Here is a 72,089-nt window from a genome sequence, read left to right on the forward strand (position 1 = left end):
CACCCAGGTTTTTTACCTAGTGTTTTATCTTTATTACCCGTGAATTAAAATGTGCGGCCATATTATCTCTCTCTACTTTGGCTCCAATAATAAATACCTCGGTCTTGTCTTGATTTAGCTAGAGGAAGTTGTGAGCCATCCAAGTATTTCAATTACTAATACAGACTAATCATTTATCTGTGGAGCTAAAATCATTTGGTGACACAGACATTTAAAGTTGTGTTTTGTCTGCGTAGCAGTGAAAATCAATGTTGGGCTTTCTGATAACGCTGCCAAGGGGTAACATGTATGGAACAAAAATATAAACGCAACATGTAAAGTATAGGTCCCATGTTTCATGAGCTGTAATTAAAGATCCCAGAAATGTTCAATATGCACAATAAGCACATTTCTTTCAAATTTTGTGCACAAATTTGTTTACATCCCTGTTAGTGAGCATTTCTCCTTTACCAAGATAATCAATTCACCTGACAGGTGTGGCATATCAAGAAGCTGATTAAACGGCATGATCATTACACAGGTGCACCTTGTGCTGGGGACACTAAAAGGCCACTCTAAAAGGCCACTCTACTTTTCCCACATTTTGTTGTGTTACAGCCGGAATGGTATGGGCAGGCATAAGACGACAAACACAATTGCATTTTATCAATGGAAATTTGAATGCACAGAGATACCGTGACGAGATCCTTAGGCTCATTGTCGTGCCAGTCATCTGCCACCTTCACCTCATGTTTCAGCATGAAACATCCCCATGTCGCAAGGATCTGTACACAATTCCTGGAAGCTGAAAATATTCCACTTCTTCCATGGCCTGCATAATCACCATTCATGTCACCCATTGAGCAGGTTTGGGATGCTCTAGATCAACATGTACGACAGTGTGTTCCAGTTCCCACCAATACCCAGCAACTTCGCACAGCCATTGAAGAGGAGTGGGACAACTTTCCACAGGCCACAATCAACAGCCTGATCAACTCTATGCGAAGGACGTGTTGCGCTGCATGAGGCAAATTTTTGTCACACCAGATACTGACTGGTTTTCTGATCCATGCCCCTACCTTTTCTTTTAAATGCATCTGTGACTAACAGATACAAATCTGTATTCCCAGTCATGTGAAATCTATAGATTATGGCCTAATGAATTTATTTCAATTGACTGATTTCCTTATATGAACTGTAACTCAGTAAAATCTTTGAAATTGTTGCATGTTGAATTCATATTTTTGTTCAGTATAGCTAGGCTAGCCTGCCTAAGCATAGTGCAGAGCTGTCTGACAAAATAATTGCACTAGTTTTTCAAATGAGATAAGGCATACTTTCACAAACTGTCTCTATCCCTGTCTCTCATCCTTATGCTGGGTACTTTCCTCTATCATGCGGTCTGTGTGTATCTAACCTAACAAGTTAATTGCCTTGCCACATTTTTTTGCAGTATTACTTAATTGCCTTGCTGCAAACAGGATGCATGTTTTGGAATATTATTTTTTCAGTACAGGCTTCCTTCTTTTCACTCAGTCAATTAGATTAGTATTGTGGAGGAGTAACTACAATGTTGTTGATCCATCCTCAGTTTTCTCCTATCACAACCATTAAACTCTGCAACTGTTTTAAAGTCACAATTGGCCTCATGGTGAAATCCGTGAGCGGTGTCCTTCCTGCAGGAGTTAGGAAGGATGCCTATCTTTGTAGTGACTGGGTGTATTGATACACCATTCAAAGAGTAAATAATAACTTCACCATGCTCAAAGGGATATTCAATGTCTGTTTTTCTACCGATCTACCAATAGGTGCCATTCTTTGTGAAGCATTGGAAAACCTCCCTGGTCTTTGTGGTTGAAATGAACTGCTCGAAATGAACTGTTAAACACTATTATTGCACACAGTGAGTCCATGCAACTTATGTGACTTGTTAAGCAAATGTTTACTCCTGAACTTATTTAGGCTTGTTATATATAAACAAAGGGGTTGAATACTTACTGACTCTCAAAACATTTCAGCTTTTATTAATTTGTAAACATTTCTAAAAACATAATTCCACTTCGACATTGTGGGGTGGTATTGTGTGTAAGCCAGTGACACAACTGAATGTAATCAATGTTAAATTCAGACTAACAACAAAATGTGGAAGTAAATGGGTGTGAATACTTTCTGAAGGCACTGTATGTCATGTGAATTACACGTGAGTGAAATCATTGTCAAACCCGCAAGAGATAGGCCTACTGTTGCATGTAGGTCTAGATCATTTATGGGTTGATCACATAGAAATAAAACATTCTTTCAACAACTCCAAAGAAACTTCCTGTCTGTGGCACAGGAACCACTGACTTGCTGCCTTTTTATCAAGACACCTGCTGGTAACTCATAACTGGTTAAGACAGCTCACGAGGTCTCCTAAATATCTGTCGACTAGGTGGGACTCGACTTAAGGCTTCATGCATAGCTTTCATTTTTACCCCTTAAGAGTAAAACATCTCTACTCTCAGCACTTACGAGCAATTTTCTACTCTGTGACACTGGATACAAGCCCAGATCAGCACTCCTATTCATTGAAACACAGAACAAAAAAAGTAGACAATGTAAAAATGCCTTCTAACTTTATTTGAAACTGAAATGAACAGGTACGTACAATAAGGTTGCTAAAGCCAAAAACCTACGGACAAAAATGGCAAAGTCGCTGTAGCACTCACTTTTTAAAGTCATACTACAGAGAAATTAACTATCCAGGAATATCATCCAACGTTCACAATATAAATTAAGTCTCTAAAATGGTCATGCACTCTTGAGTGAGGATAACTGATCAATATCATTTCATTTTCAAACCGTTGACAAAAACATGTACATCAAAACAATTAACCCTGCTTTAAAGCGGAGAGCCGCAAAAGGTGAAACAGCGCTACTGGTCACCCCCCAGTCCTTTTAATGTTTTTCAAAAGGAGATGAGCATCCAGCAACATAATGAAAAATTTAATTGCAGTACATACTCTGCTGTGCTATCACACATGCAGTGATGTGCAATATCCGGAGAAAAAAAAAATACATTGTTCGAAGTAATGTCTTTGTTGTAATATCGCAAAAGGACGTGGCAGTTCCACCTAAACGGATTCCAACAAACCATGTACTGAAGAGAGGCATGGTGGCGACACTACGAAATGTATGGATACAGTCCCTCCAGATCATTTCTTTTGCCCTTTAAAGCCTTATGGTAACAAAATCCATTAAAAAAAAAGACATACATGTAGAATTGCAAAGCTTTTAAAAGGACAGTAGTTGAATAAGGCTTTCGGGACAATTTAACATAATTTCCAACAAAAATGATCCGGTCATTCACTGCACGCATTACGTAAGGCTTTGTCCTAAAGCATAAAATGTGGGGAAGAAAAGTCAAAGAAGACCAATCTCTTAATTTTTAACAGCCATTCAAGGAAGATGCATTTTTTTTTTTGCACCACTCAAGTTTTGTTAAGTTGTCCTAAGGGTCCTCAAAGCAATGTCTAGATGAAACTTGTATCAAGGTAAACATATGGGGGGGGGGGATATAATGACAACCCTCAAATTTATTGGACAATTATAACAATAGACAACAAATGCTGGCGTGCAGACTTTTATAACAACCAATAACTAATCCAAATGCACCCAGGATTGTACAATACCAGTGTGCTCTACTGCAGTTCATGCCAGTGTGGTGCAGCATTGTAAAGGTCTGATCATTATTATTTTGTCTTCTTTTCAGTGGCCAAGGTATTATGGAGTTTCGACACACACTTTTCAAACTGGTCCATGACCAGCGTTCCGTTCCCGTCAAAGAAAACCCCCACAGACTTTGTGATCTCTTGCTCCCGTGTGTGTTTGGACTTTCCATCTGTGAAGGACACTCTTAGTGTGTACTGGTCATCAAACCTGCAGAGAGTAGAAGTCACAACACCACACACTGTTAACACTTGAAAATTAAAACAAGCAAACAAATTTGCTAGGCAGGACTTTTCAATATCAAGATAAATTAAAAACATTACCAGGCATCATCTCAGAAAATGTGATAGAACCAACAACAAAAAAAATGCACAAAAGGTAAACCATCCCCCCCAAAAAAGTACCTTTTCAGACTAGATGAAAGCTGCCAGGTGTGGTCAAGGTCCATGCCTGCGGGATCTTTCTGGACAGAAACGAGGAAGATGTTCTTTTCTTGGTAGGAGGTGTATAAGGTTAGAAAGCCCATCATTATGAAATACGTAAGGATCCAGTTAGGGAAAACATGGATATATAAATTCCAGAATCCAATAACGGACATTTTTGAGAAGAACAATTAAGTTACTAACATGCTGACCAGACCGCGCACATGTCCACGTGTGATATTGCACACATGTTCATTTTGTCCACCCACATTTGGGACAGGTTGAAAAGCATTAAACATTATGGCAATTTAGCTAGCTAGCTTGCTGTTGCTAGCTAATTTGTCCTGGGATATAAACATTGGGTTGTTATTTTACCTGAAATGCACAATTAATCCACAGATTAAAGGGTACAAGTTTGTTTCTGGTTCTCTCTCCTCCTTCAGGCGTCTAATTCGGAATTTATATGGTGGTTGGCAACCAACCGCATAGTGGCAGTGGTGCATTACCACTACCAACTGGACTGGAGTGTGGACCACACGTGAGCGGTGTGGTCAGCATGTAAGCCGTGATAATGTAAATTTGGGTAATAATAACCCATCAAAAACATGTTATCATCAGTCTGTAAATGTCAAAATGCACAAGTGGACACAAAATAAATAAACTGTAGAGGCCTTTAAAGCAATATCCACAGTTGGATGAATTGTTTTCTAAAAGCAATAAGGCGTGTTAGGATTGCATTACACCAATGGAATGTAGAAATTAAATGACATAGAATAAAGTTTACGTGCACAACGATGGCACAGTTTGACATCATTTAGCACAATCAACACTGCCATCATTCCTCCACACACTTCCCACAATTAATATTTGCTAACTTTAGTTGGATCATGTAGATGGGGCGTATTGTACAGTGGTAAGTGTGACGAGGAATCATGGCGGTGGTCGTAGTAGTAAATTACCTCAAACTGTAGGCACTCATGCCATCTTTACGCATGTCTCCTATTGTGACAAAGCAGCAGTTTCATTATTTTTTTCCCCTTAAAAGGATATGATATGACACAGATTGCCAGGACTGGCTTGGAGTCAGGGAATGGATGAAGGAAGTCCCAAATTAAAGCTACGATGGCGAAGAGGCAGGAGATTGTGCAAATGAGGAGACGTCCATCGACGAGATTGAAGTTCTCGGCATAACCATACTTCTCCAAGAGCACCTGATGAATGTTGGAAGAATATGATCATAACAGATGTAAAATGTCAAAACCATACAAGAGACTGGAAATTAGCTAATTTGTCTGTGTGTACATTTCCCCCTCATTGTACTATATGCAAACCTTCTTCGCTGCATCATCAAGAGAATTCTTGACAGCCGCACCATCCCATTTGTCAATCTTCACAGGTTTCTCATCAATCCTCCACTGAAAACAAATGACAACGGTCAATAGTATGAGCAACACAGTTCTTGACAGTTAGTTTCCTCCTCCTGCAACAAACTCCTATTGCAGGGGCATGTTAGATGACAATAATGCCTTGTTCACACTGCAGGCCTTAATGCTCAAAATCAGTTTTGTTTTTCTAATCTATTTTGGACTGACTGTACAAACATCAAGTTTACAAGTGACCAAATCAGATGTGTGTGTGTGTTTGTTTAGACAGCAGTCATTTGCTGACAAGGCTATGCTAGTTGTCATAGTAATGAGGGGTGTGTGTGCTCGTGCGCATTGGTGTAGGCTGATTGGTGGTGGTGTTTGTGCTTCCTATCACTCAGGAAGTTATGTAGCATGCTAAGGTGACAATGCCTGCCATGGACTTTTCCCATTTGCTTTGAATGTTCAAAATCATAGGATAACAACACAAAGCCAAAGGATGGATATAAGATGATCCAACTTTCAAAATGAGTCCTAGCTTAGGTAGCTGTTTTGCTTTCTAGCACATTCACTATATTTGTTTGTAAACAATTAACTAGCTTGTTAGCTACCACATGTTCTTGACAAAAAGTCAGAGTAGCTAGCAAGCAACAAGGTATGCTGAATAACAGTCTAAAAACCACTTGAGGGCAAATATAGACAAGTCACATGGCCAGGAATCAGGTCAGATTCCATGTGCCTTGTGGCTGTTCAGACTGCATGAAAACTAAAAGATTTGAATCGGACATGCAAATCAATAGATTTTGAGTCACTTCAAACTAATGATGCACTGATTTTTAGCCGATACCGATATCTAATATTTTCCATGCCAAAAAAAAACAATACTTAAAATTTTAGCACCCTTTTATGCATTCTAGTACAGTTAAATAGTTAACACACACGTCTAAGGCACTGCATCTCAGTGCAAGAGGCATCACTACAGTCCCTGGTTCGATACCAGGCTGTATCACATCCGGCCGTGATTGGGAGTCCTATAGGACGGCGCACAATTGGCCCAGCGTCGTCCGGGTTTGGCCAGGGTAGGCCGTCATTATAAATAAGAATTTGTTAACTGACTTGCCTAGCTAAATAAAAGGTTACACTCAACAACAAAAAGTTATTTAGTTGGCATTTACGCATGTCCCCATTACCAGTAAAACATAATCAAAACCAATTTATTTTACTTATTTGCTGTGCTGTTTTGTTGTTCATTTGTTCAGTCGTTTCATTCTCAACCAGGATTTCTATGGAACGCCGTTTGGGTCTTTGCTAGGGAACGCCGTTTGGGTCTTTGCGTGTAAAAAAATATATACTCTTTAACGTGTCAAACAACACTATTTGACGTGTCAATCAAGACCTGAATATGACAGCACGACACATACTAATTTAAAAAGCTAGCTAGCTCATGGATGCAAACAATGTTCTTCCCCCAAAACGACAATCTGTTTCAGTAGCTATAGTTAGCTAACTATATAGCTAGATGTCATCCTCTAAAATAACCCTAATTTATAAGACAGTTTTTTGATTAACGGTGTTCGGACCCTCTGTGAAGCTATCCACAATAAGGATTAGCCACAACAGTGGACTTTGTAGTTAGCCTTCAAAATAAAAATATGGCATAATTCTACTATTTGTATTATTTTGCATCACTGTCAATGGCATACTTTTATTTTGAAGGTAAAACACAAATTCCACTATTGTGCCTAATCCTTATTGTGGCTAGCTTCACAACACATAACCCGGTCCGGTCGAGCATCACTAGCCAGATGAATCCAGCTGGCTGCTTATAACATTAGCTTTAAGTAGCTGGCTAGCTATTTATTTTCATGAACTGAAGTTCAATTTCAATAGGCGAACAACAAGTGGAAACCTAGCTAATACTTACAAGGATTCCTAAATCATTGCTAAGAATAATGAAAATGACTGCAGTTTCTACTGGTTATTGTTTTCAGGCTGGTTGTATTGGTGTTAGCTAGGTACCAAGTTAAAGCTAGCTACGCCAGAAGTTGCGGTCGAACAAATGATGCTTTATTACCAACACATCGTTCATGGCCGGTGTTTGCAGACTTTTTTGTACAGCTTTGACAGTTCTACTGTATATTTTTTGACACGCAAAGACCCAAACGGCGTTCCATAGTATGTATGCCATGAAGCTAATAGCAGTGACGCTATAAGTCCGGTAGGGAAACATCTGAAAAATAGCGCACTTGGTAGTGTAGCTCGACCAGTCGGCGAAAGCCAACATCACCCACGACAGAATGGTTGATTGTCAAGGGCAATGAACTCCATTACCTTGGCTTTAATAGATTTTGCAAAGTTTCAGCGAGACAACTCAATCAAATGACTGCTCGACTTTACTGCTTGATCCACGCAGCAGACATTGTGGGCTAAGTTAAGAATGCTGTGTTGCACGTGTAGTGCAAAATTTTACGTGGCGTCATTAGGTCATGTACAGTGGCTTGCGAAAGTAAATCTTTTGGTATTCACCCCCCTTGGCATTTTTACTATTTTGTTGTCTTACAACCTGGAATTGAAATAGATTTTTTTTTGGGGGGGGGGGGGGGGGGGGGTTGTAATCATTTGAGCGTGCATAACTATTCACCCCCCCAAAGTCAATACTTTGTAGAGCCACCTTTTGAAGCAATTACAGCTGCAAGTCTCTTGGGGTATGTATCTATAAGCTTGGCACATATAGCCTCTGGGATCGTTGACCATTCTTCAAGGCAAAACTGCTCCAGCTCCTTCAAGTTGGATGGGTTCCGCTGGTGTACAGCAATCTTTAAGTCATACCACAGATTCTGAATTGGATTGTGATCTGGGCTTTGACTTGGCCATTGCAGGACATTTAAATGTTTCCCTTTAAACCACTCGAGTGTTGCTTAAGCAGTATGCTTAGGCTCATTGTCCTGCTGGAAGGTGAACCTCCATCCCAGTCTCAAATCTCTGGAAGACAAACAGGTTTCCCCTCGAGAATTAGCCTGTATTTAGCGGCATCCATCATGCCTTCAATTCTGACCAGTTTCCCAGTCCCTGCCGAAGAAAAACATCCCCACAGCATGATGTTGCCAAAACGCTTCACTGTGGGGAGGTTGTTCTCAGGGTGACGAGAGGTGTTGGGTTTGCGCCAGACAGTTTTCCTTGATTGCCAAAAAGCTCCATTTTAGTCTTATCTGACCAGAGTACCTTCTTCCATATGTTTGGGGAGTCTCCCACATGCCTTTTGCTTTTTTTTTTGGTCACGCTTCCATAAAACCCAGCTCTGTGGAGTGTACAGCTTAAAGTGGTCCTATGGACAGATACTCCAATCTCCGCTGTGGAGCTTTGCAGCTCCTTCAGGGTCATCTTTGGTCTCTTTTTTGCCTCTGATTAATGCCCTTCTTGCCTGGTCCATGAGTTTTGGTGGACATCAGTCCCTTGGCAGGTTTGTTGTGGTGCCATATTCTTTCCATGTTTTAATAATGGATTTAATGGTGCTCTGTGGGATGTTCAAAGTTTCAGATTTTTTTTTAATAACCCAACCCTGATCTGTACTTCTCCACAACTTTGTCCCTGCCCTGTTTGGAGAGCTCCTTGGTCTTCATGGGGCCGCTTGCTTGGTGGTGTTGCAGACTCTGGGACCTTTCGGCACAGGTATATACACAAATACATACACACACAGATCATGTGAAACTTAAATAAAGTCTATTTGTGTGCAATCTAACTAATTGTGTGACTGACGGTAATTGGTTATATTAGGTATGCACGTCAGCTTTGCCATCGGTTTTACACATTCCGATATGTTCACCAAAAAAACGTGCATCTCTACTTCAAACTGCCAATGTGAACACGGCTTTAGACCTTTACATATAGCCTAGCTACATTTTCACTGACACTCATTCATCCAGTCCTAAAATGCAAGTTTGATAATCACAACATATTTAGATAATCTCTCGGGTCATACATTATAAAATGCCTGGAAACCTGACGTTGAATTGCATTCTATGTCAGGCAGATATGAGCATTTAAAAACAGGAAAATTCTCACAACCTCTACAAGCTAGAATGTTGAGTAAAATAATATTTAGGAATGTGAGAATATATCCAAAGGAAAGTATAATTACATCTACTTCTCATAGAACTGGTAGTGTGTTCAGATTTCCATCACCTGAAGCATGCGCAGAACCATATTCACGTGCACGAATTTGCCAAGTATGCATGCATTTTTTATCTTGAGCGCATGCTTCAGGTGATAAATCTTTCGGCAATACCAGTGCTTTCAATAGTTTATGTAATTATACTTTCCTGTAGTGCTGAGCGATTAACCAATATATTTTTTGCCCCCCAGATATTAAACATCTGTTCAAAAACTTGAATTCCATTAGTGTATGTTTTGTGTGTGAGCCCAATGGGCATTTTCTAGAGAGAAATTGAATCATTGATGAGAGAAATCATGTTAAGAACTAGGTTTGTAACCCCAAAAAAGTGTTTCATATTCATCAAAGTAGCCACCCGTTGCCTTGATGGCAGCTTTGCACACTTGCCATTCTCAACCAGATTCACCTGGAATGCTTTTTGTGTATTTTATATATATATGATTTCTGGCTTCGGAATTCCCCTTAATATTCTCAAATGTTTGTTTGTTTTACCTTAATATAGGGGGGAGGGGGGGTAACCGAACCGACCTAAAAAAAAAAGGACTTATTGCTCAGCACTACTTTCCAGTGGATATATGGTCTCACATTCCTACCGCCAAAAGGACCAACTGGTAAAGTAGAATTCAATGCAATTGAACGTCGGGTTTCCAGGCAAAAAAAAAAGAAGTTAATACCAGGCTCCAATTGTTAAACAATTGCACTGTTACAATGAATGCAATCCAAGATAGTACGGTTAAATTGTTGCTTGCTGCAGTATAGAATTACTGGTTATCTAGTTCCTGTAGCTAGTCACTATAACTTTACATCTAGTGAAGTTTGTCAGCATATGCTACCTATAGTTTCCTAGCTAGCTATCCAGCGCGTAGTGTTAACATCTGGGAAGCCAACAACGAGGAATAATATTGGCCATTACCATGCTAGGCTAGCCATAGCTTATCCAAGTTAGCTAGCTGGTCAACAAGCTTCCCTCACTTCAAAGCAGATCTGCGTTCCTCTTGAAATTAGAACATACAAACAACGTTACCGCTACAGCCCACGTTATTTGGATAGCCAATTCCTTTACTTCCTTCAAGAAAGTAAAACTAGCTTGCTAACTACCGTTAATGTTAGCTTAAACTCAAAACGAACGGTCTGTCTGTTACTAGTAGACATGCCTGTCGTGGCGTAATACAATATTGGCTAGGCGGTCAACTATTGAAAAATACCCAAGCATGACAGGTTTAATTTCCGATCTCTGTGTCTTATAAAATGAACAAAGTCGGTGTAGCATGAATTAGTGTAATATAATTCTTACTTTCTCAAGTAGACCATTCTTCCCATTTCTGGCTGCCATCTTTCCTTCCTGTACATTTGCTGTGGGTGACCTGGAACAATGTGATTGGCTAAAATCATATTTTTTGCAGCCAACCAAACTAACTAGGAACGACGTACGTTTACGGAAGCGATGTTGAGTGTTTTTATTGACCCCCACGGTTCAAACAAAGAATGAGGAGTCAATGGTCGGATGCGATTATGCAGAACCGCGGGGCACCGGCATTGGCCCGTGACATGAACGGGCAAAAGCGCTGAGGGAGGAGCACCCTTCGTAAACCGAACAGTAATCTGCGCAGCTCGGTCATGTTGTTAACAAGGCAGCATGGTGCATCAACCAGAAACAGACAAGATCTCAGTTCCATAAAATATATCTTCACATTTAAAAAAAAAATCAAAAGCAATCACATTTGCATGTGAATATACATAATCCTACACATTACTCCACGTGCTTAATTAAGTCACTTTTGTTATGAGGTGATTTCACCGTGGGCTTTGAAATGGGCATGCGTGCCAGATAAATCGAAGCCCCTCATTTTAGCTCGCCCAGCTCACATGTTCGTTAACAATCTGGGCAAGCCGCAAAGTCATAAACCCTGCCCACATCGACAATTTATCTTCTTAAAACCTGATTTGAACCCCAATCTTAAATTAAGACCAAAAATATCATTTTAGTTTTCACGATGAAATTGAGGGGGGAATATAGATATTTCTCTGTCTAGTATGTATACAGAACAAAAATATTAATGCAACATGCAATAATTTCAAAGATTTTACTGAGTTACAGTTCATTGAAGGATTTGAAATTAATTAATTAGGCCCTAATCTATGGATTTCCCCAGTGGGTGGGCCTGGCTGCCAAGTGGGCGGGCCTATGCCCTCCAAGGCCCACCCATGGCTGCACCCCTGCCCAGTTATGTGAAATCCATAGATCAGGGCCTAATTAATTAATTTCAATTGACAGATTTCCTTATAGGTTCTGTAACTCAGTAAAATATTTGAAATTGTTGCATTTATATTTTTGTTACAGATATGATAGCCAGCTACAGTTATCACCAGGCAATGCTAACTAGGTGCTGTCAGCATGACTAACACTAAGTCAGCGCAGGCTTTAGCCTACACATAGAACTGAATTAGTTAACCATCTTGAGATGGCAAGTCAGTCATGAGCAGAGAAGTCCTCAACTTCAAAACTTTGTTAACCTAAGCTAGTTTTGCTAACTCGATGTACTCAATACTGCCCTTGTTTGTTGTGATTGAATGGAAAAGACACACCCAAATCAAACCACAACTCTTGTTTGCCTTCAGTCATGCCCGGTGCATTCCTTAATGTGTATTGATGAAAAGCAATGCCAAATCAGGAAGTGCAGTCACCCTTTAAGTGTTTTCTATGGCATATAATTGTTAGTGTAATAATGGCCCGGGGTCCTAGGGTCCCAATGTTTTTTTAACCTTTATTTAACTAGGCAAGTCAGTTAAGACCAAATTCTTATTTACAATGACGGTCTACCCCGGCCAAACCCTAACGACACTGGGCCAATTGTGCGCCGCCCTATGGGACTCCCAATCACGTCCTGTTGTGATACAGCCTGGAATTGAACCATGGTCTGTAGTGATGCCTCTAGCACTGAGATGCAGTGCCTTACATGTACTTGGAGGGAGTTGCTCTTAGGTGTTGTGCAATTAAGATTTGCAGAGCAATGCCTCCCCTGGTTTAGGTCATCATCCCCACCAAATACACAACTGTAGTGATTGATTGGAAACAACTTGTGTCAATTAAAACATGTCCTAGGGTTTTATACCTGCATCAAGGCTAGTAGACATTGCTGGAAATACTATTAAATGTAAAGTGGCAACAAAACAAAAAATGTACTAAAAAGCATGGCCCTACTTATAGCTACAAGAAAATTAGCTTGAGGAAGAAAAATAGAAGCTTAAAGAGAGTAAGATTTATTGAATTTAGCTAGAAACTGAAGTTCAAATGTTCAAATGAATGATTTGAAGATATAATAACTCATATTTATTTAAATTTTGGGGAATTTATGTATGACCTCCAATGCAAATCAATGACTAATATTATATTATCAATCCTGTCAATGTGTTGAGTGGTCAAATCAATGTCTTGGTAAGACATTCAGCATTCAAACATTTCAATACCAGATACTGGAGAAAATAAACATACAGAATAACATACAGTTGAAGCCTAAAGTCATTCAAACTCATTTTTCAACCACTCTACACATTTCTAAGTTGATAACAAACTGTAGTTTTGGCAAGTCAGTTAGGACATCTACTTTGTGCATGACAAAATTAATTTTTCCAACATTTGTTTACAGATTATTTCACTGAATCACAATTCCAGTGGGTCAGAAGTTTACATGCACAGTCAACTTAGTGTCTTTAAACAGCTTGGGAAAATCCAGAAAATTATGTCATGGCTTTAGAAGCGTCTGATAGGCTAATTAACATCATTTGAGTCAATTGGAGGTGTACCTGTGGATGTATTTCAAGGCCTACCTTCAAACTGAGTGCCTCTTTGCTTGACATCATGGGAAAATCAAAAGAAATCAGCCAAGACCTCAGAAAAAATATTTTAGACCTCCACAAGTCTGGTTTATCCTTGGGAGCAATTTCCAAACGCCTGAAGGTACCACGTTCATCTGTACAAAAAATAGTACGCAAGTATAAACACCCTGGGACCACGCAGCCGTCATACCACTCAGGAAGGAGATGCATTGTGTCTCCTAGAGATGAACGTACTTTGGTGCGCAAAGTAATCCCAGAACAATAGCAAAGGACCTTGTGAAGATGCTGGAGGAAACAGGTACAAGAGTAAAACGAGTCCTATATCGACATAACCTGAAAGGCCGCTCAGCAAGGAAGAAGCAGCTGCTTAATGCTCAAAACCGCCATAAAAAAGCCATGCTACGGTTTGCAACTGCACATGGGGACAAAGATCGAACTTTTTGGAGAAATGTCCTCTGGTCTGATGAAACAAAAATAGAACTGTTTGGCCATAATGACCATCATTATGTTTGGAGGAAAAAGGGGGAGACCTGCAAGCCGAAGAACACCATTCCAACCGTGGAGCGCGGGGGTGGCAGCATCATGTTGTGGGGGTGTTTTGCTGCAGGAGGGACCGGTGCACTTCCCAAAATAAATGGCATCATGAGAAAGGAACATTTTGTGGATATATTGAAGCAACATCTCAAGACATCAGTCAGGAAGTTAAAGCTTGGTCGCAAATGGGTCTTCCAAATGGACAATGACCCAAGCATACTTCCAAAGTTGTGGCAAAATGTTTTAAGGACAACAAAGTCAAGGTATTGGAGTGGCCATCACAAAGCCCTGCCCTCAATCCTATAGAACGTTTGTGGGCAGAACTAAAAAAGCGTGTGCGAGCAAGGAGGCCTACAAACCTGATTCAGTTACACCAGCTCTGTCAGGAGGAATGGGCCAAAATGTACCCAATTTATTGTGGGAAGCTTGTGGAAGGCTACCCAAAACAAGGCAAAGGCAATGCTATTAAATACACTCAATTAGTATGTCAACTTCTGACCCACTGGGAATGTGATGAAAGAAATAAAAGCTGAAATATATCCTTCTCTCTACTATTATTCAGACATTTCACATTCTTAAAATAAAGTGGTGCTCTAACTGACCTAAGACAGGGAATTTTTACTTGGATTAAATGTCAAGAATTGTGACAAACTGAGTTTAAATGTATTTGGCTAAGGTGTATGTATGTAAAAACTTCTGACTTCAATTGTATGTGCCAACCTCTTTACATACTTCAAATGAAAGTTAAAACGAGACGAGCTTGAATGAAAATGTCTTTCAGGTCTCAGTTGCGTTTGAATGGGTTGTGTTTCACAGTTCCTTCAGAATGTGAATGGACATGATCCGAACAAGTTGTTTCCTTCAAAGTACAGCGCTGTCAATTAATCATGTAGGCTATACAAGTGGTACATTCTGATTACTATAAAGAATCAATAACCTAATCTTTAAATCAGGAAAGTAAACAAAACTGCAGATGTATGACACAGTCGACAGAAATCAGCCATTTTGCACTAACCTATTTCCATTTGGCACCAACTTCCCCTCCAATACTAAAATATGAATCTGATTATTTAAAAACTCTATGTAAAAAAAACTATACAAGTATGTGTACCTAATGTGCATATTAATATTGCAATATCTTATACTTAAACATTTAAGTAGTAATGACATTAAAGCTAATATTTTGGCATATGCCATTGGAAAAATATACATCTTCAAGAAAACAAGAATCAAATAGAATATGGAAAGACATTTCTCAGATAAAATAATAGCCCTTTGAATAAGCGTCTCAAACAATATAGTAACTACAACTCAAAGATTAGAAAAATAACAATGCTGATGAAATATATTAACGTGGATTCTCCAATAGAAATATTGCATAAAAAAGTTGTCCTAATTACCACCATACTATAACCTATAATTAATATAGATCAAAACTATAAGCTTTGGCAGTGCTACATCTTTGTAAAGTTGTACCATACACATGCAGATCCATTTTAGTTTGTAGTAGTCAATAAGAGGGCATAAATCATTTGAGAAAAATGCAAAATCGCAACAGTGAGGGTTGAGGTAGAAGTGTGGGCATACGATTGACAGAAAATACACATACGGTATTGAATTTGATCAGAAAATCATCCTCCAAAAAACATTATTGTACCCCTTTCCAATATTACTGTAATAGTTTTCAGCAGTTTACACATATTGCATATATTTAACCTGTCCACACTGATCCTTTAACTCAACAATCTGACATGGCCAGAAGCTGCAGTGCAACCGAAAAGTGTGAGCGGCTGTACACCTCAACACCCACACGTTTCAGGCTGCCTGCAATGCAATTTTTCTGCCCAGATTGTCAGATCATTAAATCTTATTGATGGGGTCTCTGCAATGTTAACCACTACTCTGGCAAATACTGTCTAACATTGACAGACACAAATCAATATGACTTAAATTTGATAATCTGTGCAACTCTGTCACAAGACGCCCAGCTGTTCATGGTAAAACCACATCGCTGAATATACCTTCAACTAAAACCAAATTATGTCAAATAAATTCCGCTATAAAAGGCAATGAGATACAGAGCGATTGAGGTGCCAATGGACACTGTCTGTGTGCAAAATATTTTAGCTGAGCCAAGGATATAAACTGGGCAAGGTGTCACTGTAATGGAACTTACATTTTACGTGTGTTTTAACAATGCATCATTCCTAATGCACGAAGATGTTACAAGTGTTTCCCAAAACATCACAAAGGTGCTAAGTGCATCGTTGGTGCAGAAAGGAACATGTGGAACATGAAATAATCAATAGGATGTTACTCTTCTGGGTTAATGGGAATCTGAATGAAGGGTCTGAGAAAGTAATAGCGCTAGATCATGTCCACATCCTTGGCTGAGCTGGAATCAGAATCATACATGACCCTGAACACAAAGATTTAATTGTCTGCACAGTATGAATCAACACAACCTCATGCCGTGAATCATTTCGTTTTTTCTCAGTGCATGAACTGCAGAAATATAGGATGTAGTGTTTTTACATTTTGTCACGAGTAACTGCAAACGAGAAGAAAATAATAATGTTCAGCAAAATCATGTTCGTAGAAACTAAATTTAAGTTAATCTTTAAAAGCACTGAATTTGGAACATGGTCAGTAAAAACAGTATAGTTCTTGTATGCAAGAAGTTGGCAGATTTTTATTATTTAAAAAAAGCACAAGAATAACCATTTAATAATTGCAATAAAAGTGCTCATTCCTTTTGGAAATTCTTCCTGATCTACGTGGATTGCATTCGATTCTGTTTTCACTGCAGGACCGGAGAAAGTACTTGTCAAAACTGGTCTTTTGCTTGTCTACTTGTTGCTGTTCCCTGTCAAACTGTCTTTGAAGATTCAACGCTAGCTCTCTATCCTCACTCTCTTGCTGTACCTGTTGAATGTACAGGTCAGCCTGTGCACAATCTATATTGAAACCATATTGGCTCTGGGATCTTGGCCTCTTGAGTCCAGACTCTGTCTCTTCCAGGTGTTTGGTCTTCTGCCTCCTCTTCTTACCCCTCGAGGTAGGTTTGTTCTGGGCACAGTTTCTATTGTCCAAATATTTTCTCTGATCCTGTGAGTCCTTTGATTTAAGATTGCAACCCCTAACACTGTCATTTATATTGTGTGGGACTAAGGTTGGATTTTGATTAATTGAAGTTGGTCCACAATGTGATACAGGTATCACCACAGACTCCGAAGAAACCCCACACTCTGTTACAGTCTCCTCACTGTTTAAAGGTACAAACGGAGTATGAAACTTTGTGAATTGTTTTTGATGGAGGGCTGTCTCTCCAACGGTCTGGTAAAATATCAGTCTTTGTGTATTATGTATACAAGTTATTTCATTCTCTTGCCCAGAGGAATCAGTCTTGGCACACCTACCCAAGTGTTCTTCTCCCTTATTTGCTGCTAGAGCGCAGCTGCAGGGCTTGCCGTCCTTCTCTACAGGGCTTGGTTTGAAAACAAGGTCCACGTTTATGGGGCTGGTCAAGGTGCCCTTTGAGGTCACTTTGACAGACTGACGGTCCACCTCTATCTGCTTCCATTTCTGGAGGATAGTAGGGCTGGCTTCATAGCTGGTGGGCCTCTCCAGCCTGCGGAATAAGTTCCGTGGGGTGGACTTCACAATTGTGGGTTCCATCACTCGCCCGTCGGGTAGTCGCTTTGGTGGGGTGCACGGCGAGCACACTATTGGCTTGAAGTGATTCAGCTCCTCAGAGATACTGTCATTGCTCTCAGGGCTAACGGACCTCTCCTGTTTCGACTGGGGGACCATAAAAGGTGTTGATGAAGCCATGATGACGCCACGCCAGCTATGCCTCTTGTCTTGGACAATTATGGGTGCCGAAAGAGATCGGCTGTTCTCAGAGGACAGAAGGATTCCTGCATTGTAGCTGAGAGCAATACTTGCCTGTACAGAGACAACAAACCAACAAAAAAAGGAAGAGCAATGTTTTAAAGGTCATGAAGTCAAAATCATACTTTTCATGAAATTGGATGATTTTGGTGAAACCAGATCAATGTATGATGACCAAAGCACAAAAAAATTACTGTTGCTTCTACATTGATCAAGTTAGATCATAAAGTTACTGGTCCCATCCCCTGTCAAACACTTAGATTCAAGAAGGCAGGATTATTAAATGATAGGGTGACATCACCAATGTTCCCCCAAAGTTTTTGGGGCACGGAGCAAATTACAGGCCTACATTTCATAACACTTTCAAAAACATTTTAACATTATGAAGGGCTTGACATAAATGTATGATTTTTTACTTAGTCTAACACCATGAGCCAAATAGGTGAGTGTAAATTGCATTGTATTGTATGATGCAAGAAACCACTTTACAAAATAAAATGTATTATTATTACCATACAGAGAATTAGACACTGTAGGCTACCCCTCTGCCTATTGGCTTATTTGCATATTCAAGCCAGTCTCAAAATAGACATAAGCTTAATACCTGACTGGTTTTTCAAAGACAGCTTGAAATGTAGCCTACACGTTTTGTGCTCTTGTCGGAAGCAGTAACTCCCCATTCCTGACCTACACCTGGGCTAGTAACTCGCTAACTAGCAAACAATATCAATACATGTCAACATGCGCAGCTCTGATCTGAAAAGCGCATTCATTCACTTGCAGGTTATTGAAAGACCCCTCATGGGCTACCCGGGCGAATTGTACTGCATTGCACTCTGGCTATGCCTGCAACAAAATCACAGACTCAATCTTAGGAAAGTTAGATTTGGTTTGTTGCATTGAAAAGGGACTGATAATGTTGATTTGATCACAGAAAAAAACATTGATCTATATATTGCAAACTAATGGGGTGAACTCAGTGAAGTTCAATCTCTTTCCCCTCTGCGTGGCCTGGCATTTCTTCTGCCCTGCAGTCCTGTGCACACACACAGCTTAGAGGAAACATTGGACATCACCCTCACTATGAGATTCTCTTACCTAATTTAAAATAAGTACCGCCTTGTAACCAACAGCGGAGAAGGCAAGTTTGCGGAGGGGCGTGGTTTGCATACAGTGCCTTCAGAAAGTATTCTTACCCCTGGACTGAATTCAAAATGTCTTAGACTTACCTCACAGCTGTAATTTGCTAAGAGCTTTGCACACCTGGATTGTACAATATTTGCACATTCTTTTAAAATAATTCAAAATGGTTGTTGATCATTGCTAGACAGCCATTTTCAAGTCTTGCCATAGGTTTTCAAGCCTATTTAAGTAAAAATGTAACAAAGCCACTCAGGAACGTCTTGGTAAGCAACTCCAGTGTATTTGACCTTGTGTTTTAGGTTATTGTAGTAAATTATCGGAAAGCAGACAACCAGGTTTTCCTCTAAGATTTTGCCCGTGCTTAGCTCTATTCCATTTCTTTAAAAAAAAAACACGCCCTAGTCCTTGACGATGACAAGCATACCCGTAACATGATGCAGCCACCCCCATACTTGAAAATATGAAGTGATGTGTTTTTTATTTTATTTGCCCCAAACATAATCCTTTGTATTCAGGACATAATGTTAATTTCTCTGCCACATTTTTAGCACTTTTACTTTAATGCCTTATTGCAAACAGGATGCATGTTTTGGAATATTTTTTATTCAGTACAGGCTTACTTCTTTTCACTCTCATTTAGGTTAGTATTATGGAGTAACTATACAGCATGATGCTGCCACTACCATGCTTCACCATAGGGATGGTGCCAGGTCCCCCCCCAGACATGACGCTTGGCATTCAAGCCAGAGCTCAATCTTGGTTTCATCAGACCAGAGAATCTTGTTTCTCATGGTCTGAGAGTCCTTTAGGTGCCTTTTGGCAAACTCCAAGTGGGCTGTCATGTGCCTTTTACTGAGGAGTGGCTTCCGTCTGGCCACTCTACCATAAAGGCCTGATTGGTGGAGTGCTGCAGAGATGGTTGTCCTTCTGGAAGGTTCTCACATTTCCACAGAGGAACTCTGGAGCTCTGTCAGAGTGACCATTGGGTTCTTGGTCACCTCTCTGACCAAGGCCCTTCTCCCCTGATTACTCATTTTGGCCGGGCGGCAGGCTTGGAGGCCACACTGTTCTTTGGGACCTTCAATAATTCATATGTTTTGGTACACTTCCCCAGATCTGTGGCTCGACACAATCCTGTCTGGGAGCTCTACGGACAATTCTTTTGACTTCATAGCTTGGTTTTTGCTCTGACATGCACAGTCAACTGTGGGACCTTATAGAGACAGGTGTGTGCCTATCCAAATCACGTCCAATCAATAGAATTTACCACAGGTGGACTCCAAGTTGTAGATACATCTCAATTATGATCAATGGAAACAGGATGAACCTGAGCTAAATTGCGAGTCTCATAGCAAAGGGTCTGAATACTTATGTAAATAAGGTAGTTTTTTTCTTTTTCATAAATTTGCTACAATTTCTAAAAACCTATTTTTCGCTTTCTCATTATGGGGTGTTCTGTGCAGATTGATAAGGAAAAACATTAATTTAATCAATTTTAGAATAAGGCTGTAACGTAACAAAATGTGGAAAAAGTTGAGATGTCTGAATACTTCCGTTATGCACTTTAGGCCAGTGACACAAAATCTCAATTGAATCAATTTTAAATTCAGGCTGTAACACAAAATGTTGAAAAAGTTGAGTGTGAATACTTTCTGAAGGCACTGTAGCTAGATAGCTACTCTACTGGTGCCAACATTTGACTTTAGGGTGTCAGCAAATATTACAAGTTTAAACTATTCATATATAGCAAAGATACTTAGGTCTCCCCTTTCATCTGGTGTCTGGTGTTCGCTAGTTACTGGCAAGCTAGCTCTTCAGCCAGCATGGAACAAAGGGGTGGGGGGGGGGGGTCGTTCAAAACTGACGCAGTCGTCATGTCAGCACATTGGTTTGTGCTGCTACGAACCGCATCAGAAAAGACATGCCAATTTCAATGTTGTTTGCATCAAAGTTTCTTGACGTAGGAGTATCAAAGAGCTGTCAGTCAAGACAAGCTCATGAATATAAACTCCCAGCCCACTCAGCTTCTTCTCAAACTTCCTGGTAGTAAGCCATGAGAGAAATTAGCCATGATAGAAAAGAATGTCTACAATTTTGAGCTTTTCTATTACCCAAAAATATGAGTGATACAGTATTTTAGTCACTCAAAAGGCTATTTTACATGGGAACCATAATGACTGTTCGGGACCTTTTTAAGCATTTCAGAAATAAACAACTCCGACCATTTTAGGGAATAAAATCTTCCTTTAAAAGCCCAACTTTATACCTTGTCCAGTCCAGGAAGATGAGTAGACACCCTAATTTTTCGCCTTCCCTCCTCTGTATCGGTACAGCTCTGGCTTCGCTGCACCACATTCGTCTGTAGACCACTGAGGGAAAAGTGGACTAAGTAAATAACTGAATATAAGTAGAAAAAACATTCAATGTAACATCAATCGTTCAATGGCTTTGAAAATGTATGTGTGCAAAGAATCAATACTGCAGCATTAAGTAAATGTGAGCAACATGATTATTCAAGTTTACAAGGAGCCTTCAACGTAAAAAAACAAAACAAACATTGATAATAGAAGCAAGGGGATTTCAGTACTCTCTTGTGAAGTCTGCCGAGGTCTTTGTTCTTCTAACAAATGCAGACACATTTCTGGTTCTCTTCCCAACGGGTTCTTCATTCTCCGAGTCTGACAGCAACCCAAAGAACTGGAAGAAAAGGCTGTATATCTCAGCATCATGTTTACACTTATTCATCAATGTGTTGGCATACCAATAGGAGCAATCTATTCAACAAGCTATTCATATGATTGTTACAAGATAAAACTAACAGGATCTTGAAAGTGCTTGAGAGTTCCACATTCCTCTTTTCTGTTGTGGAGGACTTTCCTCCTCCCCTCTTTCTCTTCATTCATTGGTAACTGAAAAATAAAAATTCCTTCTTACTGATAGTAACTGAACCCAAGGGATCATTCACATGACCTGTGGTTGTTTAAAATCAATGTGTTGTGTGCCCATCTACAACTATGGAATTCGAGAATAGGAATAAGATGATATCAATGTATTAAAATGTTCTCTAATTTAAGTCTCAAACACATAGTTCTCTCTTTTCCCCCCCACCTTTATTTAACCAGGTAGGCTAGTTGAGAACAAGTTCTCCTTTACAATTGCGACCTGGCCAAGATAAAGCAAAGCAGTTCGACACATACAACAACAGAGTTACACATGGAGTAAAACAAACATACAGTCAATAATACAGTAGAAAAATAAGTCTATATACAATGTGTGCAAATGAGGTAAAGGCAAAAAAAGGCCACGGTGCCGAGGTAAATACAATATAGCAAGTAAAACACTGGAATGGTAGATTTGCAGTGGAAGAATGTGCAAAGTAGAAATAGAAATAACGGGGTGCAAAGGAGCAAAATAAATACAGTAGGGGAAGAGGTAGTTGTTTGGGCTAAATTATAGATGGGCTCTGTTCAGGTGCAGTAATCTGTGAGCTGCTCTGACAGATGGTGCTTAAAGCTAGGGAGGGAGATAAGTGTTTCCAGTTTCAGAGATTTTTGTAGCTCGTTCCAGTCATTGGCAGCAGAGAACTGGAAGGAGAGGCGGCCAAAGGAGAAATTGGTTTTGGGGGTGACCAGAGAGATATACCTGCTGGAGAGCGTGCTACAGGTGGGTGCTGCTATGGTGACCAGCGAGCTGAGATAAGGGGGGACTTTACCTAGCAGGGTCTTGTAGATGACCTGGAGCCAGTGGGTTTGGCGACGAGTATGAAGCGAGGGCCAGCCAACGAGAGCGTACAGGTCGCAGTGGTGGGTAGTATATGGGGCTTTGGTGACAAAACGGATGGCACTGTGATAGACTGCATCCAATTTATTGAGTAGGGTATTGGAGGCTATTTTGTAAATGACATCGCCGAAGTCAAGGATCGGTAGGATGGTCAGTTTTACGAAGGTATGTTTGGCAGCATGAGTGAAGGATGCTTTGTTGCGAAATAGGAAGCCAATTCTAGATTTAACTTTGGATTGGAGATGTTTAATGTGAGTCTGGAAGGAGAGTTAACAGTCTAACCAGACACCTAGGTATTTGTAGTTGTCCACATATTCTAAGTCAGAACCGTCCAGAGTAGTGATGCTGGACGGGCGGGCAGGTGCAGGCAGCGATCGGTTGAAGAGCATGCATTTAGTTTTACTTGTATTTAAGAGCAGTTGGAGGCCATGGAAGGAGAGTTGTATGGCCTCCTCGTCTGGAGGGTTGTTAACACAGTGTCCAAAGAAGGGCCAGAAGTATACAGAATGGTGTCGTCTGCGTAGAGATCAGAGAATCACCAGCAGCAAGAGCGACATCATTGATGTATACAGAGAAGAGAGTCGGCCCAAGAATTGAACCCTGTGGCACCCCCATAGAGACTGCCAGAGGCCCGGACAACAGGCCCTCCGATTTGACACACTGAACTCTATTAGAGAAGTAGTTGGTGAACCAGGCAAGGCAATCATTTGAGAAACCAAGGCTGTCGAGTCTGCCGATAAGGATGTGGTGATTGACAGAGTCGAAAGCCTTGGCCAGGTCAATTAATACGGCTGGACAGTATTGTTTCTTATCGATGGCGGTTAAGATATCGTTTAGGACCTTGAGCGTGGCTGAGGTGCACCCATGACCAGTTCTGAAACCAGATTGCATAGCGGAGAAGGTGCGGTGGGATTCGAAATGGTCGCTAATCTGTTGACTTGGCTTTCGAAGACTTTAGAAAGGCAGGGTAGAATAGATATAGGTCAGTAGCAGTTTGGGTCAAGAGTGCCCCCCCCCCCCCCTTTGAAGAGGGGGATGACCGCAGCGGCTTTCCAATCTTTGGGAATCTCAGACGACACGAAAGAGGTTGAACAGGCTAGTAATAGCAGTTGCAACAATTGCGGCAGATAATTGTAGAAAGAAAGGGTCCAGATTGTCTAGCCCGGCTGATTTGTAGGGGTCCAGATTTTGCAGCTCTTTCAGAACATCAGCTGACTGGATTTGGGAGAGGGAGAAATGGGAAAGGCTTGGGCGAGTTGCTGGGGGGGTGCAGTGCTGTTGACCTGGGTAGAGGTAGCCAGGTGGAAAGCATAGCCAGCCGTAGAAAAATGCTTATTGAAATTCTCAATTATAGTGGATTTATCGGTGGTGACAGAGTTTCCTATCCTCAGTGCAGTGGGCAGCTGGGAGGAGGTGTTCTTATTCTCCATGGACTTTACAGTGTCCCAAAACTTTGAGTTTGTGTTGCAGGAAGCAAATTTCTGCTTGAAAAAGCTAGCCTTTGCTTTTCTAACTGCCTGTGTATATTGGTTTCTAACTTCCCTGAAAAGTTGCATATCACGGGGGCTGTTCGATGCTAATGCAGAACGCCATAGGATGTTTTTGTGCTGGTTAAGGGCAGTCAGGTCTGGAGAGAACCAAGGGCTATGTCTGTTCCTGGTTCTAAATGTCTTGAATGGGGCATGTTTATTTAAGATGGTGAGGAATGCATAAAAATAAAAAAAAACAGGCATCCTCTACTGACGGGATGAGGTCAATATCCTTCCAGGATACCCGGGCCAGCTCGTTTAGAAAGGCCTGCTCGCTGAAGTGTTTCAGGGAGCGTTTGACAGTGATGAGTGGAGGTCGTTTGACCGCTAACCCATTACGGATGCAGGCAATGAGGCAGTGATCGCTGAGATCTTGGTAGAAAACAGCAGAGGTGTATTTAGAGGGCAAGTTGGTTAGGATGATATCTATGAGGGTGCCCGTGTTTACGGCTTTGGGGTGGTACCTGGTAGGTTCATTGATAATTTGTGTGAGATTGAGAGCATCAAGCTTAGATTGTAGGATGGCTGGGGTGTTAAGCATGTCCCAGTTTAGGTCACCTAGCAGCACGAGCTCTAAAGATAGATGGGGGGCAATCAGTTCACATATGGTGTCCAGAGCATAGTCTATAGCAGGCGGCAACAGTGAGAGACTTGTTTTTAGAGAGGTGGATTTTTAAAAGTAGAAGTTCAAATTGTTTGGGTACAGACCTGGATAGTAGGACAGAACTCTGCAGGCTATCTCTGCAGTAGATTGCAACACCGCCCCCTTTGGCCGTTCTATCTGGTCTGAAAATGTTGTAGTTAAGGATGGAGATTTCAGAGTTTTTAGTGGTCTTCCTAAGCCAGGATTCAGACACGGCTAGGACATCTGGGTTGGCAGAGTGTGCTAAATCAGTGAATAAAACAAACGTAGGGAGGAGGCTTCTAATGTTAATATGCATGAAACCAAGGCTATTACGGATACAGAAGTCATCAAAAGAGAGCGCCTGGGGAATAGGAGTGGAGCTAGGCACTGCAGGGCCTGGATTCACCTCTACATCACCAGAGGAGGAGTAGGATAAGGGTACGGCTAAAAGCTATGAGAATTGGTCGTCTAGGACGTCCGGAACAGAGAGTAAAAGGAGCAGGTTTCTGGGGGCGATAAAATAGCTTCAAGGTATAATGTACAGACAAAGGTATGGTAGGATGTGAATACAGTGGAGGTAAACCTAGGCATTGAGTGATGATGAGAGAGATATTGTCTCTAGAAACATCATTGAAACCAGGTGATGTCATCGCATGTGTGGGTGGGTTGGATAAGGTATAATGAGCAGGGCTAGAGGCTCTACAGTGAAATAAGCCAATAAACACTAACCAGAACAGCAATGGACAAGGCATATTGACATTGAGAGGCATGCTTAGCCGAGTGATCATAAGTGTCCAGTGAGTAGTGAGGTTGGTTGGGGTCACGGCGATTCAGACATCTAGCCGGGCCATGGGTAGCAAGCTGGCAGAAGATGGAGGTCTGTTTTTAGCCACCTCCTGCGTTTCCATCGGTAGATTAGTGGGGTTCCGTGTGGTAGAGGGGACCAATCCAATTGGCAAAATAGTTCTAGTGGCCCAAGAAAATTGTCGACCTATTCAGATAGCTGTCTTATCGGCTGCTAACGATTAGCGGGCCGCAGATGGGCGTTCAGGTTACGTCGCGACAGAGGGGCCAGTTGGATAACTCCCTCGGGCAGATAACGTCGGTAGTCCAGTCGTGAAGGCCCGGTGGGGCTCTGCATCGGCAGTAAAACGGGTCCGGATAGGAGATTGTAGCCGAGGAGTGGCTGATGGAACTCTTCAGCTGCCTAGCTCCGGAATAATTGATGTTTTCTCTGGAACCAATGTTAGCCAATAGTCACTCGGATAGCAGCTAGCTAGCTGCAAGATCCAGGTGTAAATGTCCAGAGCTTGCGGTAGAGATCCGGGGATATGGAGAGAAAATAGGTCTGGTATGCTCTGGTCTGAGTCGCGTTGTACAAAACTGGCGATAGCTTTTCGAGCTAAAGGATAGCTGATGACCGCCAACCGTGGTTAGCTGAATACTAACAGTGAACTGGCTAACTTTTGGCTAGTTTCTGTTGTGGATTTCAGATTTGAGGTGAAAAGTATTTTTTATTTCTTTTTTGTAATTGGTGAGGCGGGTTGCAGGAGAGTGCTTTGAAGTTGAGTTTTTAGAAAAAAAATATATAAAAAGATATGCGAAGAAAATATGTAAATATGTATATATATATATATATATATATATATATATATATATATACACACACACACACACACACACACACACACACACACACACACGGGACACGACGAGGACAAAGGACGTCTGACTACTATGCCATCTTGGATACTATATACTTTTGATGGGTTTAGGGGCATTGTACAACAACACTTCTGTAAATAGCATGTTAAAAAGAAAATGTTAACAAGAAATAAGGCCTGGGGTGTGGTATATGGCCAATATACAATGGCTAAGGGCTGTTCATAGGCATGACTCAACGTGGAGAGCTAGGACACAGTCCTCAGCCATGGTATATTGGTTACTTATCACAACCCCCCCCCCCAGATGACTTATTGCTATTATAAATGGGTTACCAACGTAATTGGAGCAGTAAAATAAATGTTGTGTCATACCCATGGTATATGGTATGATATACCACATCTTTCTGCATCCAAGGCTCAAACCACCCAGTTTATAATAATCCATATTACCTTTACTTGCTTTCCATACTCCAGTCGGATCTCTCCAGATTTGGATACCTGAGCAGGCGAGCTGAAAATCTCTGAGAAAAATAAAACATTTAAGTTATCAAAAATCACTCAAATTTTCTCAAAACAAGAGCTGGGTCAAAAAGGTTTAGGAACCATTGGATAGAACAGGTACTCACAAAATTCCGTAACATATTACATTGAAAAACACCCCAGCCCCAAGTCTGGGCAAGTCACAGCCAAAGTTTCTATGCTTAGAATAGTATATCAGAACTGACTGGTCTTGTTCTCTCTCCAGCATTGTACAATAGCCTATTGGTTCTATGGAATGACCATCCAAGGCGCGTACGGAAGAACGCATAGCCCCGAGTTGAATAGAATGTGTTACAATGTACGAGAAACCGTTCTAATTCCTAATTATATCATTGTAAAACAAAGTAACATAATCGTTAACCACTGTCAGTTGAAATGTTTGCCGCGATAAAATGTTTTTTATGCCGCGAATAAAAGCCAATATGCTTTCCTACATTGTGTTCGTGATCATAATGGCAGGTAGCCTTACAAGGACACAAATTAATAACACTGGACAAAATCCTCACGACATACACAAATGTACAGAACAGCCTAAAACGGAATTGTTGTCCAAAAAGCATACCTTCTCCACTAGTCTCACAGTCTCTCTGCTCCATTCTCCTCTTGCATCGTTGTGGATAACTCTTTCGAACAATTTCCCAAAGTTCGATGTTCACTAGGCTTTTCTCCCGGGACTGTTTACGGGCCCAGCTGGATACTCGCAGCCGGCAGAGGGGACAGCACAAACTGGTAAATTCCACAGTCCGCTTGAAACAGTGCAGACACACCGAGTGGCTACATGGCATAGTTACGGGCTCCAATAAAATCTCCGAACAAACCGGACACCTTGCCTCGTCCAGGGTTAGCAGCTGCGAATGTGTCCGAGTGTTCAGCATATCGGCGGGCCTGGCTTTGTATTTTTGCCTTAATCCACTAGTGGATCTGGCAGACCCTGTCGCCGCCATTTTCATTGGTCTCTCCCTACCAAAGATGGTGGATAAATGAAGATAAGTTACTCAGGCCGTTTACCATTGAAAACCATTGTCAGTTCCGATCTTCGTAAGGGGTGGTTCCATAGATACCAGTGTAATATCAGCTGGGTCTGGTCTACTTAGTTCATTGATCCATGCACATACCTTTAGTGCTCAAAACAAAAGAAATGTCCCACTAACGCGATCAGGAACTTGTTAAGAAATTATTACAATAAAAAGAGGTAAGCAGCACAATATGATGAGTAAAGTATTTTGCGTAACTATTTTGAACTGGAATAAATTATGCACTTACTAACAATGACCAACACAATTCCAGTCAAAATTGAAGATTGCAATAAATACTGTAGCCTACCATTACTATATCCAACCCAAATATTACCACTATCACGTATTCAAACTTTTACCAGCGCCCCTCAAAAGGGAGTAGCAAAAAAACGTGTGACCTCCGCGCATGCACGCGCGTCTGCAGATGCGAACATGCGCGCACAATTGCTTCCCAAATGTATAGCCTGTCATTACCGCCATAAACCGTGATGCATTTTCAAAACGCAAGCTAGGCTACAGAAATAAACTGCGTTTTACACCTGCATTTGGAGCTGACACTCATTCATGCTAGCAGCCAATATCAAGTAGGGATATATTATGTGACTTCTCTGGAGTCCAGAGCAAGCAAAATCATGCAGACTACTTATAGCAGAGGTTGCAGGATTGGATGTTCTTAATGCCCGCACCGTGCCTGCCTGCAGAGTGCTAGTTCAAGCTGCCAGCCTGTAAGCCCTGTTCTTTCTCACAAATAACGTAATAAATTTGCCAGAATATGTTACATCTTCATCGCATAATATTGAAGGTAGTGCGATTTTACAGCTGCTCATCTTTAGGCATATAGCCAGTAGCCACCCAAACTAGGCCTATCTGAAATATGAAAATTGTCAATCAAATCGTCAGGTAGCCTATTTTTCTGGCTATAAATGAGTAGTAGATTTCTAAATGGTATTTTATTTGGATGATAACGTAGGCCTACTTGTTTTTGCCAGGCAAAACTGGAGGAAATTAAACAAGGTGCGCGCCAATGGTGATGACTGGTCATTGGTCAACAATCAAAATGAGCTTTTTGGTTCTGAAACATAGATGAAAATGTTTTGTATACCACCACCGAAAAGGGCACTTTGGAGGCAAAGGGGAGTTTGCTCTGCACAGGTAGAGCCCTATCTGTGCCTGATTGACTGTAATTTAACCCCAAAAAATGAGGGAGTGGGGTGTCTCTCTTCCGTCTCTGTCCCTATCGCTATGTTTGAAAACAATCCCCCCCAGTCACTCAATGCATCAACGACAGCAGAGGAACACAAATTGGGTGTGCTTGATTTATTTTACCGGATTAGCGGAGTTCGTGCCTTGGAATAGCCTGCACACGCCAAGCCCCTAGGGCAGGGTTTCCCAAACTCGGCCCACAACTGCGTGGCCAAACACATCTCCAACATTATCATTAAGTTTGTTGACGACACAACAGTGGTAGGCCTGATCACCGACCACGATAAGACAGCCTACAGGGAGGTCAGAGACCTGGCAGTGTGGCGCCAGGACAACAACCTCTCCCTCAATGTGAGCAAGTCAAAGGAGCTGATCGTGGACTATAGGAAAAGGTGGCCGAACAGGCCCCCGTTAACATTGACCCGGCTGTGGTGGAGTGGGTCGAAAATGTCAAGTTCCTTGGTGTCCACATCACCAACGAGCTATCATGGTCCAAACACACCAAGACAGTCGTGAAGAGGGCACCTTAATTTGCCTGTATTGACTCTCAGATACACCAGGGTAAGCCTACACAAAACCCAACCCTTATTTTAAGTGTCTCTACTAAAATTCCCTATAGGAAAAATGTATGGTAGAAAAACGATTGGAACCATTTCCCTGTTTGACCACTAGGTTTTATAGGTATTATGACACCTCCAATGTGGGGCTCTATGGGCAGGCAATCTGACTGTAGGCTAGTGGCAATGCATTTACTGTGGGCGCCAATAGTACAAATGCCTACTGTCCTGGACTTAGAGTTGACGCACGCCTAAAGTTATATTCACTGCTATAATATAAGCTATTTGTAAAACCCAACTTGGCCATAGTCTTTTTTCACTTATTTATTTTTCAAGAGTTTCCCATATTTTCCCCAAGACACCCCGCCACGGAAATGAATTAATGTTATGATCACTGTTGATTGGAAACTGCCAGTTTGCAAGTGACTTGAAAAACAATCAGTTACATAACTCAAAACATATGGCAGACTAATCTTTGCACCTCCTTATAATACTAAAAACTGTAGTGGATGTTGTGCTCTCAACCTCAAATCAAACACAAGTCACAATGAGAGTACTTATGCCTGCAGTTCACACTGCAGGCCTTATTGCTCAAATCAGTTTTGTTTTTCAAATCCGTTTTGGTCTACTGACTGTCCAAACAGCATGTTACAAGTGACCAAATCGGATGTGTGTGGCTACGCTAGTTGTCATAGTAACGACATGGTGCAGGGTTGTAGGCTGATTGGTGGTGGTGCTTGTGCTTACTATCACTCAGAAGTTATGTAACAAGCTAAGGTGACAACAATGCCTGCAATGGACATTCCCCAATTGCTTTGAATGTTCAAAATCATAGGGTAAGAAAACTTTTAAAGCCACAAAGGATAACATGATCCAACTTTCAACACAAGTCCTTTTTGTCAAGCCATAGCAGTCAACTAACTAGTTAGCTACCACATGTTATTGTCAAACTGTCAACAGAGTAGCTAGCAAGCAACAAGGTATGCTGAATAACAGTCTAAAAACCACTTGAGGGCAAATACACTGCTCAAAAAAATAAAGGGAACACTTAAACAACACAATGTAACTCCAAGTCAATCACACTTCTGTGAAATCAAACTGTCCACTTAGGAAGCAACACTGATTGACAATAAATTTCACATGCTGTTGTGCAAATGGAATAGACAAAAGGTGGAAATTATAGGCAATTAGCAAGACACCCCCAATAAAGGAGTGGTTCTGCAGGTGGTGACCACAGACCACTTCTCAGTTCCTATGCTTCCTGGCTGATGTTTTGGTCACTTTTGAATGCTGGCGGTGCTTTCACTCTAGTGGTAGCATGAGACTGAGTCTACAACCCACACAAGTGGCTCAGGTAGTGCAGCTCATCCAGGATGGCACATCAATGCGAGCTGTGGCAAGAAGGTTTGCTGTGTCTGTCAGCGTAGTGTCCAGAGCATGGAGGCGCTACCAGAAGACAGGCCAGTACATCAGGAGACGTGGAGGAGGCCGTAGGAGGGCAACAACCCAGCAGCAGGACCGCTACCTCTGCCTTTGTGCAAGGAGGAGCACTGCCAGAGCCCTGCAAAATGACCTCCAGCAGGCCACAAATGTGCATGTGTCAGCATATGGTCTCACAAGGGGTCTGAGGATCTCATCTCGGTACCTAATGGCAGTCAGGCTACCTCTGGCGAGCACATGGAGGGCTGTGCGGCCCCACAAAGAAATGCCACCCCACACCATGACTGACCCACCGCCAAACCGGTCATGCTGGAGGATGTTGCAGGCAGCAGAACGTTCTCCACGGCGTCTCCAGACTCTGTCACGTCTGTCACATGTGCTCATGTGCTCAGTGTGAACCTGCTTTCATCTGTGAAGAGCACAGGGCGCCAGTGGCGAATTTGCCAATCTTGGTGTTCTCTGGCAAATGCCAAACGTCTTGCACGGTGTTGGGCTGTAAGCACAACCCCCACCTGTGGACGTCGGGCCCTCATACCACCCTCATGGAGTCTGTTTCTGACCGTTTGAGCAGACACATGCACATTTGTGGCCTGCTGGAGGTCATTTTGCAGGGCTCTGGCAGTGCTCCTCCTTGCACAAAGGCGGAGGTAGCGATCCTGCTGCTGGGTTGTTGCCCTCCTACGGCCTCCTCCACGTCTCCTGATGTACTGGCCTGTCTCCTGGTAGCGCCTCCATGCTCTGGACACTACGCTGACAGACACAGCAAACCTTCTTGCCACAGCTCGCATTGATGTGCCATCCTGGATGAGCTGCACTACCTGAGCCACTTGTGTGGGTTGTAGACTCAGTCTCATGCTACCACTAGAGTGAAAGCACCGCCAGCATTCAAAAGTGACCAAAACATCAGCCAGGAAGCATAGGAACTGAGAAGTGGTCTGTGGTCACCACCTGCAGAACCACTCATTTTTTGGGGGTGTCTTGCTAATTGCCTATAATTTCCACCTGTTGTCTATTCCATTTGCACAACAGCATGTGAAATTTATTGTCAATCAGTGTTGCTTCCTAAGTGGACAGTTTGATTTCACAGAAGTGTGATTGACTTGGAGTTACATTGTGTTGTTTAAGTGTTCCCTTTATTTTTTTGAGCAGTGTATATCAGATTTGACCGTTCAGACAAATCACATGGCCAGGAATCACCTAAGGTGGTTTGAAATGGGGCTTGAAATATCTGATTCCATGTGCTTTTTGGCTGTTCAGACTGCAGGAAAAAGAACAGATTCGAATCAGATATGCAAATAAATAGGAGTTGAGTCACTTCCAGCTGCCAATATGAACAAGGCTTTAGAGATCGGATTGCACTGTTGCCTCAGCTTCAGGCTTAGCTCAAGTTGTTCTCTACTCTGTACCCAACGACATCATACCCAATATTACTCAAAACTCAGCAACAATGTAATATCTTCCACAGAGTGTTTTAAAATGTCTAACCATTTAATTTCAAAACATATTGTATGTGTGATAATCATGTCAGGGAAGCTGGAATTGAAGCAAAGTTTTAGGTGCATGACAATAACATGTGAAAAAGAAGAAGAGAGCCACACACCAGGAGGTCAGATGCAACAATTTAATAACCTAATAATATCAACATTTCAACAGACAAGCTGTCTTCATCAGGGTATAATGACAAACACTGCGGGTCACCAGTTTATGTAGTGTCAAAGGACACACACAGGTGGTAATCATTGAAAAGAGAAAGACTAAAGTTACATACATGGGATGCTTTAGTGAATTTCAGAATGTCTGGAATAGAAAAGGCAGAAATAAAACAATTCAATAAGCATCCATGGCCGGGTGTGGCTTGATATCATTGGTTAATTTACAGATATAAATAGAACATATAAAAACATAAATGGAGAGCATACGATCATAGACACAATTTGGATACATAGGTCTACAAACATTTACAATGAATAGCAAAATCACAGACACAATTTGGATACATAGGCCTACAAACATTTACAATGAATAGCAAAATCACAATAATCACAAAAATGGCTTCAGATCAAAGTCTAAGTTGAGACCAAAGGGAGCAAGGGTCTTTAAATGAAAGATTTCGATGTTAAGGTAGACATGTTAAAGTTTTTTAGACACATCCGTTTAAGGGAATACTGCAGCTCCCCGAATCGTGATATTTCAACTAAACATGTAGGCTGCTCACCTGCACATACTCCGACTCCTTTTAGAAGTAAGAGTTATTTTGTACCAACAGCCAATCACAATCAAATATTGAGACATATTGCAGACTCGTTGAAAAAGATGTTGGTAATCTCCTTAAGAACAAACATGAGTACAAATCTTTCCATAATAACCGAAAGATGAATTACAATCCGATACGTCAGTCCTTACCCACCCTGCTGATAAGGGTGGGTTGGTGTGCACATGGAGGACAGTTTATGTAAATGAGTGTCATAGACAACTGCTTGACAACACCTTTTACAAGAAACTCAGAAGTGACCCCACTTCCCAATTTCAGAACACTATCTTTACTGTCCTATTTAAGTTCTGGTCAAATCACCTAAAAAAACACGACTTTTTGTCTATTCAACACCCTAAAATTGACACTTTCTATTGTTTGCCGAAATTACACAAGAATGTTACAAAACCTCCAGGGCGCCCTATTGTAGCGGGCATTGGTACAGTAACGGCCCCTTTATCGACTTTTGTTGACTTTTTTATTAGACCACTCGCAGATCAGCTCCCCTCCTTTGGTCAGGGTGGCCTTAGATAATCTCCCCATAGGTCAGAATTACCTCTGCAAATCAACTTCTTAATCAACAGGCCACCCTCCCCATAGGTCAGTATTACCTCTGCAAATCAACTTCTTAATCAACAGGCCACCCTCCCCATAGGTCAGGGTAGCCTTAGATAATCTCCCCATAGGTCAGAATTACCTCTGCAAATCAACTTCTTAATCAACAGGCCACCCTCCCCATAGGTCAGTATTACCTCTGCAAATCAACTTCTTAATCAACAGGCCACCCTCCCCATAGGTCAGGATAGCTTTAGGTAATCTCCCCATAGGTCAGAATTACCTCTGCAAAATTACTAGTATTTAGGTAATTGTCGCTCAATTACCTCCCAAAATAAAATAGATGATTATCGCTGGATCACCTCTGCAAAACAACTAGTATTCGTGTAATTGTCGCTGAATTACCTCCCAAAATAAAATAGACGATTATCGCTGAATCCCCTCTCCAAAAACAAACTATTATTAAGTAATGGTCGCTGCATTACTTCTCCAAAACACATCAAAATCATCAATCACTCAATTCCATTTATCATATATTTCCAATCTAGAATTCGACTATGTCATATTCAAAGTTTATGTATATATTTGGGTTGAGTGAGGTGCCACTTACTTGTTAGAGGGAAACCACACCAGTGAATGCCAATTAATTACAGACTTAGATTAAACAGGTGTCTGCTTACCTTGTTCAATTTGGAGCTCTGGCACCATGGTGTAGAATCTCCTCCAACCGGGGTGGACACTTACCCCTGGCACTCACCCCTGCAATGGCTCACACATCTGCTCAGACCGTTTCTTATAAGAGGCAGAGACTAGAAAAGAACCGTGGAACAGTATTAAATCCTATAATGCATATATTGCTAATATGTGGTCCAGGACCCTATAAATGTAGTGGGGGAGGGTATTATAGCCCTTCCCCTTCTATTAATACAACATAAGCATAATCAATTATTATAACACATCAATAATTTGGTGCAGCCCTTATCATGACCCCAAGGTGACCCCCATCAAGAGGATCAACAGATTAAATAATAGAGATCATACTGCTGGTGTTGTTTGACCTATGGGGAGGGTGGCCTGTTGATTAAGAGGTTGATTTGCAGAGGTAATACTGACCTATGGGGAGATTATCTAAGGCCACCCTGACCTATGGGGAGGGTGGCCTGTTGATTAAGAAGTTGATTTGCAGAGGTAATTCTGTGAAAATGACCTTAGTCACCCTGACCTATGGGAGGGGGGGCGGCTTGTTGAATCATTTTGAAGAGGTAATTCTGTGAAAATTACCTATACCACCCTGACCTATGGGGAGGATGGTTTGTTGAATAATATTTGATGTTGGAGAGGTAATTCTGAAAACTAGGTAATGAGTTGAGTTGTTTATGAATATTGTGTTGTATGTTTCACTTGTTTGTTTGTCTGTGGATTATAGCGGTTTTATTGGGTAATGGTTCAAAGGTGGAATAAAAAGTTAGGAGTAGGACAGAAGTTATTTGAATAAAAGGTTGAACATATTTGTTAGTGACACTTTCCTACCATACGACAGTATAGGAAATATACAACCCTTAGTAAACCAGTAAATTATTACAAGGCAGTTGTATTCTGTAGAAATGTGTATTTGTAAAGTTGTATTCATAGAAAATTACTTTGTGACGCTATCACCAGGGGCACTGGTGAATATAATATACTGTTACTCTACACCCTTAAGATATAATATTAGGAATTGAAGTCTATCATGCGGTTGACCCTGTGAGGCCCGTGTGTGAAATATATTTGAGTTTGGTAGAACCATTTACTATAGCCTGGATTAAGTGAGATTATAATTAGGATTACAGTATCACCCACTATTGTTTAACACACACTGAAAGGAGATAGAGAATAATTTATATAGGCCTATTCGTACATATTACACCCACTGTAGGATAACCCTATAGAAATTGGAAAACACATGACACGCAGACTATCTAAATAAAAAGCCAGAGCACCATGGCACAGTCAAACCAGAATGAGGAGATAGGAGCAATGAAGCCTGTCACGCCTGTTGAATATATGCAAAATAAGTTTCCCGTTGTGGAATTTACATCAATTTTTAAGAAATGGCATGTCTGGACAGAGATGGCAGGAGAAAACAGATATCCACTGCATGGTTCATTCAACAAGACTAGGTTGGATTTAGTCAAGGAGATAATTCAGACAAGAAAAATTGACAAAAAGAAGGGGAAGAAGAAAAGGACAGATCTTCATGAACAAGGCTATCTTGACCAAACTAAAGCTGGAGAGAACAATAGAGTGCGGGAGGAAAGAAATGAGTCAGGACAGAGGCAGAACAGGAATACTTCCCGCCGCCATATGAGACTCAACCCAGAGGACCCCAGAGGTGACTATACACAGATCTACCCACTCATACCACTGACAGAAGAAAATGGAGAAGCAACCACAATTATCCTCGAGGGGACTCTGATGAAGGAGGTGGATGACACAACAGCAGCAACAAGCGGCATGAGAACAATAGAATTGGATGAAAAAAGGAGGCACAGCTCCTGTGGAGTTTCCCTTGCCACCCCAACTCACTCCACAAAAAAAGAACAGACTGGAAGACCCTAGACATATGGACGCCTGAAGAAAAAAAAAGAAAAAAAGACTAACTACTAAAGAGGCAAAAAAAAGTACAATGTGCCACCATCCATGGTTGACCTATTCAGAGAGCAGGAAGGAAGGGAAGTCAGAAAGAGAGAAGAAGAAAGACTGGGGGAGAGAAAGAAGAGTATCTCAGACACTGGTTCAGAAACTAGAAGAAAATAAAGACTGTTGAGAACTCAAGAAAAGGAGGACTAGTCACTGCACTGAAGAAGGCCCAGCTTGCACAGATCGAGAAAGGAAGTGGTGGTTTTACTCACAATATGATGGCTGCTCAAGTTGTTTCTACAGGCTCACCACAACCACAATCTGCAGCTCCCCCACAGTCACATCCGGCACCCGTGAACCTGGTGCCTAGGGGGTATGTGCCTTTCCCTATTCAGCCTTATGGTGACACACAAACATGGACTGGAAGAGGAGGTGGGCCCGCCAGAGCCCCTCGTGACTGGAACAACACTCAATGCTGGACCTGTGGCAAGCTGGGGCATGTGAGTTTGCAGTGTGGGGGAAATGGAAGAGGAAGAGGTTACAACAGGGGCAGAAGAAACTTTGGACCTGGCAGAGGAAGAGGAAACTTTGCTAAGGCACATCATGGAGTGTACTACCCACCACGGCAACAGTATGCTCCTCAACCACAATACCACTCGCCCGGAGCTGGAAATGCTCCCCCGGGGCAACCTATGCCCTATGGACAATGAGGACAAGTTAATGACAGAGGACAGCCATGGCCAATGGGAAATCAGAACACCAACAGTTCTTATTTCCCTCAGAATCAACAATGAAGGTGCCCGACTCCCCTGCTCCAGTGTCCCCAGTACGAATTCAATGATGGAAGAGAAGAGCCAATGGTTACTCTTAATGTTAATGGACATGACCTACCATTTCTAATAGACACTGGAGCTCACTGTTCCTGTTTAGGCTAACATGGACAAGCTCAGGCTTCCCTGAGTAAATGATCAGTAACAGTAACAGGGGCATCGGGACAGCCCAGGAATGTGTACTGGATAAAGACTTGTTTGATGAACCTCTGCATGACTCTGACACGGTGCTGTTCGTTGATCTGCTTATATAGATCAAAACACAGGGAAGAAACATGTTGCTTTTTCTGAGGAAGATATTGCAGGGGAAATAAAAATTGTACAGCCCTTACCAGAACATTTATCAACGCAACAGGCAGAATTGTTAGCTCTGAAAACAGCTTGTGAATTAGGGGCATGAAAGGCACTTACTGTTTATTAAGACTCAGCATGTGCTATTGGGGATGGTTTATCATGGTGTGGGGTTTGGAGAGCAAGAGGGTTTACTAATACCACAGGCACACCTATTAAAAACAGACCTTATGTTGATTGAAACTATGCGAAAACCTAACAATTTGGCTATTGTTAAGGTTGAGGCACACACGGGTTGGAGTGATTATGCTGGTATTGGTAACAGCATAGCTGATAAGGAGGCCAAATTGGCTGCTTCCCGTTATAACACACATGCATTCTATTTTTAGTTGTTTGTGTCATCTGAAACTACTGATCTTGAGAAACAGCAGCAGGCTGATATTCTCAATCACCAAGTGTGGAGGGTGAGAGGGTGTGCTCTCTGTCCTAGGTCTGGCTTATGGCTACATCTTTTGTCTGGCATGCCCTGTTTACCATCAACCATGATCTCTACTATTTGCCGATTAGCAAATGCAGACAATGGCACCCATCTCATAGGAGATGTGGTTGCTAAAGTGGCCAAAATGATGGGTGTTGACCAGAAGTTTGTGTCCATCTATCACCCGCGGAATAACGGGATTACAGAGAGGGCTAATCAAAAGATCAAAGGGGGGCTTGCAAAAGCCCGTCATTCCACAAAAATGAGCTGGGTGGAATGCTTGCCCCTTGTCCTCATGAAAATGCGCAGCAGCCTTAACAAAGGTATTGGTTGTACACCTTACGAGATGTTAACAGGACGACCCATGAACACACCAGGTGTTTGACCTATGACTGACCAACAGATAGACATAACTGAGGCACAGTGTAATCACATTGAGTACATGAAAGAACTAACCTCTATTGTCAGGTCTCTCCACTCTGCCCACAGGAAAGCAAACAAGGTTCCCCCAGGTGAAGACCCTGATAAGCTTCCCATAAACGTTGGAGACTGGGTGAAAATCAGAGTCCACAAGCAAAAATGGAACCAACCACGATGGATGGGTCCATTCCAGGTAACCATGGTGACACCAACAGCCCTGCGAGTGGCGGAGAGGTCCGGCTGGCATCATCTCTCCCACTGCAAGCACCTCCCAGAGTGGAAGCCATGGATGAGCAACTGGAGGGAGGGAGAGCAAGGCCCCGAGAACATCTGAAGAAGAAGGTCCGAGCCAGATGGTCCGAAGAAAGTCCAAAGAAGAAGAAGGTCCGATCCAAAGGACAGTAGCAGAGGGCCCAGACCAAAAGGCCGGAAAGAAAGATGAAGAAGAAGGCTCTAGAAGAAGGCTCGAACAGAAGAAGGAGACATCATTTCACACTCACACGCAGGTTCTATAACTAGGAAATAGAGACTACACTGGGTCTGGTGGTTTGTTTTCCCCATCATCCTTTTCATTGTTCTCCTTGTGGGCGTAACCACGGGACCCCCTGGGAGATCTGAGGAAAACAACAAATGGATACAAATGGTGAGAAAAATTGGAAATCAGACGAAGAGGCCAGGAACCCAGGTTTTAGTATTTGAAAAGCCTACATCAACCACTGAGCCCACAAGAGTCAGGCTGAGCCTATGAGAAGGACGGATTTTGAATGTGGGTTTTTATACTTTATGCAGAGAGGTAATGAGAAACAACCTACTAGGCGAAGGGAGACCACAGGACTGTTCTTTGGGAGAAGAACTGAGAGGTTACCCGGGGATTATGGGACACATGTATTTTGGGGTGGTCACAAGAAGGGAGCAAACTTACCTAATGTGGTAGAAGGAAGCAGGCAGATCCCTCTATGGCCTAGAACTCGCCTCGGGAGAGGTGAGTCAGTCTTCACGTTAAGAACTACCCATTCTGTACGGTGTAATTATCCCAGCAGGCACCCGTGGATAGAATTGTTAGGAAATGGAAGCTTGAGCATCAATCCCATACTGACCTCCCTAAGCCCTAAGTCAAACCCTCCCTTGTGTCTTTGTAAGGATGGGAAGGAAGACATGGGAGATACTAGAACTTGCCGTGTATATATGGGTCAACAGAGAGAAGAGTATAGTGATAGGAGAAACTATGCTAAAGGGGATTTTAGTGTGTTAGACTTACAGCAACAGGTGACAGGTGTAAACCTCTCCAGGATAGAGGAAGGCATGGGAGCACCTTTTGGATGGATGTGGGTATGCAGTGACAAGGGGTACCTCACTTTACCTCCTGGATGGGGGGGATGTTGTTATTTGGGGAGAACAGAAATGTTTAAGAATTCCGGTCACCGACCTTTTCAATGTGACAGGTCAAACCAACTTTGGGGAACTGAAGCACGCCAAACGACTCATCCCAGACAACCAGGAAGCCTATGGTCATGTCCTACTCTCAGGTGAGATTTTTGGTATGTCAGTCATACCCTCCTGGGGTGTGGCTGTCCTGGGAAAGTGGGTAAAAAAATGTAACCTACTCTTTACAGGCCCATATGAATTTAATGATCCGAGGATTTAGCCAACTCTCATTAGATGTCGTTGGCCACCATGAGTTGGCTTTAGATGATCTTTTGGCGAAGGAAGGAGGACACTGTAACGTACTAGGTATTGTTCATCCTGACAATTGTGTTATGCTCCTCCCTGACTCCTCTGAGAATATGACTGCGATAATTGATAAGATTCCTGATCTTAGTAAAACTCTCTCAAAATCTGAAAAATCTGTCTTTGACAAAATTGGTGACTGGTTTAATGCTAAATTTGGAAATGTAATGGGGAAAGTTATGTTAACTTTGTTGTCATTGTTTACTCCTATACTAGTAGGAGGTTTGGTGATGTTGGCTGCTGTTTATATTTGTAAGAAAATCCCTGTAACTGCTCTTGAACATGCTGGAGTGATGGTGTTGGTGGAAGCTGATACAAATCGTGCTGAAGGTGAGACTGGTGCATTTCTGGTTTCTTTTAATCCCATTGTCTATCCAACTCGTGAGGTTCTTCCCAGGACTCAGGAGGAATGGGAATATAGACAGACTCACCCCACCCCACCAGCATTCCAGGAACCTCAGGAGTTGTTTCTCCCTTTAGCAGGCCATCCCTGGGATCAAATGGATCTGGGAGATTTGCCAAATATGTTTAATTCAGAGGAGAATATTATGATTGAAACTGTGAGACTAATTAGTCTCAAAGGGGGGAATGGTGGGGGTCACCTTGGGGTCATGATAGGGGCTGCACCAAATGATTGATGTATTCATGCTTATGTTGTATTAATAGAGGGGGAAGGGCTATAAGACCCCCCCCCCACTACATTTATAGGTTCCTGGACCACAGATTAGCAATATATGCATAATAAGGTTTAATACAGTTTCACAGTTATCTTCTAGTCTGTGCCTCTTATAAGAAATGGTCTGAGTAGATGTGTGAGCCATTGCAGTCAAAACAGGGTGTCTGTGTAACGGCTGTCGACGTCGTTCTCCTCCTCAGACGAGGAGGAGCATGGATCGGACCAACACGCAGCGAGGTATGTAGACATGATGATTTTAATAATAATAACAAAGACGAAAATACACTTGAACAAACTACAAAACAACAAACGACGTTAAACAGACCTGAACATGAGAACTTACATAACACGAAGAACGCACGAACAGGAACAGACTAAACAAACGAAACAGTCCCGTGTGGTGACGAACACAAACACGGAAGACAATCACCCACAAACAAACAGTGAGAACAGCCTACCTTAATATGGTTCTCAATCAGAGGAAACGTCAAACACCTGCCTCTAATTGAGAACCATATCAGGCAACACATTTAACCCAACATAGAAACACATAACATAGAATGCCCACCCCAACTCACGCCCTGACCAACTAAACACATACAAAAACAATGGAAAACAGGTCAGGAACGTGACAGAACCCCCCCCTCAAGGTGCGAACTCCGGGCGCACAACCAAAGTCTAGGGGAGGGTCTGGGTGGGCATCTGTCCACGGTGGCGGCTCCGGCTCCGGACGTGGTCCCCACCCCACCATAGTCAATCCCTGCTTCCGTAGCCTCCTCCAAATCGCCACCCTCCAAATTAACCCCACTGGATTAAGGGGCAGCACCGGACTAAGGGGCAACACCGGAATGAGGGGCAACACCGGAATGAGGGGCAGCTCCGGACTGAGGGGCAGCTCCGGACTGAAGGGCAGCTCCGGACTGAAGGGCAGCTCCGGACTGAGTGGCAGCTCCGGACTGGCTGGCGGATCCTGGCTGGCTGGCGGATCCTGGCTGGCTGGCTCTGGCGGATCCTGGCTGGCTGGCTCTGGCGGATCCTGGCTGGCTGGCTCTGGCGGATCCTGGCTGGCTGGCTCTGGCGGATCCTGGCTGGCTGGCTCTGGCGGATCCTGGCTGGCGGCTCTGGCTGCTCATGGCTGGCTGGCGGCTCTTGCTGCTCATGGCTGGCTGGCGGCTCTTGCTGCTCATGGCTGGCTGGCGGCTCTTGCTGCTCATGGCTGGCTGGCGGCTCTTGCTGCTCATGGCTGGCTGGCGGCTCTGGCTGCTCATGGCTGGCTGGCGGCTCTGGCTGCTCATGGCTGGCTGGCGGCTCTGGCTGCTCCTGTCTGGCGGAAGGCTCTGGCTGCTCCTGTCTGGCGGAAGGCTCTGGCTGCTCCTGTCTGGCGGAAGGCTCTCGCTGCTCCTGTCTGGCGGACGGCTCTAGCGGCTCCTGTCTGGCGGACGGCTCTAGCGGCTCCTGTCTGGCAGATGGCTCTGAAGGCTCATGACAGACGGGCGGCTTTGAAGGCTCAGTACAGACGGGCGGCTTTGAAGGCTCAGTACAGACGGGCAGTTCATGCGGCGCTTGGCAGACGGACAGTTCAGACGGCGTTGGGCAGACGGGCAGTTCAGGCGCCGTTGGGCAGACGGGCAGTTCAGACGCCGTTGGGCAGACGGGCAGTTCAGACGGCGTTGGGCAGACGGCCAGTTCAGGCGCCGCTGGGCAGACGGCAGACTCTGGCCGGCTGAGACGCACTGTAGGCCTGGTGCGTGGTGCCGGAACTGGAGGTACCGGGCTAAGGACACGCACCTTCAGGCTAGTGCGGGGAGCAGCAACAGGACGCACAGGACTCTGGAGGCGCACAGGAGGCTTGGTGCGTGGTGTAGGCACTGGTGGTAATGGGCTGGAGACACGCACCATAGGGCTAGTGCGTGGAGGAGGAACAGGGCTCTGGAGACGCACAGGAGGCTTGGTGCGTGGTGCCGGTACTGGTGGTAATGGGCTGGAGACACGCACCACAGGGCTAGTGCGTGAAGGAGGAACAGGGCTCTGGAGACGCACAGGAAGCCTGGTGCGTGGTGTAAGCACTGGTGGTACTGGGCTGGGGCGGGGAGGTGGCGCCGGATATACCGGACCATGCAGGCATACTGGCTCCCTTGAGCACTGAGCCTGCCCAACCTTACCTGGTTGTATGCTCCCCGTAGCCCGACCAGTGCGGGGAGGTGGAATAACCCGCACTGGGCTATGTAGGCGAACCGGGGACACCATGCGTAAGGCTGGTGCCATGTATGCCGGCCCGAGGAGACGCACTGGTGGCCAGATGCGTTGGGCCAGCTTCATGAAATCCGGCTCAATACTCAATCTAGCCCTGCCAGTGCGGGGAGGTGGAATAACCCGCACCGGGCTAAGCACACGTACAGGAGACACCGTGCGCTCTACCGCATAACACGGTGTCTGCCCGTACTCTCGCTCTCCACGGTAAGATCGGGAAGTTGGCGCAGGTCTCCTACCTGACTTCGCCACACTACCCCCCCCCCCCAAGACATTTTTGGGCTTGACTAACAGGCTTCCTACTGCGTCGTCGTGCTGCCTCCATTCGCCGGTATCCCTCCTCACACTGTGCCAGAGAATCCCAGGCGGGCTCCGGCACTCTCCTTGGGTCGATCGCCCACCTGTCGATCTCATCCCACGTAGTGTAGCCCAGATCCTTCTCCTGCTTCCGTGCTGCCTCCTCATACCGCCGCCTCTCGGCTTTAGCTGCCTCCAGCTCTTCACGAGGGCGGCGATATTCTCCAGGTTGAGCCCATGGACCTTTACCGTCCAGTATTTCCTCCCATGTCCAGAAATCCTGCGATCGCTGCTGTTGCTTCTCACGCTGCTTGGTCCTTGTGGGGTGGGTGATTCTGTAACGGCTGTCGACGTCGTTCTCCTCCTCAGACGAGGAGGAGCATGGATCGGACCAACACGCAGCGAGGTATGTAGACATGATGATTTTAATAATAATAACGAAGACGAAAATACACTTGAACAAACTACAAAACAACAAACGACGTTAAACAGACCTGAACATGAGAACTTACATAACACGAAGAAAGCACGAACAGGAACAGACTAAACAAACGAAACAGTCCCGTTGTGGTGACGAACACAAACACGGAAGACAATCACCCACAAACAAACAGTGAGAACAGCCTACCTTAATATGGTTCTCAATCAGAGGAAACGTCAAACACCTGCCTCTAATTGAGAACCATATCAGGCAACACATTTAACCCAACATAGAAACACATAACATAGAATGCCCACCCCAACTCACGCCCTGACCAACTAAACACATACAAAAACAATGGAAAACAGGTCAGGAACGTGACAGTCTGTGAGAAAGCGCCTCAAGGCTAAAAGAGATACATAGACACAGACCCCCGCAGGGGAGTAAATAGATAAGAGACAAGTCAGACATAGCACTGTAAGCCACACGTGAATGGAAAATTACTGCTGAGCTCTTAGAAAACACTGTACTATTGTTTTCTCCTGCAAGTTTTTAGAACTGTATATGCATGGGCTTGGTCTCATGAGTAGAAGGTTTTGACATAGGCAGTTACATCACTAGGGGTCGACTGCAACTATTTTTATTTTGCGGAACTTACTCTGAAACATACGTGATGTGCTTCCGTTGTCAACTTCTGACTTCAATTGCATTAATAAAGGTTTGATTGATTTACTTAAAGATATTGTCTGACTGCTGATTTCACCAATAAGCCAATGATTGACAAGGAATCCTTTTTATCCTTTTTATGTCTCTGTTTTGGTTGGTCAGAGCGTGAGTTTGGGTGGGCATTCTATGTCTGGTGTTCTATGTTGTCCTTGTGTTGTATTTCTATGTCTGGCCTGATATGGTTCTCAATCAGAGGCAGCTGTCATTCATTGTCTCTGATTGAGAATCATATTTAGGTAGCCTGTTCCCACCTGTGTTTGTGGGTGGTTGTTTCCGGTTTAGTGTTTGGTTTCACCTTTCTGGACTGTTAGTTTGTCGTTATTTTGTTATTAGTATTCGTATTTCATTAAAAGTAATTATGAGTACTTACTACGTTGCACCTTGGTCCTCTTCTTCTCCTCCAGACGACAAGCGTTACACTATGCAATCTGACACACATAAAATGTGTGCTGCAAACATCGTGCTGCTACCATGTTGTGTTGCTACCATGTTGTTCTGTTGTGTTGCTACCATGCTGTGTTGTCACGTGTTTCTGCCTTGCTAAGTTGTTGTCTTAGGTCTCTCTTTATTTAGTGTTGTGTTGTCTCTCTTGTTGTGATGTGTGTTTTGTCCTATATTTATATTGTATTTATTTTTTTAAATGTATCCCAGGCCCTGTCCACGCAGGAGGCCTTTAGGTAGGCCGTCATTGTAAATAAGAATTTGTTCTTAATTAACTGACTTGCCTAGTTAAATAAAGGTTAAATAAAATAAACAAATTTAAGAAATCTGTTTCCTTGATCTTCTGATTTTGTGTGAGGATAATGTTCTATATACTGATCTTTAAAGGAAACCTACTGATCGTAACAGTTTGTTGAGGGCTGATGGCTGTCACCTGCTTCCCATGAGAAACAGTTTGCCCTACAGCCAATTCTGTTGAATCAAAATAATTTCAACAGAAATATGGCTGAGACGCAAATACAATTCAAGGAGAGGGGGTAAAAAAATTGTCAAATTAATTCTGCCATTGAGAAAATCCAAAACAAATCGAGACATGAACTCTTTCAAGGACAGTCTCGCAAAAATAAGCATTATTGCGTTCTTACTACCCGCTATTCAAAGTGCGCTGAACAAATGATGGGAATCGTTCACAAACATTGGCACATTCTAAGTAGAGGTCGACCGATTATGATTTTTCAATGCCGATACCGATACCGATTATTGGAGGACAAAAAAAGCCGATACCGATTAATCGGCCGATTTATAAAAATAAAAAAAAGAATAATAATAATATATATATCATACACACACACACATTTTTGTAATAATGACAATTGCAACAATACTGAATGAACACTTTTATTTTAACTTAATATAATACATAAATACACACACACGCACACAGCTCTGAAGTGACAATGATACTGAAGAGTCTGCTTAGGAGACAAATACTCTCAACTGTTTGAATAAAAATAGTTTAAGTTACCTGTGATGAATGTTGAAAACAAAAACTTTAATTTCTATATGCAGGAAATCCTATTTTAATAATGGGCATGGTGTCACGCCCTGGCCTTAGTATTCTTTGTTTTCTTTATTATTTTAGTTAGGTCAGGGTGTGACATGGGAAGTTTGTGTGTTTTGTCTAGTTTAGGGTGTGTGTATTGTTTAGGGGGTGTTGAATAGTGTATGGGGTTGTGTTCAGGAGAGAGTTCTAGGAAAGTCTATGGTTGCCTGGTTTGGTTCTCAATCAGAGACAGATGTCATTAATTGTCTCTGATTGGGAGCCATATTTAAGGCAGCCATAGGCTTTAGGTGATTGTGGGAGATTGTCTATGTGTAGTGTTTGTGTCAGCACTATCTGTATTTATAGCTTCACGGTCGTCAGTTTTGTTATTTTGTTAGTTCGTGTATAGTTGTTCGTTTCTTGTTTGTTTTCTCTCTTCTTATAATAAAGAAGATGTATTTTGCACACGCTGCGCCTTGGTCCAATCTCTCACAGCAAGACGATCGTGACACATGGTAAGAATTGACAACCAAAGTGCGAGTCATAATTCCCATGACACCTTCTAGCAAAATCTGAAAAGCGGTTCCTTCATTTATTCCATAGGATATTTTTAGATTCACTTAAAATAAGGTCTGTGTTTCGTGTAGGCTTACATCACCGTGCCAATTTTATAACTGTGTAGATATCCATAGGACAAGGTAACTCTGATCAATATTGGCTAAATATAAGCGAAGATACATTTTTTTGTAGAGTGGATTTATGAAAATATGTTGACAAACGTTACCTTATCCTAGTGAGATTTACACGGGTATCAAAACGTCGAGGCGGTTTAAGCCTGCACGAAACACAGACCTTATTTGAAGTAGATCAAGACATTCTCTATGGAAGACATGAACGGTAAAATAACGAAGGAACCCCTTTCAAATTCAGCCGCAAGTTATTACAGGAATTATAACGCGTCGACTATTTCTCTCTAAACCATATACCTTTGACTAATCCGGTAACTATCACCTCGAAAACAAAAGGTTTATTCCGTTCCGTATTTTATCTAACGGGTGGCATCCATGAGTCTAAATATTCCTGTTACATTGCACAACCTTCAATGTTGTCATAATTACGTAAAATTCTGGCAAATTAGTTCGCAAAGAGCCAGGCGGCCCAAACTGTTGCATATACCCTGACTCTGCGTGCAATGAACGCAAGAGAAATGACACAATTTCACCTGTGTCACGACTTCGACCGAGGCAGGCTCTCCTTCCCGTTCGGGTGGCGTTCGGCGGTCGTCGTCACCGGCCTATTAGCTGCCACTGATCCTTTTCTCCCCCTCCCTATGTGTTTATTGGGCGCACCTGTTTTGTATGAGGGTTAATTAGTTGGGCTTATTTAATCAGCCGGCATACACGTTTCTTTGTGCGGGATTGTTTGTATGTAAGTTGGTGTTGGTTTTGTGCTTCATGTTTCTGGACATTTTTCATTCCCCACGTGTCTGGGGTAGTTTATTAGTGTACACCCAGTGTGTTAGTAGGGTGGCCTAGTTTGTCCGTGTTTCATTAAAAAGCATTTGTTTTGCAATTGCTGCTCCTGCGCTTTTTCCTTCACACTCCGACACCCAGGCCTTACAACCTGGTTAATATTGCCTGCTAACCTGGATTTCTTTTAGCTAAATATGCAGGTTTAAAAATATATACTTGTGTATTGATTTTAAGAAAGGCTGTAACGGCTGTCGTCCTCTTCTTCCTCTGAAGAGGTGTAACAAGGATCGGACCAAAGCGCAGAGTGGTAAGTGTCCATGTTTTAATATAATTAACTGAACACGACAAAAATATACAAAATAACAAAGCCGAAACAGTCCCATGTGGCACGAACACAGACACAGGAAACAAACACCCACAAACCAACAGTGAAAACAGGCAACCTAAATATGGTTCCCAATCAGAGACAATGCAAAACACCTGTCTCTGATTGAGAACCATATCAGGCCAATTGACAAACCTAAACATAGAAACACATAACATAGACTGCCCACCCCAACTCACGCCCTGACCATATTAACTAAAGACAAAACAAAAGAAAATAAAGGTCAGAACGTGACAAAGGCATTGATGTTTATGGTTAAGTACACATTGGAGCAATGACAGTCATTGATTGATTGTTTTTTATAAGATAAGTTTAATGCTAGCTAGCAACTTACCTTAGCTTACTGCATTCGCTAACAGGCAGGCTCCTCGTGGAGTGCAATGTAATCAGGTGTTAGAGCATTGGACTAGTTAACTGTAAGGTTGCAAGATTGGCTCCCCCGAGCTGACAAGGTTAAAAATCTGTCGTTCTGCACATGCACGTTCCTAGGCCCATCTTTGAAAATAAAAATGTGCTCTTAACTGACTTGCCTAGTTAAATAAAGATTAAATAAAGGTGTGTAAAAAATAAATAAAAATTAAATTACATTTTTTTTAAATCGGCAAATCGGCGCCCAAAAATACCGATTTCCGATTGTTACGAAAACTTGAAATCGGCGCCGATTAATCGGCCATTCTGATTAATCGGTCGACCTCTAATTCTAAGATCCGATGACAGTATCGGTCTTGTGTTTTCGGACCCTACCTTGGTTGTATTCTCAGAGATCAATTGGTAAACAGAACCCAATCGAAGGTGTTATCACGTGCTCCACTAAGACAGTTATTTACATTATAACTTGTCCTTGTGGGTAAAACAAAGCGTAAATTAATAGTACGAATCTCTAAGCATCATTAGTTGCAAAAACTCGACGTACACAAATATACATACACAAACCCTTTAGAACTCCAAATGGTAGTTCTGCCTACAGGCAGACAGCACGGCAGACCCCGCTGTGGTTTGAGCATGCAGTTGCCTCATTTACATCACCTGTCATTTAAAAAACAGCTCGTTTTTTGTTTGCCTTTGTATAATTTTAAGTATCTTCATTTGATTAAATTACCTTTCACACTTTCATGAAATGTAGGTACAGTATTATAAATAGGTTCTTAGAGCAATTACGTATTTATCACCAGAGAAAATGTATCTGCTGAGCAACTATAAATAGTGTCACAGTTTACAGTTTTGTAACGGTTCAAATACATGCAAATTATCTGTGGTAAAACTAAACAGCAAAATATCACTGAAAAACTTTACAGCTAGATGAATCAATCATCATTTCAGTAATTCTGATCTTGTCTGCTTCACAAGGGGGTCGTTTTCAAGACTTACATGCAATGGCCAAGAAAGTGAGGAGCACCAAGAGCATTGTGCAGAGATATTTCATGATGATTTGCTCATATTGACTGTTCTTTAGAATAGTTGCAATGCGACAGTTTCTCAGGTTTAGCCTATTCTTTGCAACCAGTCCCAGTTAACTTAATAAGACTAGTAGTCATGAGTCAGAGCTTGTGCTTTTAATAAAACTGAACTGAAACATCGGGACCAGTGGATAGTACATGTTGGAATTGAATAGTATCATGTGTACTTACATTAGCCTATTCCTAGACCTGCCCTTCTTACTCTTGTCTGAATAATGTTACAGAGCTACTAGTGAAAGAAAAAATTGGTTCCACTCGATGTAAGATTTATGTCTCCCCACTAAATTTAAACACTCAAGGAACCTATCAGGGCTGCATGACAATAATCTAATTTGACTCCCACATGCCATTCCTTTCATCTGCGCTGATTTAAAAATACTGGATAGGTGAAAGCAATGTGGTGTGGGCCCTTATCCTACCTGACATATGCTTTTACCAGTCCTGTTTTTTCAGGTCGGTGTAGATGGAGGGAAATTTACAAGAATGTAGATACCACCTCTACCCCCAATGCCCAGGCCTGGTTCAAGTACTTATGAAATCAATGTATAATTCTCTCCATATCCTGGATCTAACAAGACAGATGGGTGAAAGCAAGGAGTTCCATTAACTATCCCCAATTCTACTATAGGCTTAACAGACTACCTTAGGGAAAGGGGGAATTTGTATTTTCAAAGTATTCAGAGAGGTCTCCATAGACATTTTCTCTCTGATGTTGTTCGAAAAGTGAAATGCTAGAGGGCAGTAATGTGACCCTCATTGCCTTAAATTGCACAATGCTCTGCTACTGTGTGAACACCCGCAAGCCAGTCTACACCATTAGAATCAGACATTCACTATACCCATTAGAAGAGGAGCAAAGACTCAAACTCCATGGTGCTGAATTCTTTCGGTGCAACCGTGGCGGGCTCATAACTATCCATGGCCCAGGGGAGTTGGTGTCCTACCTAATAATCAACTTGAGCTGCTTCAAGAAAAGTGTGAAATGGTATGTATTTGAGCTGGAGAGGAGTGTCATCAACCTTTTCAGGAAGTATGCGGTAAAAGCATCCACCTCCCGAGACACTGGGGTCTGGGTTGGAAACAACAAGATATGTGCCATTGGTATGTTAACCCTTGATTTAAAAAAATAAATAATTGCTATGTTTACAACAACAGGGCTACAATGTGTCATGCTTGATATCACAGTCAAATGTTTCCTCTTTCAGGAATCCATTGTGGGAGATACATAACATCTCATGGATTGGCACTGAACTGCAACACAGATATGGGCTGGTTTGAAAACATTGTGCCATGTGGGATTGTTGGCAAAGGTGTCACCTCCCTCAGTCAAGAACTGGGATGAGATGTCTATATTGAAGAAACCATCCCACGACTGCTGTAAACTTTCAGTGATCAGTTTGACTGCACACTGCTTCATGGATAATATTCTAATAACAATTAAACAATGCACGGTAAATAAAACATGGGATATTTTGACAATCATCATGTTGTTTTCTCTCCCTCTCCCGGGCATATCTGTCAGCCAAGAAACTACGTTTCCCACATTGCGCTATGAGGGGGTGAGCCCGCTGTTTTGGTGGTCCAAATGTAGCCCCGCGACTGAAGGCTACTAGTTGGTTGTCACTAGTTTCCACAACTACAAAGTCAAAATTATGTCTAAACCCCGCCTATTTAAAAAAAAATATATATCTTCTTTAAATTATTTTAAAAATATCCATAACCACCCTGCTAACCTTATGCCAAACCCTAACCATAAATTAAGACCAAAAATATATATATATTTTTGATGAATTTTTACAACATATCCAATTTTGACTTTGTGGCTGTGATAACTAGTCCCAACCTCAGTCTACTAACTAGTTTAACATAATAAAGACAACTTGAGTGCCAAGATAGGACAAGCCTGGTAAGGATGGGTCAGTATGTTGCTACGCTTGATAACTAGTTATAACTAGCTAGCGTGCTGTTTTCAAGGGTGATCACGCCATCCAGATGTCCACTGCAGATTATAACATGGTACTACTACTAGTAGCTAGCTGGCTCGGTCGCTCAACAACACCACTCTGCGCGTCAAGCTAACGTTAGCTAGCTAGCGTCCTAACGGTTTGTTAGACAATACATTTATTTTCTTATCTTCTGTTAGCTAGCTATATCTGTTTGCTGAGTTTCGGTAGCCAAAGCAAACACTCACACACAGACAACGTCAAGACCGATACGATAGCGAGGGACGTTATGTCCTGCCTGGCCTATTGCTAGCTTGTGAGTTTGCTAGTTTTGTAAACTAACGTTGGTTAACGTTAGCTACGTAGTTAGCTAGCTTGATGTTTTGCTGCACAATATCATATTATGGAGAACAACGGAGACCTGGACCTAAATTACCATGCAACTGGGGACGTGCGACTTGATAAGGCTATTTACCAATGGATAACGTGGGATAAGGTCAGTGAGTCAACTGTCAGTGTCATCATCATAGTTAACGAACACTTTTTATTGACGATGTAATTTACTGATTTGGCTTGTCACTTGCCTGGTATGTCAGGTGCAAATGCCTTGTCCTTCAGATCGGTGGTCTTCTGAAATGTGTGTGTGTCTTTTAATAGTGGCAGGTAGCCTAGCGGCTAAGAGCGTTGGGCCAGTATCTGTTTGGTTGCTGGTTCAAATCCCCATGCCGACTAGGTGAAAAATCTGTCTGTGCCTTTGAGCAAGGCACCTAACCCTTAGTCGCTCTGCATAAATTACTAAAATGTAAAACATGTTATGGAGGGCAAGACCTATCCTGGTGCCAGATATATTTGTGCTAACATTCCACTCCTTGTCATTATGCCAAACAGTTTGGCATATGACAAGGTGTGGAATATTAGCACAAACAAGTCTAGTTTCCAGGCAACAATTTTACCAATTTTTCTTATTCCTAATCGCAAAGTACAGAGCCCGGCTCATGCAGCCTCTACTCCACCCCCAACACTTGCACTGGAGCCCTAGTTTAGAAAGGCCGTAAAAGCAATGGATATGGCTGACCCCCACTCTCTAAATGTCAGACTTCATAACCTTACTTGGACTGTCAGATCCATTACGGAGCTGTAAAGGCCCAGATCTATGTCTGTCTAGATTTAAGAGGATATTCTGATATTCTGAGGATATTTAAATGCTGATTGAACAGACAAGATTAGGCTACTTTTAGCAACAGCAAGATTATAATTTTGTTCAGTTCCAGTGTAGCATAATGTTGAAGCAGTTGGTATTGTGTATATTTGACTCAATCTGCAAGCAAGTCAGTTTTAAACTAAGTGGTGTGCAACTGTGTTGAGTAATGATGTCAGTAAGAGAGTGCTGAATGTGAAGCTAATATTTTTTGGATGTTCTTTCCCATTCAGAATCCACAGACCAGAGCTCAGATAGAGGCCCTTTTGCTGGATGGGCAAGTGGAGGAGTTGAGGCGTAGGCTCTGCTCCAGGATGGCGTTTGGGACGGCAGGGCTGAGGGCAGCCATGGGTGCAGGCTTTGCCCTCATTAATGATCTGACCATCATCCAGTCCACACAGGTTAATAATAGTTTCCTTCTATGAGCAAACTATTCTGGCACAGGTTATGTTAAAGGTATAGACTCACTCAGCTATATGACATCATCGTGTACAGCGGAACAACTTCCTATTTACAGATCTCAACAACAACAAAATTGGCTCAGTTCTTCGGTGGCAGTAAATCATCAACCTTGGGTTTATACCTTGTCAGACTATACATACACTCCAGCACAATACTATGCACCTTTTCAATTTGTTTATTAACTGCCAATAACCTCATTGAAGTAGAAGACTACCAAGTAGAAATGTACTTTTAAAATGGAGATAGCCCACAATGGCGCTTTGTATCATTGAGGAGATTCAATTAATCTTGGGTAGGTGTGTTTTGCACTGGGTGAAAGTTGATTGTATTCCTTTTTGAACCGGGCTGCCTACTGGGCATGAGCAGGGTGCCCCGTTCAAAGTCCACGGCGAAGTTGGCTCAAAACGAAAGTGACGTAATTAAGCACGTGGAGTAATAACTACCATTGTGTTTTTCACATGCAAAAGTGATTGCTTTTGATGAAAAGCTTTATCTGCCTTCCCAATGAAAACTAGTTTGGAAATTCAAATATATATTTTATGGAAAAGATATGTTGTATGTTTCTGGACGATGCACCATGCTGCCTTGTTGACCACATGACCGAGCGGCGCAGATTATTGTTTGATTTGAGAAGGGCGCTCCTCCCTCACCGCTTTTGCCCGTTCACGTCACGGGCCATGGACCGGTGCTCCGCATAATCCAATCCGGCCCTTGCAAAAATAGGTGTTCTCTCTTTTCCATCTTTATGGAAATAGCCAATAGTGGCAGCCTTGACAGATTTGAAGGTTGTTGTCTGTAAGCAGGTAGGCACCCCGCTGTGTATGATGTCATATTGATGATTTTACCTTTTAATTAAGTACAATGCTGTCCAGTGAGTCGGCATAATATATCAAGCACAGGTTATTGTAAAACCACTATATCAATGTTTTAAAATAAAAGTGTTAGGCGTATCAGTGGTTTCTATATATTGGTATCAGCAATTTTAAGGTCAACCATTAATGAGATCAATGACTTTAGCATTGCAATATGGTGGTGGAGTCTCTACCTCCCAGTAGTTTTTAGATATATAGTTAAGGTTTATTTTGAATTGTACACATTTGGGGCAAAAAGCTGAATTGTAACATGCATAGGCCTATGTAATTAAATCAAATAAAAAAAATTAAAAAAAATTAATGTAGTATACAATATTACATTTAAGCAGTGTCAAAGGCATTGGGCTGTCGTAGTATATACACTGAGTATACAAACATTAAAAACACCTGCTCTTTCCACGACAGACTGACCAGGTGAAAGCTATGATCCATTATTGATGTCACTTGTTAAATCCACTTCAGTCAGTGTAGATAAGGGGAGGAGACGGGTTAAAGAAGGATTTTTAAGCCTTATGTTTGCCATTCAGAGGGTGAATAGGCAATTACAAATTGCGGCTGTTCTGAGGGCGAAAACAATATTAATGTTTGGTATAATCAGTGTATATATACAGTATATACATTGAGTGTAAAAAAAACATTAAGGACACCTTCCTAATATTCAGTTGCACCCCCTTTTGCCCTCAGAACAGCCTCAATTCATTGAGGCATGGACTATACAAGGTGTCGAAAGCGTTCCACAGGGATGCTGGCCCATGTTGCTTCCCACAGTTGTCAAGTTGGCTGGATTTCCTTTGGGTGTTGGATCATTATTGATACACATGGGAAACTGTTGAGTGTGAAAAACACAGCAGTGTTGCTGTTTTGGACACAAATAGGTGCACCTGGCACCTACTATCATACCCCGTTCAAAGGCACTTCAATATTTTGTCTTGCCCATTCACCCTCTGAGAATGGCACACCCTACACAATCCATGTCTCAAGGCTTAAAAATCCTTCTTTAACCTGTCTCCTCCCCTACATCTACACTGATTTTGAAGTGAATTTAACAGGTGAAATCAATAATGGATCATAGCTTTCACCTGGTCAGTTTGTCATGGAAAGAGCACGTGTTCTTGATGTTTTTTTACACTCTGTGTGTACAGTTGAAGTCGGAAGTTTACATACACCTTAGCCAAATACATTTAAACTCAGTTTTTCACCATCCCTGACATTTAATCCTAGTAAACATTCCCTGTCTTGGGTCAGTTAGGGTCACCACTTTTTATTTTTTAAGAATGTGAAATGTCAGAATAATAGTAGAGAAAATGATTTATTTCAGATTTTATTTCTTTCATCACATTCTCAGTGGGTCAGAAGTTTACATACACTCAATTAGTATTTGGTAGCATTGCCTTTTAAATTGTTTAACTTGGGTCAAACGTTTTGGGTAGCCTTCCACAAGCTTCCCACAATAAGTTGGGTGAATTCTGGCCCATTCCTCCTGACAGAGCTGGTGTAACTGAGTCAGGTTTGTAGGCCACCTTGCTCACACATGCTTTTTCAGTTCTGCCCACACATTTTCTATAGGATTGAGGTCAGGGCTTTGTGATGGCCACTCCAATACCTTGACTTTGTTGTCCTTAAGCCATTTTCCCACAACTTTGGAAGTATGCTTGGGGTCATTGTCCATTTGGAAGATCCATTTGTGACCAAGCTTTAACTTCCTGACTGATGTCTTGAGATGATGCTTCAATATATCCACATAATTTTCCTGCCTCATGATGCCATCTATTTTGTGAAGTGCACCAGTCCCTCCTGCAGCAAAGCACCCCCACAACATGATGCTGCCACCCCGTGCTTCACGGTTGGGATGGTGTTCTTCGGCTTGCAAGCATCCCCCTTTTTCCTCCAAACATAACGATGGGCATTATGGCCAAACAGTTCTATTTTTGTTTTATCAGACCAGAGGACATTTCTCCAAAAAGTATGATCTCTGTCCCCATGTGCAGTTGCAAACCGTAGTCTGGCTTTTTTCTGGCTGTTTTGAGCAGTGGCTTCTTCCTTGCAGAGCGGCCTTTCAGGTTCTGTTGATATAGGACTCGTTTTACTGTGGATATTGATACTTTTGGACCTGTTTCCTCCAGCATCTTCACAGGGTCCTTTGCTGTTCTGGGATTGATTTGCACTTTTCGCGCCAAAGTGCGTTCATCTCTAGGAGACAGAACGCGTCTTCTTCCTGAGCGGTATGACGGCTGCGTGGTCCCATGGTGTTTATACTTGCGTACTATTGTTTGTACAGATGAACGCGGTACCTTCAGGCATTTGGAAATTGCTCCCAAGGCTGAACCAGACTTTTGGAGGTCTACAATTTGTAGAGTGGTTGTGGAGTGGTTGAAAAACAAGTTTTAATGACTCCAACCTAAGTGTATGTAAACTTCTGACTTCAACAGTATGTACAGTGTTTCCCCTAGGACTTTTTTCAGCAGCAGTAGTGTTGGAAGGTATAACGAAACGTTGATACTTTTTCAATACTAGAACATGAAAACGGTTCAGTCCTAGAATTTTTGTTACTTTCGGTAGTTCTGTTAAATCTGTCTCACTGATCAGCGCAGCCAAAGTCTCCTATAGCGTTACTCATTGCTAGCCTGAACTGGGAGTCTGGGCTGCATAATTTTAGCTTCCCACTCATGCTGCACAGAAGTTAACACACTTGAATAATGCGACACGGCATGTAGAAATGTTAAAACTGTTAATTACCGTTCGCGAAACAATGTCCATACAGGCTAGAACACTTTACAATGCAAGAAGATACCAGTAGCTTCCAGCTTTGTAGGTTAACTTTCCTTGTTTGCTTACAGATGAAGCTAACATCAATTCAAAACCCTAGTACTTTGTTTGTGATTATGTGCCATAATGCAAAATATGCGTTCCAAGCTGTTTGCCACTAAAAACATTTCATTCACTTATTCAGTCTCCATCAGCCAAAGATTATCTATTTGCCTGAGCAAACTGACTGACTGACTGTGTGTGTGTGTGTGTGTTTTGTGAATAGGGCTCCCGACTGGTTGCACCCATCTTGCCTCATGAATGATGTCATTACTTGTTAAAGAGACAGCACGTACCTTTATGCAAATCTTGTTGATCAGTACAGCAAAATTAGGCCCAAATGGAAGGGAAATAGATTGTTTGTTATCTGTAGCCCCATGAAATCATCCAGAACAAGCTCAATAACTCAGTGCATGCATACAATCCTATTGAATACGCATTCACCAGTATTGTTAATAGGTCTAGGCTAAATCTTGATTCACCCAGTTTATCAATAGAGATTTACCATTCAAATAAATTATTGGTAAAAAACAAAGTCATATTGATTGTATCATTGTATAATTGATTCATTAATGCATAAATGGCTGTCTCTGAAAAATGTCCGTAAAATTTTTGGAATAAAATTATATTGAACTCAAAAGATGCCCAACGATTGACCAGAGCAGTAGCGAAGTATCTGTCTGGATCAAGTGCCATTCTGTGACTTTGGCTAATATACATTTCTTTTTTTTTGCTGGGGTATCATTTTGATATTGAGTATCGTGATGTTATCGAGTATAGTGATACCAAACCTGGTATCGGTATCGAAGTCAAAATTCTGGTATCGTAACAAACTGACTGTGTCTCATGGGGCACAGCACACAGTCTAACAACCCACCTACCTACCAGAGTTTCCCTTACCTCCTTTTCAAAGTGAAAACATGAAGGTTAATAGAAAATAAGAATTTTAAAGAGCTATAGATATGGCCTCATCATTCCAATCTTTTCCCACTCCTCCTCACTGCAGGGTATGTACAAATACCTGGCCAGGTCTTTCCCCGACTTCAGTAGCCGTGGCATAGTGGTTGGATACGACACACGAGCGCAGGAGGCCAGTGGTTGCAACAGTGAACGGTACTATACTATACCTCCTCCTTTCTCCTCTGCAGATCATACCACCACTTGCAAACATGTATAATTGGCTACATATTAGATAGTCAGATTTAATGTAAATGGATAAAAAAAACTGGCTGTAAATATCAGTGGGCCTTTTAGTTATCTAATAAATAACTCCTAATGTAATGATGATTGTGGCTTTGGGTTGCTCTGTCGACAGTGCAGTGTGTTATTAAGTGTGATAAAGTGTATTAAGAGGTCACATTCCTGCCTGAAGTCGTGTGATGGCAAAATAGTTGTGAATACAGATGGGCTGAGTGAGAACATTTATTGTATTCTTGGCCTACTGTTAACTGCACAAATTTCTAGAGCCAAAATAATAACAGTAAATAGATGTGTGTGTGTAGGCTATTTCCCAGTTGACACGCGGGAAACCACAAACTAGAGTTTTAGAATATTAGAGAGTTTGGAGCGGCAGGTAGCCTAGAGGTTAGAGAGGTGGTAACTATATAATAGGTTAACATGTTTCAATGCCCATAGCATTATGAAGGAAATGGAACAATAGTACAGCTGCTTTACTAAAATATGACTACTCTAGAATGAGTGACCTAAAGCAACTTTAACTCTTTGGCTTTGTTCACACACATTATATCAGTGACCACAACACTAGTACAGTACTCAACCCAAAAAACAATAAAGACGTGTTGCTTACTTCTATGACTATGAAAAAAATAATCTTGGGATTGAAAATTGGTCAATTCTCCATGAAAAAATATTATTGCTGTCCAACTACTACGATTGAAGCTAGATCTACTCGGGGTTTTCTTAAGATAGCCAGCTTCAGTTAGCTTCACATTCCAGATCAGGCTTCATCCGTACTATGACGGCCACGTCCACCTGCCGCTAACTCTAGCAGGCTTGTAACTGTGCATGCATGTCGCACGTGACTAGTGAAACACCAAACTTTTCATTTGGACAATGCTGAAACATCAATCCATGGGCGAGTCAGTACCACATTTTCATTTGTGCCGAAAGCAAAGTTATCTTTCAAATTCAGCAGGTTATGGTGTGAAACAGACATGTTGAAGTGCCATATTTATTTTATTACTTATCATATAATGCCATCTTTGGTGTGCTTATCAATGCACAAGCACCTTTTTCCCACAATTATCGATACAATCATTTTATTAAGTCATACAAGTTTTAATGTGCGTGAAGTTTCAAATGCATTCTGTCATTACTAAACGTGTAATGTGATAGGTATTTTAACACGACTATTTTTGAACACGACTATTTTTGAACACACAAAAAAACATTTGATTTAACAAAATATTTCATCAGTCATATTCCTCAATTGAAGGGGATGATGACGCAATCTTTGCGAGAGGGAGGGAATCTGATTTCATTGGTCCTCAAACTCGCGGCTCAGACACTTCATTCGGGATGAATGGAGTTAGCCCTGAGTTAGTCTGCCCGGGGAGCAGGTTAGTTCTGAAGGATTAATTGTCACCGAAATTGACCTGTCTAAAAGGTGAGCAACCTTTGTGGTACGGGTTATCCCGAGTTGAACTCAGAGTTGTCCAAAGTTACCTCGCTAACTCCTCAAACTACACACAGTACACAGTATAGGGCTCTGGTGTGGATGTGTGTCTGTTTCTTGGGGGGGGTTAAAGCAACAAAAAAAATGAATTTCTGTGATCTGAAAATGACAATGGACTATTTAGTATTATTCTTCTAAAGAAATAGTATGATCTTTTTTTTATTCCACAGACTTGCCCGGTTGACTGCAGCTGTGATGCTTTGTAAAGATATTCCTGTGTTTCTTTTCTCCACATATGTCCCAACTCCCTTTGTGGTAAGATCAAATATATTGATTTTAACTATTTCATTCAAATTAAAGCCTGGTCACTTTATCCCTCCTTGGACATAAATCACTTGTTTCTTGGTTGCTTACCAATTTGTTTCCTATATACTGGTGATGTCATATACGAAGGGCCAGGTGATTTACCTGGCCATGTGACCAAACCAGGAAGAAGTCTATGCCTTAGTTATAATGGTTTTTAATGGCCAGATTGTGTCTTCAGGAAAAACCTCTGGACGTACTTATTTGGCTATAAAGCTGGTAAAGTCAACGTCTCAGCGCTTTCAGATTAGGCTAAGAATTACATTAATTTAGTTCCCAAGGCCTTACTGTTTCGTGATCTCTCCTAGCCATATGCTGTAAAGAGGCTGGGCGCTGCAGCTGGTGTGATGGTCACTGCCTCTCACAACCCAAAAGAGGACAATGGATACAAGGTATTAGACTTCTGCTTTTCATCTTACCAGGGTCACTTGAGTCAAGGCATGAAGCGTACAGCATCTGGAATCCTTGTTGAACTAAAAGCTTTTAACACTGCATCTTGTCGGGGACTGTATGCTATTTATCATACAAGAAAAAGAAAATATGCCTTTTTATTCCTGCTGTTGTATTACTAGCTAATGATATCCTAAGGCAGGGTGAACAAACTCTGTCTTTGTGGCCCCACCTGGGTGCACGTTTAGTTTTTTTCCATAGCACTACGCAGTTGATTCAAATAATTAAAGCTTGATGATGAGTTGATTATTTGGATCAGCTGTGTAGTGGTAGGGCAAAAAACTAAACGTGTACCCAGGGGGGTCCCCAGGACCGAGTTTGGGAAACCCTGTCCTAAGGGGAGGTTGAATTAGGTATGCCATACAATGTTAAGATATTAAGCTGTGCATTAGCATTTGGTACAGTGTCTTGCTTTTCTTTTGAAGGTTTACTGGCACAATGGAGCCCAGATCTCATCTCCTAACGACAAGGAGATCCTGAAGTGCATTGAAGAGAGCTCCGAGCCATGGAGCGAGTCCTGGAACGAGAGTTTGGCAGACAACAGTCCACTGAGGAGCGATCCGCTGAGGGAGATATCCCAAAAGTATATGGAGGACCTCAGCTCTGTTTGTTTCCACAGGTACCAATTCACAGTGCTAGGAGTCTGTACTTTAGAAAGTGATCACAAGTAGTTAATGCTGATTTATTCACAGTGGCGTGTGCTGCCTTTTAACAACTGGATATTCATTCAGAAAATTATGATTTATGATGTAATTGGGAGTCGTCAAACACATTTATTATGACGCAGGGAGCCGGCAAACACCCTCACTCTGGCTGTGAACGTGTTGTAGTTATCACAGATGTTTCTTTTAATTACCCCCGATCACCTTTTCTTATTCAATTTGTTGAATTGTTTGAATTCTGAGTCAGAAAACTTTAATTTTCTCAGTGTCCACAATTCATTTTGCAGCAAACACAATTCATATTTGTTGAATAGAAAACACACTTATACATGTTTTTACTTGCTTGTTTCTCAGAGAACTCAACACCAAGTCCCCGTTGAAGTTTGTGCACTCGTCCTTTCATGGAGTAGGGCATAACTACGTCCAGCAGGCTTTCCGGGCGTTTGGGTTCCCCCCTCCTATCCCTGTGCCAGAACAGAAAGATCCTGATCCAAACTTCTCCACTGTCAGCTGTCCAAATCCAGAGGAAGGAGAGTCTGTTTTGGTGAGGAAATATTCAATTCACCTAACTTTTCAGTGCTATCTGTGTAACAGAGTTGCTACACTAGATGCACAATTCTCACTGTGTGTGAATTGTAGTCAATGCAGCCTGCGGCAGCCTCGTTCGTGTCTCTGTAGCATAAAATTACTGTATTCTTTTTCCTACAAATTGGTGTGCATCTCACTCCCATAAAGTGGCTTGTGCGTCCTCCATGATTGTATTTTTGATATTTTGGTGTTGTAGGAGCTCTCCCTTCGCCTTGCTGAGAGAGAGAATGCCACGATTGTCATGGCAACTGATCCAGATGCAGATCGGTTGGCTGTTGCAGAGCAATCTGAGAGGTAAAATACCTGATACAAATGTAGCCTACTCTCTTAAAATATAATTATAATACTGATTACTGGACCACAAGCTATTACTGATATGCACAGATCTAATGTAGTTTTGTTCAAAGGCCAAGAGCTTTTACTGACCATGTGATCTGCTAGCGAAAACTCTGGGTCCTGGTTGTTAGCTACAACATGTTTTTCCTGCTGAGATGACAACTCTTGACCTTAGCTGTCGTCATGTTCTGTCTAGGTGCGGATGGAAAGTTTTCACAGGTAATGAGCTTGCAGCTCTGCTGGGCTGGTGGATGCTGTTCAATTGGAAGGAGACTCACTCAGACCCGGCTGATAGGGAGAGGATGTACATGCTGGCCACCACCGTCTCCTCCAAGATCCTCAAGGCCTTTGCACGGATAGAGGGCTTCCATTTTGAAGTACGTAAGTTTTCCTCCTCCAGGTGAATGAAGCATGGTTGGAGGTCGAGCAATATACACCCTTAGCTTTCAGACTTAATCTGGTTGCGTTGCCTGCAGTCACGATAGTAGCATGAGAGCCCTCTGCCAGGTGCTCAAGAACCTCACCTCTGAAACCAGACGGTAGCAGAGGGATAACTGTACTCAAAATCTGTCTCCAGCAGGTGGTGTTTTTGTGTTATTTTTTTCGAGTTTTTGTATGGCGGTCAGTGTAATGGCTTACTTGCTATGTGAGGCTTATTTAATCGAATAGAAGTTTCGTAATTCTTACGTTGTTACGAGTGTACTGATATAATTAAAGACATGTGACATCCCGTCAACTTTGATTAAAAAAAACACCTTCTATCGGAGTTGTGCCTGTTGTTCACACGCGTACCTGCCCTCTTGTTGGCCTGAATGGTCTCACCTGATCTTGCCTCCCAACTGCTGAATGCATTTTTGAAGAAATGTATTTTCATTCAGTGTCTGGTCAATATAATGTAGAATCTGTGACAGAAGCAAACAGGTGGACCTACCTGAATTTGTCCAATAAACACTTATTTACATTTTTCTACATTGTGCCCTAAGAATGCACCCCTGTTCACTCTGTTTCAGGAAACATTGCCTGGTTTCAAATGGATCGGAAAGAAAATACACGAGTTGGCAAAAACGGGGAATGAAGTGATCTTCGCCTTTGAGGAGTCTATAGGTTAACAAGTCTCTTTCAGTTCTTACAACATTTGCTTTGTTGTTTATGGTGAAAGCAGTTTGAAACTTTGAATATAAAGTCATGGTGGTATCCACTATTGCAAACAATTAATGATCAATCCTGAACATAATATAAGGCTTTATCAAATGATTTTGAGTTGATCAACCTATTTGCCTATTTGTTACAAGTCAAGGTATCTTTATACACTGCTCAAAAAAATAAAGGGAACACTAAAATAACACATCCTAGATCTGAATGAATGAAATATTATTATTAAATACTTGTTCCTTTACATAGTTGAATGTGCTGACAACAAAATCACACAAAAATGATTAATGTAAATCAAATTTATCAACCCATGGAGGTCTGGATTTGGAGTCACACTCAAAATTAAAGTGGAAAACCACACTACAGGCTGATCCAACTTTGATGTAATGTCCTTAAAACAAGTGAAAATGAGGCTCAGTAGTGTGTGTGGCCTCCACGTGCCTGTATGACCTCCCTACAACGCCTGGGCATGCTCCTGATGAGGTGGCGGATGGTCTCCTGAGGGATCTCCTCCCAGACCTGGACTAAAGCATCCGCCAACTCCTGGACAGTCTGTGGTGCAACGTGGCGTTGGTGGATGGAGCGAGACATGATGTCCCAGATGTGCTCAATTGGATTCAGGTCTGGGGAACGGGCGGGCCAGTCTATAGCATCAATGTCTTCCTCTTGCAGGAACTGCTGACAAACTCCAGCCACATGAGGTCTAGCATTGTCTTGCATTAGGAGGAACCCAGGGCCAACCGCACCAGCATATGGTCTCACAAGGGGTCTGAGGATCTCATCTCGGTACCTAATGGCAGTCAGGCTACCTCTGGCGAGCACATGGAGTGCTGTGCGGCCCCCAAAGAAATGCCACCCCACACCATGACTGACCCACCGCCAAACCGGTCATGCTGGAGGATGTTGCAGGCAGCAGAACGTTCTCCACGGCGTCTCCAGACTCTGTCACGTCTGTCACATGTGCTCAGTGTGAACCTGCTTTCATCTGTGAAGAGCACAGGGCGCCAGTGGCGAATTTGCCAATCTTGGTGTTCTCTGGCAAATGCCAAACGTCCTGCACGGTGTTGGGCTGTAAGCACAACCCCCACCTGTGGACGTCGGGCCCTCATACCACCCTCATGGAGTCTGTTTCTGACCGTTTGAGCAGACACATGCACATTTGTGGCCTGCTGGAGGTCATTTTGCAGGGCTCTGGCAGTGCTCCTCCTGCTCAAAGGCGGAGGTAGCGGTCCTGCTGCTGGGTTGTTGCCCTCCTACGGCCTCCTCCACGTCTCCTGATGTACTGGCCTGTCTCCTGGTAGCGCCTCCATGCTCTGGACACTACGCTGACAGACACAGCAAACCTTCTTGCCACAGCTCGCATCGATGTGCCATCCTGGATGAGCTGCACTACCTGAGCCACTTGTGTGGGTTGTAGACTCCGTCTCATGCTACCACTAGAGTGAAAGCACCGCCAGCATTCAAAAGTGACCAAAACATCAGCCAGGAAGCATAGGAACTGAGAAGTGGTCTGTGGTCACCACCTGCAGAACCACTCCTTTATTGGGGGAGTCTTGCTAATTGCCTATAATTTCCACCTGTTGTCTATTCCATTTGCACAACAGCATGTGAAACTTATTGTCAATCAGTGTTGCTTCTTAAGTGGACAGTTTGATTTCACAGAAGTGTGATTGACTTGGAGTTACATTGTGTTGTTTAAGTGTTCCCTTTATTTTTTTGAGCAGTGTATTATAATATTATATATATTATATTATAGAAAACAGTTCAATTTAATTGAGAATATGATGTGAAAATGTTTCAATTTGCAGTTGTACCAAATGGGTTGATCAGTACACCGTTTACCCGAGGTACAGACAGGCTGCTAAGAAGGGAGAGTTGCAGTGACCGTTGGACTAGTATTTGATAAATATGCCCTGAAATGTCTTTTTGTTTTGTCTGGTGTGTTTCAGGATTCCTGTGCGGCAGCATGGTCCCAGATAAGGATGGAGTGAGTGCAGCTGTGGTTGTGGCTGAGATGGCCTCTTATCTTTACAACAAGAACCTGACCCTTCATCAGCAGCTGGAAAACATCTTTGAAATGTAGGTGTCATTCCAGTTTCCTCCTATACCCCATGTTCTGGTTTACTGAGTTTATTTGGTGTCACTTTACATTAAGTGGCCTGAAATCGCTGTGTCTACATGGTAGTTAGCTCACTGGAATAACTAGGTAGTAGGTACACATTGTTGCAACTGATACTATAACCGACTATGTAACTTAGTGTTACATGGTATACCAAAACTTTGGGTACTTTTTTGATACAAGAACATGAAAAATGGTTCGGTAGTAGAATTTTTGTTACTTTCAGTACTTCTATCATATGTGTCTCACAATGTATACTGACTGAGCGGATCATGTCTGTCTAGTAATTTGTCCAAATTTTCGCAATGGGGCAGTAGTAGGATAAGATACTTGATCTTGCACATGCAATGCTGAGTAAGCTGACCCAGCGCAAGCCACTTTTGAGAAGCTAGGAGCGCAAGATAAGATGGAGATATATATAACACACACAGTGGCAAGAATTACCTGGATTTCTGCATAAATTTGTCATAAAATTTGATCTGATGTTCATCTGTCACAACAGACAGACAGTGTGCTTCAACTAATAACACGCAAATTATTGTATTTTTCTTGTCTATATTGAATACATCATTTAAACATTCACAGTGTAGGTTGGGAAAAGTAAGTGAACCCTTAGGCTAATGACTTTTCCAAAAGCTAATTGGAGTCAGGAGTCAGCTAACCTGGAGTACAATCAATGAGATGAGATTGGAGATGTTGGTTAGAGCTGCCCTGCCCTGTAAAAAACACTCACAAAATTTGAGTTTGCTATTCACAAGAAGCATTGCCTGATGTGACCCATGCCTCAAACAAAAGAGATCTCAGAAGACCTACGATTACGAATTGTTGACTTGCATAAAGCTGGAAAAGGTTACAAAAGTATCTCTAAAAGCCTTGATGTTCATCAGTCCAAGGTAAGACAAGTTGTCTATAAATGGAGAAAGTTCAGCACTGTTGCTGCTCTCCATATGAGGGGCCGTCCTGCAAAGATGACAACAAAATGCTCAATGAGGTTAAGAAGAATCCTAGAGTGTCAGCTAAAGACTTACAGACATCTCTGGAACATGCTAAAATCTCTGACGAGTCTACGATACCTAAAACACTAAACATTGGGGGACACCACAGAAGAAGCCACTGCTGTCCAAAGAAAATATTGCTGCACGTCTGAAGTTCGCAAAAGAGCACCTGGATGTCCCACAGCACTTCTGGCAAAATATTCTGTGGACAGAAGTTGAGTTGTTTGGAAGGAACACACAACACTATGTGTGGATAAAAAAAGGCACAGCACACCAACATCAAAACCTCATCCCAACTGTAAAGTATGGTGGAGGGAGCATCATGGTTTGGGGCTGCTTTGCTGCCTCAGGGCCTGGACAGCTTGCTATCATCAACGGAAAAAATGAATTGCCAAGTTTATCAATACATTTTGCAGGAGAATGTTAGGCTATTTGTCTGCCAATTTGAAGCTCAACATAAGGTGGGGGATGCAACAGGACAACGACCCAAAACACAGAAGTAAATCAACAACAGAATGGCTTCAACAGAAGAAAATACACCTTCTGGAGTGGCCCAGTCAGTCCTGACCTCAACCCGATTGAGATGCTGTGGCATGACCTCGAGAGCGGTTCACACCAGACATCCTAAGAATATTGCTGAACTGAAACAGTTTTGTAAAGATGAATGGTCCAAAATTCCTTCGGACCATTGTGCAGGTCTGATCCGCAACTACAGAAAACGTTTGGTTGAGGTTATTGCTGCCAAAGGAGGGTCAACCAGTTATTAAATCCAAGGGTTCACATACTTTTCCCACCCTACACTGTGAATGTTTACACGGTGTGTTCAATAAAGACATGAAAACGTGTAATTGTTTGTGTGTTTAGTTTCAGCAGACTGTGTTTGTCTATTGTTGTGACTTGGATGAAGATAAGATCAAATTTATGCAGAAATCCAGGTAATTCCAAAGGGTTCACATACTTTTCGTGTGTGTGTGTGTGTGTGTGTGTGTGTGTGTGTGTGTGTGTGTATATATGTACAGTTGAAGTCGGAAGTTTACATACACCTTAGCCAAATACATTTAAACTCCAGTTTTTCACAATTCCTGACATTTAATCCTATTAAAAATTCTCTGTCTTAGGTCAGCTAGGATCACCACTTTATTTTAAGAATGTGAAACGTCAGAATAATAGTAGAGTGATTTCATTTCAGCTTTTATTTATTTCATAACATTCACAGTGGGTCAGAAGTTTACATACACTCAATTAGTATTTGGTAGCGTTGCCTTTAAATTGTTTAACTTGGATCAAACGTTTCGGGTAGCCTTCCACAAGCTTCCCACAATAAGTTGGGTGAATTTTGGCCCATTCCTCCTGACAGAGCTGGTGTAACTGAGTCAGGTTTGTAGGCCTCCTTTTTCAGTTCTGCCCACATTTTCTATAGGATTGAGGTCAGGGCTTTGTGATGGCCACTCCAATACCTTGACTTTGTTGTCCTTAAGCTATTTTGCCACAACTTTGGAAATGGACCCCAAGTATGCTTGGGGTCCATTTGGAAGACCCATCTGCGACCAAGCTTTAACTTCCTGACTGATGTATTGATGTTGCTTCAATATATCCACATAATTTTCCTTTCTCATGATGTCATCTATTTTGTGAAGTGCACCAGTCCCTCCTGCAGCAAAGCACCCCCACAACATGATGCTGCCACCCCCGTGCTTCACGTTTGGGATGGTGTTCTTCGGCTTGCAAGCATCCCCCTTTTTCCTCCAAACATAACGATGGTCATTATGGCCAAACAGTTCTATTTCTGTTTCATCAGACCAGAGGACATTTCTCCAAAAAGTTTGATCTTTGTCCCCATGTGCAGTTGCAAACTGTAGTCTGTATTTTTTATGGTGGTTTTGGAGCAGTGGCTTCTTCCTTGCTGAGCGGCCTTTCAGGTTATGTCGATATAGGACTCGTTTTACTGTGGATATAGATACTTTTGTACCTGTTTCCTCCAGCATCTTCACAAGGTCCTTTGCTGTTGTTCTGGGATTGATTTGCACTTTTCTCACAAGTGCGTTCATCTCTAGATACTGAACGGGTCTCCTTCCTGAGCGGTATGACGGCTGCGTGGTCACATGGTGTTTATACTTGCGTACTATTGTTTGTACAGATGAGGGTGGTACCTTCAGGCTTTTGGAAATTGCTCCCAAGGATGTATCAGACTTGTGGAGGTCTAAATGTATTTTTCTGAGGTCTTGGCTGATTTCTTTTGATTTTCCCATGATGTCAAGCAAAGAGGCAGGAGGTAGGAGGTAGGCCTTGAAATATATCCACAGGTACACCTCCAATTGACTCAAATGATGTCAAATAGCTTATCAGAAGCTTCTAAAGCCATGACATCATTTTCTGCAATGTTCCAAGCTGTTTAAAGGCACAGTCAACTTAGTGTATGTAAACTTCTGACCCACTGGAATTGTGATACAGTGAATTGTAAGTGAAATAAACAATCTGTAAACAATTGTTGGAAAAATGACTTGTGTCATGCACAAAGTAGATGTCCTAACTGACTTGCCAAAACTATAGTTTGTTAACAAGACATTTGTGGAGTGGTTGAGAAACGAGTTTTAATGACTCCAACCTAAGTGTATGTAAACTTCGACTTCAACTGTATATATGTGTGTGTATATATATATATATTAGGGCTTCTGGCAACAAAATGGGTAACAAACAGTAAAATCAGGCACCCCATGGTAGAATAGTTTACCTATTTACCTAGTCGGCTTGTGCGTTCTGATTCCTCTCGAAGCGCATTCAAATTGCGAGTGCAACAGGCAGAGAACCATGCATTCTAATAAGCAGTCAATGCACAACATTTCTCAATGCAATCGCTGGAAAACACTTCCATCGCTACCTCATTTCTCAACTCCAAAAAATATTTGCAAACTGCACTGTTTTGAAAGAGTAGATCAGCAGTTAGTGCTCTGCAATTCAAACTGACTACATAGGGTAAGGCCAGGGCTAAAAGTAACAAAGGTTCAATTGTAACTGGTAGGCCTACATTGTATTCACTATTTATGCAATTTTTTGGGAGATATTTTAAGTCCTCATTACATTGCTAACTAGTAACATCATCATGTTTTAGAGTTTGGGATCTAGCTAATGATTAGCCCAATGGGGTATGGATATGGGAAACCTCATGCTTCAGCCTATTTATTATCAGTTGGGCTACAGATGATAATGCTTATTGCTAATAGCACACTTACCTGATTTTAATATGGATCATGTATAGGCTATAACCCAATATGTTATTGGGTTTATTTCTGGGGAAATGAGGACTGACCTTCTCACAGTCGTTCTCCCTGCTTTCATTTTTTGCTGTGATATCGTTTTGCTGTCTAGTATCATAATACTTAATCTGGTAAAATTCTGGTATCGCAACAACACTAACTACCATAGAAATATATACACTATATATACAAAAGTATGTGGACAGCCCTTCAAATAAGTGGATTTGGCTATTTCAGCCACACTCGTTACTGACGGGTGTATAAAATCGAGCACACAGCCATGCAATCTCCATAGACAAACATTAGCTGTTGAATAGCCTTACTGAAGAGCTCAGTGACTTTCAACGTGGCACCGTCATAAGCTTGTCAACTTTCTGCCCTGCTAAAGCTGCCCCGGTCAACTGTAAGTGCTGTTATTGTAAAGTGGAAACACATAGGAGCAAGAACGGTTAAGCCGCGAAGTGGTAGGCCGCACAAGCTCACAGAACGGGACCACTGAGTGCTGAATAGCGCAGCACATAAAAATTGTCTGTCCTCTGTTGCAACACTCACTACCGAGTTCCAAACTGCTTCTGAAAGCAACATCAGACACAATAACTGTTTGTCGGGAGCATCATTAAATGGGTTTCCATGGCCGAGCAGCCGCACACAAGCCTAAGATCACCATGCACAATGCCAAGCGTCGGCTGGAGTGGTGTAAAGCTTGCCGCCATTGGACTCCAGAGCAGTGGAAACTTGTTCTCTGGAGTGATGAATCACACTTCACCATCTGGCAGTACGACGGACGAATCTGTGTTTGGCGGATGCCAGGAGAATGCTGCCTGCCCAAATGCATAGTGCCTGTAATGTTTGGTGGAGGAGGAATGATGATCTGGGGCTGTTTTTCATAGTTCGGGCTAGGGAAATCTTAACGCTTAAGCATACAATGACATTCCAGACGATTCTGTGCTTCCAACTTTGTGGTAACAGTTTGGGCAAGACCCTTTCCTGTTTCAGCATGACAATGCCCCCGTGCACAAAGCGAGGTCCATACAGAAATTGTTTGTCGAGATTGCTGTGTAAGAACTTGACTGGCCTGCACAGAGCCCTGACCTCAACCCTATCAAACACCTTTGGGATGAATTGGAAGCTGACTGCGAGCCAGGCCAAATCGCCCAACATCAGTGCCCGACCTCACTAATGATCTTGTGGCTGAATGGAAGCAAGTCCCCGTAGCAATATTCCAACATCTAGTGGAAAGCCTAGATGCAGCAAAGGGAGGACCAACTCCATATGAATACCCATGATTTTGGAATGAGATGTTCAAAGAGCAGGTGTCCACATACTTTTAGTGTAGTTTCTGATCAATTAAGGTTTGTGGTGTTTTTGCTCCATAAAGTTGGGCCGTTTTTTATTTCAGCTTCACTTTATTGATCTACCATAAATATCCATTGTCTCTCTCTTCTCCAGTCAAATGCTAATATCCTTTACTGTTGTTGTCCTTCAGTTACGGTTATCACATTTCCACAACGTCATATGTCATCTGCCACGACCCCGCTACTGTCAAGAGAATATTCACACGTCTTCGGAACTTTGAGGGAGAGAACACTTACCCCAGATCCTCGGGTGGACACAGCATTGTGGACGTGAGAGATGTGACTACAGGATATGATAGTAGTCAACCTGACAAACTTTGCGTAAGTGTAATGTAGTGGTTTAATTTTTTTTTTTTTTTCATACATTAGTGTGCTTCAAATTGAATGGTTCATAATGAGAGGTATAGGTAAAAACTCCTCATCCTCTCTCAGGTGCTACCTGTGACAAAGAGCAGCCAAATGATCACCTTCACTCTGCAGAATGGGATCGTGGCCACACTAAGGACCAGTGGCACAGAGCCAAAGATTAAGTTCTACACGGAATTCTGTGCACCGCCCGGAAAAAGGTTTGTGTTGAGTGTAACGGCGCCCCCTTCTACTAGCAATGACACACTCTGGAGGACCAGCTGGAGGTAGCTACAGTGTTACGGAATAGTTCCAAAAGCACCAGTATAGTCTCAGTATTTTAGTGGCAGAGATGGTAGGAAAAAGTGTGTTGGACCTGGTTTAAGCTATAGTGTAAGACGAATGGCTGCACATTTGGGGTAATTAAGGTAAAGCCAAGTCATTGACGAGCTAGCATCGTAAAAATGTTTTGCATTTTAAAATTGTTTTTATTTTGGCTTTCAGTGACATCTCAAGTCTTGAGGAGGAGCTTAAGAAAGTAACAGATACTCTCGTCGAGGAGTTTCTGGAGCCTGATAAGAACAACTTGATTCGCCGATCAATCTAGTCGGGCTTTTCATCTTGGTCTATACAGATGCATCGGTCGTATTGTTGTACTATCCTGCTTGTGTTCTATTAATGTTTTTCCTAACTGTGAAACCAAAGTGTATTTCAGACTATTGCTTGTCTGGGTTTTTTCATTTGGTGTGCAAGGTGGGTTACGTGGATTAATATGCAGCAGTAGAATTTGTAAGCCAGAATCTGCATATC

General features: G+C 42.3%; 3 protein-coding genes and 1 pseudogene across 7 annotated transcripts in view; 2 read left to right on the forward strand and 2 right to left on the reverse strand.

Annotated features, from left to right (window-relative positions):
• Window positions 1-2,572: 2,572 nt before the first annotated feature.
• LOC120028352 (probable signal peptidase complex subunit 2) lies at window positions 2,573-11,051 on the reverse strand. Its single transcript, XM_038973570.1, has 5 exons — window positions 10,939-11,051; window positions 5,441-5,524; window positions 5,160-5,320; window positions 4,092-4,226; window positions 2,573-3,897 (listed from the first exon to the last, which is right to left on the reverse strand). Exons 1-5 carry the CDS (start codon window positions 10,975-10,977, stop codon window positions 3,711-3,713), a joined length of 606 nt encoding a protein of 201 aa, XP_038829498.1. The 5' UTR covers window positions 10,978-11,051; the 3' UTR covers window positions 2,573-3,710.
• Window positions 11,052-16,687: 5,636 nt separating this feature from the next.
• Window positions 16,688-28,177, reverse strand: LOC120028867 (E3 ubiquitin-protein ligase RNF169-like). 3 transcript variants are annotated; one of them, XM_038974119.1, is made up of 5 exons: window positions 27,753-28,177; window positions 27,101-27,171; window positions 21,640-21,749; window positions 21,319-21,421; window positions 16,688-17,963 (listed from the first exon to the last, which is right to left on the reverse strand). In XM_038974119.1, exons 1-5 carry the CDS (start codon window positions 28,138-28,140, stop codon window positions 16,740-16,742), a joined length of 1,896 nt encoding a protein of 631 aa, XP_038830047.1. In that variant the 5' UTR covers window positions 28,141-28,177; the 3' UTR covers window positions 16,688-16,739. The 3 variants fall into 3 exon arrangements, with proteins under 3 accessions (XP_038830047.1, XP_038830049.1, XP_038830048.1); XM_038974121.1 differs by lacking the exons at window positions 27,101-27,171; window positions 27,753-28,177 and adding an exon at window positions 21,872-22,232; XM_038974120.1 differs by lacking the exons at window positions 21,319-21,421; window positions 21,640-21,749.
• A 22,340-nt stretch (window positions 28,178-50,517) lies between these two features.
• LOC120029122 lies at window positions 50,518-51,186 on the forward strand (annotated as a pseudogene).
• Window positions 51,187-51,562: 376 nt separating this feature from the next.
• The window catches only part of pgm2l1 (phosphoglucomutase 2-like 1), a 21,101-nt gene continuing 574 nt past the window's right edge, over window positions 51,563-72,089 (forward strand). The window contains exons 1-14 of one of the 3 annotated variants that reach the window (XM_038973849.1): window positions 51,563-51,651; window positions 53,120-53,287; window positions 58,032-58,138; window positions 59,891-59,975; window positions 60,332-60,415; window positions 60,899-61,092; window positions 61,490-61,679; window positions 61,920-62,017; window positions 62,256-62,436; window positions 63,070-63,163; window positions 65,161-65,290; window positions 71,066-71,255; window positions 71,367-71,500; window positions 71,784-72,089. The exon at window positions 71,784-72,089 is cut by the window's right edge and continues 574 nt beyond it. In XM_038973849.1, coding sequence (XP_038829777.1) covers window positions 53,201-53,287; window positions 58,032-58,138; window positions 59,891-59,975; window positions 60,332-60,415; window positions 60,899-61,092; window positions 61,490-61,679; window positions 61,920-62,017; window positions 62,256-62,436; window positions 63,070-63,163; window positions 65,161-65,290; window positions 71,066-71,255; window positions 71,367-71,500; window positions 71,784-71,886 — 1,677 coding nt within the window. In that variant the 5' untranslated portion in view covers window positions 51,563-51,651; window positions 53,120-53,200 and the 3' untranslated portion in view covers window positions 71,887-72,089. The other 2 variants (XM_038973848.1, XM_038973847.1) reach the window with 2 other exon arrangements.

This window comes from Salvelinus namaycush, chromosome 34, assembly GCF_016432855.1.
Source record: "Salvelinus namaycush isolate Seneca chromosome 34, SaNama_1.0, whole genome shotgun sequence".
NCBI lineage: Eukaryota > Metazoa > Chordata > Actinopteri > Salmoniformes > Salmonidae > Salvelinus > Salvelinus namaycush.

Coding starts and splice junctions, on each gene's coding strand:
- LOC120028867 (XM_038974119.1), bottom strand. CDS start 28,140: ATGAAAATGGCGGCGACAGGGTCTGCCAGATCCACTAGTGGATTAAGG. Junction 27,172..27,752: donor CTGTGAGACTAGTGGAGAAG/GTATGCTTTTTG, acceptor TATTTTTCTCAG/AGATTTTCAGCTCGCCTGCT. Junction 21,422..21,639: donor TCGGCAGACTTCACAAGAGA/GTACTGAAATCC, acceptor CTTTTCCCTCAG/TGGTCTACAGACGAATGTGG.
- LOC120028352 (XM_038973570.1), bottom strand. CDS start 10,977: ATGGCAGCCAGAAATGGGAAGAATGGTCTACTTGAGAAA. Junction 4,227..5,159: donor CTGGCAATCTGTGTCATATC/ATATCCTTTTAA, acceptor CTGGATCCTTAC/GTATTTCATAATGATGGGCT. Junction 3,898..4,091: donor CTTTCATCTAGTCTGAAAAG/GTACTTTTTTGG, acceptor TACTCTCTGCAG/GTTTGATGACCAGTACACAC.